We start from the raw sequence: 60,948 nt of genomic DNA, 5'->3' as shown, positions 1-60,948 counted from the left end.
AATGTAATGGTTTCATAATGTATTTTCATCAATCAGTAATTTGTTTTTTAACTCAAAAACGTGACTCAAAGATACCTCCATGTCAGTTCAGATCTACTGAATTCTTTAAACGGATGCTTAATATTCCATTCTATAGATGATTTATTGAAATACTCCCCTACGTGGACATTTAGGTGGTTTCCAATTTCTCACAACTATAGTGCAACAACCTACTAATTGATTTCCTTATTTCTACTCTCATTCCCCTTCCCTCTGTTTCAGCACAGCAGCCAGAGTTATTTTATTAAAAGCAAAGAGTAAATCAATGCTTAAAACCCTCCCAGGACTCCGATCTCATTTAGAATAAAAATCAAAGTTCTTATAATGGCCTAGTTGGTCTGCATCCTGCCCCAGGATATCTCTGGGCGCATATCCCGATACATTCTCCTTGTCCATTTGATCCAGCCACCCTTACTTCCTAGCTATTTCTAAACATGCCTGTGATGGTCCTGCTTTTGCACTTGCTGTTCCTTGTGTCTGGAACAATCTTTCTTCAGTTTTCTGCATGGCTCACTCCATCTTTTTCAGATCTTTGCCCAAATGTCCCTGAACTCCTACCCTATTGAAAATTGCAAACCCCTTTTATGTAAATAGGGTGAAACAACGATAGCTAAAATTGTGGATGGAATGGACCCGATGTGTCCGTGCTTCTTTCCAGCTCTGAAATTCCGCTTTGGTGATTTCAGATCTCACAGTCTCTCATTCATGAAGAATGGGAACATGAGACTCAGCCTAGAATGTAATCAGTGCAAAAGGAATGACAGGAGAGGAATTCCTTGGACCAGGCTCACCTCTTGTTAATTTGGAAAGACTTGGGAGGTTCTTGCACACATCTTGGCCACCTGGCATTGCTTCATTCACTCACTCACTGACTCACTGAGAACCTTCTGCCTAGTAGGCCCTGGACACAACACAGGTCTGATGCCCTCTCCCTCCTAACATAAAGCAAGCTATCTCTACCTCCACCCTCACCACGGGCCTGGCTACTGTGTGGCCCTGAACATGCCTGAAGCTGGGGTGGTGTGTTTGCTGAAAGCGGGCAGCAGTAATCCAGGCAGATTCTGCTCTCTCTTTGTCCACCCCAGCTCTCCCTCATTTTTTTGCTATCTATCCTTTTGGTCCTGGAGAGCAAATGGCTTTGCATTTATCACCTTCTAATACACCACATCATTTATTTATTCATCTTATTTAGTGTCCGTCTTCTCCACTAGAATGTCAGCTCCTTGAGGACAGAGATTTTGTCTGTCTTTTCACTGCCATCTCCTCCTACTACTCAGTGACTGACACAGAGTAGGCTCTCAGTAATTGCTGCAGTGACTATGCCTTTGTGTAAGTGGATGAGTATGTCTCTTGGAACTAAACTTAGAAATAGAAATCCTAGGTTGCAGGGCATACATATTTGACACTTTAATGGCTGTTATTAAGTTGTCCTCTAAAACAGCCTGAATCCATGTACTCTCCCACCTGCTGAATTACCTTACAAATCTTTGATATTATCAAATTTTTAATTTTGGTCAATCTGATGGATGAAAAATGATACCTCCTTGTTGAAATTTCCCATACCACTAGTGAGGGCAAGAACCTTTTCATGTCTTTCTTTATTGGCCAGTTTTGTTTCTTCTTTTAAGAATTGTCTATTTTCTCCATTTTTTTCCTATTATATCTTTTTTGTCTTTTTCTGGCTTATTCACAGGAGATTTTTGTCCGTTTACATTCTGCGTTTTAATCCTTTGTCATATGTGTTGGGAATAATTCACCCCACAAAATTTGTTTGCTTTCTTCTTGTCAACAGAATTTAAAACTTTTGGTTTGGTCAGTGTTTTCCTTTGTTTTAGTTTTTCCCTATGTATTACTTAAAAATTTCCTACTCCAACAGTATAAACATATGCTTTTAAAATGTAGAACTTTTTAATTTTTAAATATCCCTAGGGTTTAATTCATTTGAAATTTGTTTTTGTAACTGGTATGGGATGGGATAAAAATCTAACATAATATTTTTCCTAAACGGAAAGCAAATGTCCCAATGCCATTATTTGTTTATCTCTGTCTGATTTGAAATTCTACTCAGCATTTACTAAATTCTGATATACATGGGGTCTGCTTCTGAACTCTTAAACTCTTGATTTAAAAAAAAAAATTCTATGGCAATACCTTACTTAAAAAAACTGTGGAAAATTTCAAACACTTATCTGTATATGAGGATGTCTATGAATATATGTGTCATGAACCTGTAACTCAGCTTCAACAATTATCAATTTGTGGCTAATCTTGTTTCAACTATACTCCTACCTACTTTCCTCCCAATTATTTTGAAGGAAATTCTAGAGTCGTTTCACCTCTAACATTTCTCTATGTCTCTCTAAAAATAATTATTAAAAACCAAACCAAACTAAACCAAAAAACAAACCTCTGTAGTTTATTTTTTGAATGAACTACATCTTTTGTTCTGTAGAGCAGAGGGTCCCCAAACTTTTTGGCACCAGGGACTGATGCTCCTGTGAGAATCTAATGCCAGATCACTTGAGGTGGAGCTGAGGCCACAGGCGCTGGGGAGCAGCTGTAAATACAGATGAATTAGCTGTATTAGCTTAGCTCCCTCACAGGCTACTCATGTTTTGCTGTACTGGTTCCTAACAGGCCACAGACGGGTACTGGTCCATGGACTGGTAGACCTGTCCAGGGCTTAGGATATGGGGCCCCCTGCTGTAGTTTTCCCATATGGATTTTGCTGATCAAATCCCCATGGAGTCAATTAACCACGTTTGAAAAATTACTATAGTTTAATTATATGTTAATGTTTATAAATCTGGTATGGCAATTCTCTTATTATTTTTCAAAATTCAGATGCCACTTCTTGTGCTTTTCTTCTTCTATATATATCTTAGAACCAACTTGGCAAGTTCCATAACAAAATCTGTTGGGATTTTCATTGGAATTGCCTTGAGTTTTTAATATGAAGAACTAACATCTTTAAAATAGTGGATCTTCCCATCCATTCATAAGGTACATCCACCTCATTTAATTACTTTTAGAGTTATTTAACTGTTCCCATAAGGTCTTAGGCTTGTTTTTTAAAAATCTTTGTAGCTTTTGTTTATTATTAACGATCTTTTTGTTCTGGTCCTTGTTACTGATGATACATAAACCCAGACATTCTAAATTCAAATCCCATCTCCTCCACTTAAGTGATTTTAGACAAGTTTACTCAATTACTGAGTCTTTGTTTTCTCTTATACAGTATGAAGATAACAGCATCAGCGACATAGTAGTAATTAAGTCGGAAGGGCGACGCACTCATTTAAGCGCGGCTTTTAAAGCAGTATCAGGGCGTGGACTGGATAAAGAATTTGAGATACTCCTTCAGGGCCGAGAAGTTGAGGGTGAGTCTACGTTGCCTGCAGAAGACTCCATATTAAAAAGTGAGTTCCTATGAATATTCAGGCACAAGCACAACTACAGGAATAATAAACAAATAAGGAATTTTCTTCCGTGAAAGTTTTGCGGAGTTTCAGGATGAGCGGTGTTCTGTTCCGTTCTGTTCTGTTATCTGAATCGACCCCCCATCTCTTCAGTTGGTCCCACCTTTCTCAAATAGTTTGAAGGCGAGCATCCTGGATTTTGTAGTAAATTCCTTATTAGAGTTGTTCAATGGGCCCACGCAGTCTCCTGAAACTACATTTCCCAGGAGCCTCCGGAGCGGGTTGTTTGCTTGTTCCTCATCTTGACTTCCGGCGTCCTGCGATCTCTAGAGCCAATAAGGACGCTCGGATTGCCAATTTTCGGCACTCTGATTGGTGCATTCGACTGGAGAGCCTGGGTTCAAATTTTCAACGGTACTGAATGAATCCCGCGGCGGCTCTTGCGGGTGCTGCGTTGTTATACCCGAGAGGAGGTGAGCTATGGGGAGAAAAGGGTAGCCGCTGGGGCGCGGGGTTCCCTCCTTCCTGACTTTTGAATGACTGGAGGTCACCTCCAAGCCTCCAGCGCTGTCCATGTCGATAGGCCCTAGCTTCTGAGGCTTTTTTTGTGGGGCGCAGTCCTGGCCGGGCGGAGTGGGAAGCCGAGCTTCTGGCTTCCCTTCTCTTCGTTACGGGATTTCCCCGGGAAGTCTGTCGGGACCGAGTCTAGGCAGCTGTGTCTGGAGGTAGAGGTGGAGGTCAGCCGTGGGAAATGGGGAAGAAGGAGTTGCAAGAGATTGTGGGCTAATAGTAACGGTAACAATTATTGCTATTAGCAAGAACACATGAAATAAGCATTTACTGGGCTAAGCACCCTGCGTGCGTTTTTTCGTTTAATTTTGCAGCAAGCTAATTAAGTAGGTGCTGTTCTTAGCCAACTTTATAGAGCAGGAAACGAAGGCCCACAACCTCGATAACTTTCGAGAACTGGGAGAAACAGTAGTCCTGCCTTCAAGAAGTGTGGCCTTTCGTGGAGGGAAACAGATGTCACAACCAACTACATTTCTAAACTATTGTGGAAGATAGAAAGGCAGATTAGGTGGTTTGAGAACATAATTGAGGGAGATTTAATTCCACTTGGAATTGTCTTTCTATTATGGATTTTATATTCTGTTTTACCCATATCTGCCCAGCCCTCCCCCTTTATATCAAATAACTAGATATTATCCCATTCTAATTTCTTGTCCTAGAACAGTGGGCCCCAACCTTTTTGGCATCAGGGACGGGTGCTCCTATGAGAATCTAGTGCCTGATGATCTGAGGTGGAGCTGAGGCGGTGATGCTAGCGCTGGGGAGCAGCTGCAAATACAGATGAAGCTTCCCTGCTCTTCTGCTGCTCATCTCCTGCTGTGTGGCTGAGTTCCTAGTAGGCCACGGACAAGTACCAGTCTAGAACATATAGATTGGAGATGAAAGAAGTGTGAATCAGGCTACAATATTGTAGAATTGTTTTGCCCTTCTTTTCTTCATATACCGTTTCTTTTTCTCACATACAATTTTCTAGTAAAGTACCAAGGCCTTGCCCCAAATCAGACCTATGTATGACAAGGCAGCATCTGAGTGCTCTAATGATTTTGCCTTAAGGCTATTGCTTGGTGTACTCCCAGATTCAGCCTTACTTTGTCTCGATATCCTATGGCTTTATTTATTTTTAAATTTGCGACACTATTATCACGCGTCAAAGATCGAACTATTTACTACTATAATAAGGATATCCTTGTGGTATGGCCTCAGTATATCACAGCCCCTGTCAAGTTCTTTTGGAGTAACATTGTTGGGTGTGTCAGCTCAGTATTAAACTGTTACTCTTGGGATCAAAATTTATCGTGGCTCCCCGCTCACTTAGCTAGTTAATTGACCTTTGAGGGTATACTGTGTGCTCAGGTTGGTTTTAGATACTGTGAGTGTACAGGTGTATGATGTACTCAGGGTTTTCTGGTATGCTTGAGGACAAAAGACTGATTCAAATTGACAAGCAGCAATCTGAACAAGATAAGACAGCATCTGAGTGCCCTACTGTTTTGTATTCTAAGTGTCCTAGTAATTTAGAGATGAAGGAGCTCAGTGAAGCTTAAAATAGACAAGAGTGGCTTTGTGAAGCAGGTGGGACATACACTGGCTCTTGATAAGCAGACTTTGGTGAGACAGGAGCTAGAACAGTCTAATATCTGTTGAATTGGATAGGCAGGAGGGGATTATCTAAATTGACTACAAAACTGCAGATATGAAAAATTGGATGTTTTTAGCTAGGTTGGCAAATTTGTTTAAACTTTCAAATCATATAAATAAAATAGAGTTATTTTGGCCAGCCTCATGCTTAAGTCTGTGTATTCTAACCTTAATAAAGTTAATTTATCCTACAGTTGCAATTAAGCTTCTCCAGAAGACAAGATTATGTGGGAAGTTCCTTCATTTCTTGTTTATGTACTAGGAGAGGTTCAGAGTTCTTTGAGATCCCGTATTTTTTTTTTCAGCCTTTCCCTGGGTCGCTTCCCGAATTATTTTTGAATTCCTGGGGAAGAAAAGAGGAAGAGAGATTTACATGCCCTTTGGCATACTTAACATTCTATGCCATGGGTCAAGGTAGGAAGCAGAGTTGACTACAGGGAGATCGAACAGCCCAAGCAATTCTGTGAATAGATCTGTGTGTGAGACAGGGACATAGAGATCAGTAGCCGAAGGTACTTTGTGAAAAAACTGTGGATAACTGGGAGGGGTTTGCATAGAGAAACCTGATTAGAGGGAGATGAAAGATTAGTGAGAAAGGTATAAAAGTGTATGTAGGAGCTGACTTTAGAAATTTTTTTTAAATGTTATTTCTACTTTTTAAAATAAAAAAGGTAGAGAAGTTTTTTCATATTTCAAATGTGCCTATTTGTCCTGTTTGAATAGGATGGAAGTGCACACTACTACCCCTTGGTGTCAGTGTTTATAAATTGCACATTTTGGAAAGGTTGCTTTAAAGTGGGAGTAGGTAATATCAAAGATACCAGGAGACAGCAAATGTACACTGAAAAAATTAAAAGAACACTTTACACCGTTGAACAACTGTCTGTTAAGTTTGACATTTGGCGGGTATGTATGGGGGAATCCATGCTATTTAGACTTTAGCTCTCAGAGCACTCTTTGGTTTTGAGAGTGGATATCCTTGGTCTTATAGCTCCTTCCTGTTCTCTGTTTACCTTTTTTACTACAGAGAACTTGTACCTGTTTCATCACCTTTCTGCTTCTTCCAGGTTCTTGATAAGAAGTACTTGCTAGATTTCAAGATTTCAGAAGAGAGGTGAAAGAGCATGTTGCAACTGTGATTGGACTGACAGATTAAACCCCAGGTAAGGTTGTGTCCACAGTGAGTTAACATTAAAAAAGAATAAGGGGAATATTAATATATTAGCTTCAAAAATGTTTAAATAAGTTTAACATATCTTAATAAAGTAATGTGTTTTGGAGGAAAATTTGTTTAATTTTAGAAAAGCAAAAGAAAATAATATAACCCATTATCCATCCCACCTCTCATATAAATTATGGCCGACATTTTGATAGATATCTTTTCAATGTTTTTCTCTGCCTATATTTGGTTTTAAAGCACCATGCACAAAAACCTTCATTATTTTTTCTTAATAATTAGGTTATGAACTTTTTTAAATGCCTTTCTGCATGAAATACTATGCAGTATTCCATTATATGGTTTTACTGTGATATTTTGCCCAGTGAATCATTGGTCAAAAAGAATGCATATTTTTTAAGACTTTGGTATATAACACCAGATTGCTTCATAGGGAAATTACGCTGATTTACATACTCACTAACAGTGTATAATTCATGTGAACATATTTTAAAAGTATGTAATACATTCGTATTGTGCAAAAATCAAAATAATATAAAAAGATTTATAGTAGTTAAGAATCTTCCAACCCTGTCACTGTCTACCTTACTCCCTGCCTTCCGTAGGTTATCACTTTTTTAGGTGTGTGTGTCTCTACTTCCCAAATCTTTTGAATGATACAAATCACTACCAGACTGAGTGATTGAGATTTAATGAGGATTGTAACCTGTAGCTCCACTGTTAACCGTTACAAACTCTTTTAGTTTCTTACTATTGGAACATCAGAACACTTTGATATTCTACAAAGATTTCCTCTTAGTATTCTACAAAAATCTACAAAAATTCTACAAAAAAATTTGGCCCAGGGGTAAATGGCATTATTGATTTCTATCCAGGTCCCATTAGTCGTGTAAGAGTGGATTATGGTTTATAGGGTCTGGATAAATTAAATAAAGCAGAACTGAGTTTGTTATTCTTCAGAGAGAGTGATATGAAACTTGCAAGTTTGGAAGAGAAGTAATAAAAAATATATTTGCTTGAGGTTTCTGGACAGTGATGAATTAGAACAAGTGTCCATGTATCCTGTGCTGACTTCTGAGTGCTTGGACAGTGAAAGATTGTCATTGGATTTTAAATTGTCCCAATTTTGGAAGCTTCTTAGATCTGTTTCTGTAAACAGATCCGATTTCAACATAGAAGTTAGCGAACATAAATGTGGAAACACAAAGTCCATTAACTTCTTTCAGACTTAGTTTGTGACTTTGATTAATAGTTAAAATTGCACACTGGATTATGTTGCCATTTACTGCCTCCTGCTGACCTCCTTTATATAAAAAAAAAATGTAAGTGTTTTCTCCCTGGGTAAGATGAAAATAACTCTATTTAACTTGTGGTACTGTAATAAGATCTCTTATCTCCTGTGAAAGTGGTAGAGGTTGTCTCTGGGGAAATGGCACTGCTTGGGATGGGACCAACTTAACAAACTATACTTCTAATGAAGTCTTGACTTACTCTGTTTAGTCTATTACATTAACGATTGTTTAACTCGTGATTTTTCCTCCAATAGAAATAGGCAGGACACAGCTCACAAGCTGGCTAGTGTTAACTCATGATTTTTCCTCTAGTAGATACAGATAGGACACAGCTTGAAAGCTGAATAGTGAGGTGCTCAGTTGAGAACATCTATCACACGCGCCTTTGTTTTTTTTAGGGGCTGCTAGTCCACCAGTTCAGTCTTGCTTAGAATGCATCCTTTTGCCACTTCCCCCCACTCCCTCTGAACCTGCATCTTTTGATTTATAGAAGTTGTCAAAGCTAGTTATTTTTGGTTTGAGAGTGAAGAGACAGGAGGTGATGGAGGTTCATTTCAGATGACTGTGGAAACAGTTTACATTGCTCCTTTTTGTATTAAATTTAGTGGAGTGACTTGGTTAATAAAATTATATAGGTTTCAAGTATACAATTCCATAATATGGCATATGTATATTACATTGTGTGTTCACCACTCAAAATCAAATTTCCTTCTGTCACCATATATTTAACCGCCTTTACCCTTATCCACCTCTCCCTCCTGCACCTTTGGTAACCACTAAACTGTTGTCTGTGTCTATGAGTTTTTGTCTTGTTTTGTTTTTTTGTTTGTTTGTTTTCAGTTTTGTATTCCAAATATAAGTGAAATCATATATTTTTTTTGCAGTTTTCCTCAATTGTGTACTTTTCCTCTTTTTGTTTTGCCTTTCCATTTATCTCTTCCCTGAGAACATGTCAACATTCATCCTTAGCCTGTAGAACTCCACATGTCTGTGTCTTTTAGGTATCGCTTCCATCAGTAAACCTGCTCTGACCCTTCTTCACTTTGTTCCCCTTCTCTGCACTTCCATAGTGTATTCTGAGTTGCCCTTGGTTTATTACCCATTATAGCAAGGATCACCTGTATCATAATTGTATTCTCCGTTCAACTGTGAGTTTCTTAAGGGAAAGGATTATATATATCCTTTCAGTCTTTGTATTTTGGAGACAAAAAAGAAAAGCTGTATGATGTGATGGATGGTACTTAATAGGTAGTTTTCAAAAAGAACCTACCTAGTTCATAACATATGGGAGAGAATTTTTCATCTTGCCTATTGCAGGATTATTGGTCAGAAAGAGCTATTTTTTAACTTATAATGAATGTGGCTAGATTTGCAAGAGTCTGAAGCTATTGTGGATTCAGATAATTTTGAAATGTGATGCTGATTCTCTTGCCTGGCAGCTTAATTTGTTTGGGGGAATGTGGTTGACGCATGTGCTTTTTTTTTCAGTGAGACCTGTTGACAGAAATTCAATCTTGATTAAGGGGTGCAGGAAGGCATCCAGTTCCCACCGTGCATGAGGCTCTCTCAGTTAAACAGTTGACTTTGGCCCTGGCCTGCTCCATTTTCCACTAAGCCTTGAGCTCTTTCATTTTTGAAGGTTTTACATCCTAATATTATTTATGAGAGAGGCAGTGGGGTGAAACTTGCATAATCCCATAGTTACTTTTGGCTTCGTTCATGTGCTTATGCTGTCACCCTTTATTAAGGAGAATCAGACTTCTCAATGGATATGTATTTATTTATTTGTTGTGGGAAGGGGACACAGGGATGGTTGCCTTAGTTGGCCATACTACACCAAAAGATAGCTCAAAAGAAGCTTTTTAAAAAAGAGTTCATGCTAAAAAGAGTACTGAGGTTTTAAAATTTCACTGAAATACAGATCAGGTGTGTTTAGCTTTCCTGGTATATTTAGAATAGGGTTTTTAATCTGTCAGAGTGTTCTTTGTGATTTGTCAGTGATGCTTAGTTTTTGTATAGAGCAGAGTTTATTTTTTGTCTAACTGATAAGATTTGGTTACCTACCTCATTTTTGAAGGAATATTTGTAGGAAAACCCTGTATATTATATTGACCCCTGGTCTTAAAACTCAACACTCCTACACTAGTTGGTGATCTCGGAGTAGCTTCACTTCTCTGAGTCTGTTTCCTTATTTGTAAAATAGTGATGATGATGATATCTACCTTCTGTGTTGTTTATTCCACTTAAATGAGATGATTTATGTGAAGTGCCTGTTAAGGTGGTTGGCCTGTAGATAGTCAGTGTTTGGAAGTTATTATTACCTAAAATGGTTTTGTCTCTTATTCCTTGATATTTGACATTAATCTATACAAATGTCATATTTTAAAATAAATATGAGAGGCAGTGGATGGTGCAGTGGATAAGGACCCTTTAGGGGCTCACTGGGTTCAAATCCTGGCTCTGCTACTTCTTAGCTGTGTTACTATGAACAAATAATCTCTCAGTGCCTCAGTTTCTACTTCTGTGAAATGAAGGTAATAACAGTACCGGCTTCATAGGGTTATTGTGAGGATTTAGTGAGCTAATACATGTAAAACACTGGCATCAGTGCCTGGCATGTCATAAGTACTTAGTAATTAGTACTTATTATTTTTAACTCTTTTCCCAAGTTTATGTACTTTTTTATTAAGTCAATTCCTTGGAACATTTTATTTTTATACAGAAAAATTATAAAAGAGAATGTGTAACGTTTGGATATGTGAAGTTAGGAGCCAATTTATAAAACATGTAAATGTGAAGCACTATTTCCAATAATTGAGAGGTTTAATAATTATTGCTGTATTTAAAAATATTTTTTAAAAATTCCAGAAAGCCCAGCGACTTCTGGACTGTAAACACAGATTTTAGGGGAAATAAATAATGCTTAATTAGTTCTTTAAACTAGAAATGTATGCATTTATATAATAACACATATTCAAAGAGTAGAAAAGTTCATATAGTGACCCAGAAGTCCCAGCTCTCTTCTGAGTCTGAACTACTGTTAACACTTTTGTGTCTCCTTCCGCAATAGTCTTATGTCTTTACGAGGGTCTATATTACCCTTTTCCTCTTTTTAACATGAACGGAAACACACACTTCTGCATTTTGCTTTTCTTATTTGATAGCTCTTGGAGCTCATTCTGTACATATAATTACATATGTAAAGTTATATTAAAGTTACTATTTCATTATACATTTGTGCCATAATTTTTTCAACCAATCTCCTATTGGTGGAATTTGGGTTTTTAGTTTTTTGACTTTTATGAATAATTCTACAGTGAACTCCCTCATACTTACATATGCATAAATACCTATCTATAAGATAAATTTCTACGTTTGGCAAAATTTCTGAAAAAGAGAAAAGCAAATTGCCCTCCAAAGAGGCTAGCCGTGTAGCTCCGTAATTTAAAAAAGAGAAAAGAGCATGAGGGGTTAAATTTGAATACTTTCCAGGTGGTTTTCAGCAACATGCTTTGGTAGAATCGTGGTTTTTAGGAGGCTAAGTGGGGTTGCTGCAAATGACATTCCTGCCTCTTTCCTCCCCCAGCTTTAGTTGTCTTCATTACATTCCTGCCTGGGAAGTGTTCCCAGTGACCTGGGTTAGGCATTAAGATCATGGGAATCCAAGACTTTCCCATGTCTTCCAGCATATTTGTTCACAAGAACAGGAAAACTTCCTCTTAGTAGAAGGGGAATTTTAGCCACTGTCAGTCACTGGGGAATCTTTCATTAAGGGTCCTTTGAATAGAAATTTGGTCAAGGAGAGGAAAGGTATCAGTAGGTCAAAAGACAGTGATAAAATCTATGATAGTGTATGTCATAGCATTTGAAATATCTTCTTATTTGTTTATGGGAAGTAGGTGGGCAGAAAGGTGACTTGCCCATTGCCGCATACATCTAGTAAATGCCAGAGACAGGGCTAGAATTCTGTACTTCTGTGTTTTTGGCTATAAGTGACAAAATGTTCCTATAATGGCTTATACAAAAAGAATATTAGTGTCTGGACTTAGATGATTGCTGACATTTGATCATTATTGATCAGTAGCTCAGTGAGTCAGGGCCAATGTCTGTTATACTCTTGGCCATCCACTCATGTGTACACAATGGCTGCTATAACTCTAGCCATTACACATCTGCCTTCAAGACAAGGAGAGTGAAGGAAAAGGGCAGAAACAAGGGCTGTAGCTATATCAGGAAAGGTCTCCTATGAATCCCGCAGCAGATTCTACTGCCTTCTCATTGGCCAGAACTGTCCTGTGGCTGCTCCAAGTTTGGAAGGTGGCAGTCAAGGAGGTGACTTCCTTTAGAGTATGCTTCCTCCTTTTTTTTAAATAACAAAATATGTCAAATTTTATTCATGGATTTGTGTCCACATTAACAGTTAAAAACACAAACGGCCTCTTAAATGTATCATGAGGGGATTACAATAGATTAAAATGAATTAAAATCATGTAGGTACATAAAAATAAAATGCCACATGGCATTGTTAAACTGGGTTACTTCTGTGTTGCTGCTCAATGTCCAAGGGCACAAACCTTTAGATTTCAGAGATGAAAGGTTGGGTGAAATTCTTTGGAAGGGAGTAATTGTGTGGTCCATAAAAAGGTGTCAACTAGTGTTCTTTGAAGTGTGCATAGCCACATATCACACAGTATTTGTCTGGTACCAAGAACCATTGTTGGGTAGGTGTGGGTACAACAAAGATACTGCTTAATTCAGTGTTGTTAGGTACAACATAGGAGCTGGGAACCATACACTTCAAATGAAGTTCAGCAGAAACTGATTCCTGAGAATATAGGTAAGCCAGGATTAAGTGAGAGTTCCATCAGAGAAAACCTGTTATGTTCTACAGAGACTAACAGGATAATCAAATTCAAGTTCATCTAGTCACACTTGAATTGCCTGACAGCCAGTCCCCAGAAATAATTTGTCAGAGCCTCCTGATTCATCTTGATAAAATAGTGCTCTTTTAGCTATATCATGAAAATTAAAATGACTGCATTCCACCAAGACTGAGAAAGAACTGTAGTGGCAGCTCCTTGAGCCTCTTCATTTGCTGGAGGGAGAGAGGTCCATGTCTTTACTGGGGCACCCATTCTAGGTACTAAGTTCCCTAATACCTGGTGTCCTTGGAAAGCTTGAACTCTTTCAAAATAGATCCCACGTTTTAACTTTTTCCCAAAGGCAGTGTGCTACACCGTAGTAGATGTTTAATAAATATGGGAAGAAGTGACTCTTTCTGGATCCGAGAACTAATAAAGAATTGGGGCTGAAAATTATGTTTGGGTCAGTGCTCTTTAGACTACATTACTTTGGGAGATCTGAGTGTTATGCCTGACCTAGACCTCTCCTGCGGCTTAGAGTATCTCTCCATGTAGCTGTTAGGTACCCAAGTGGAAACTTGTTATAGGCCTCTCAAAAGGTACAAGTGCTATATAGCACCCCTGATTTTAGCCCCTTCTCTATTTGTTTTCTCTCCATCTCAGTTACTAGTGCCACAGTCCATCTAACTTCCAAGCCATGAGATACTAGGATTTACTCCTAATTCCTTCTTTTCCTTCATACTTGTGTCCAGTCTTTCACTGAATCTTCTCACTGTTACCTTCAAGTGGCCCAAACTACCACTGTGTCTCTCCTGGACTTTCTCAATAGCTTGTTAATAAGCACCCTGCTTCCAGTTTTGTTCTCTGTCTAGGGCAGTTGGCTCTTGCCCAGAACACATCCAAATCAAAGGAACGGGAAGAAGCAGAAGGTCTTTATTATGCTAGCTCTTGGGCTAAGAGCTCCTTAGGCAGCAGAAAGTTAACTGCTTCCTACTGTTTTTGATGATGAAAAATATTTAACCATGGCTTGATTTAAGCCATGTTAATCTCTAATTCTCTTTATACTTATAGTTCATACTGTATTACTTAAATATTATATGCCATCTTATTTATTGAGTATGATAGGACTTTAGCTACTGTCTAGATTTGAAATTCCTTTGTGTCTGAGACTAGATCTACTTTTTGTATGAGACTTAGTGTCTCTTCCTTTAATATTAGTGAGAAAAAGTTTAGATGTCATCAAGCCCACATCTTATGGCGCTTGGCATGTATGTAATATGAGTGGACCACTAACAAATAGCTTATTAAGTTAAATTGAATACTGAAAGTAGAAAAGGGGAGAGTGAAAAATTTAGAATGGAGATAATAAAGAGTCTTCTATTCAGGGCAAAAGACTGGAGGCAGGATCTACTTGGAAAAAAATACAGTACTATTTTCAATGAATACAGAAAGCTAAACTACATTAGCATGCTTTTCTAACAGAGTTAGAGGGCAGAATGATGTGGAAAGAACATTATACAAAAGTCAGGAGCCTCAGTCTAGGTCTTTGTCTGCCTTTATATAACTGCAATGTTGCACAAGTCATTTAATCTCTTAGCTTCAGCTTCTAGGATGGGGATAATAATTGCTGCTTTATAGGATTGTTGAGAGTATTAGAAATAGTATGTATTTAGTACTTCATGGTGCCCGGCACATATAAGTACCTTTGTTAATTGTTTTTACCATAGTCATTTGTATTATTATTGTGTGGTTTTGGAGGAACCCTTTTTTTGCATTAATTAAACCTTATCTATAAACTGCAAATGTTTAGATGTTATCTAAGATTCCGCTTCCCAATTCTAAACTGTCATGTATCTACATTAAGTACCTCAACTGGGACATTGTTAAAAAGATTTCTGTGAAGTTATTAAGGTATCTGTGAGTGCACTGAGTTCATAGGAGACCATGGGAAGATGAAGTTCTCTGGTGTGTAGATTGATATCACTATGTAAACCAAATAAATATGTATCAGAACAAATGTTTCTGAGGCACTGAAGTACCTTCTGAATTATCCAAGGCCACTGAGAGAAGCTAATGAAATGCTGGCTAAACCAAGAGCAGCAACGAAGTTGGACATAACTTACCTTATAATTTCTCTCAAAGAGTATAGGTACAGTGTTATAATATAGAGAAAGTCAGCACTGAGGGCTGTTAGTGCCCAGAATCGGTGACAGTTTGGGGAATGGCACACCTCTCTGGTAATGTCAGTGGGAATTTACTCTTCTGAGGAACATTTTCACAGTATATATCAAGAGCCAGCAATTCCATCTTTAAGAATTTATCTTAAGAATTATGGACGTGTACCAAAATTCAGCTCCAAGGATATTCTTCTAGTAGTATCTTTAAAGTGAAAGTATTGGATAAAGCCTAAAAAATAGGGATAAGTAAATCATCGTACAGCCATCAAATGATGGTGTATCGTTATCTGTTGACATGGAAAATGCTCACAATATGTGAAGCAGATGCAAAATGTCAATGCTCCCATTTTAAAGCATTTATATATATCAATGTATATAGAATAGTGTGGATTGTAGTTTTTTAAATAAAAGCTTTTTGTGATCTAATTTTTTTTATAATCATATTTTTATAATAAAATAGGGCTTAATAAAGATACTTAATACAACAAATATGTATGTAAGTGATTACTGGTATCTACTTCTAAGATAAAGAATACTTTAAGTACATGTTGTTCCCTGGGTGAAGGCAAATGGTTCTTTGCGTTTTACAGGAAATTATTTGCCAGTGAAGGTGGCCTTTAGGTTATTTTTCAGGCTACTTCTAACTATTTTCTTAACCATACAGGGCTGGATTGGGGGCTGACGTTAAACCTACATAGGTTTCCACAAGACAGTATAGAAGTTTGTACACAGAAGTAGGCTGGGCCTCTTTTTTACTTGTTCCTTTTACTTAATCTGTATGTTGTATCTTTTATGTATTTTTTAAAGTCATTTCCTTCATGCCCAGGGACAATGTTTTTTATGAAAATAAGGAAAGAAAACCTATATTGGCAAAACTGTGTTTAGCACTTACTTTAAAATACTGTTCTAAGCATATTGATGGAGGAGGTATACACAAGTGAGTAAAATCCATCTTGTCTTCAGGAACTTATAGTCTACTAGGAGAGACGTTTGCATAGTTAATATAAAATTGGATGGTAAATAAAGCACTAGGGCTTTGGAGAGGCAACAGTTTTGTGTGATAGGTAGAAATTAGGAAAGGGTCTGTAGAGAATTGAATTGGACTTTGAATGGTAAGTAGGATTTTGGTTGGTAGGTATAAAATTTAATGGTGTGTTTCAGAAATTGGATTATTCAGGGCAGAGAATAAATTTGAAATGTGGGTGGCTAGAAGTGAGCAAACGATAGGTTGAGGGAAAACTAAAATAATGAACATAAAACACTGAACACAGTGCGTGGCATGTTTTAAGTACTCATCAAACTTTTCCTCTAATTCCAACATACTTACCTCAAGGAGTACCTTCAAGTTACCAAAAAGAACAGTTAACTTTTAGTTTGATTTAAAAAGTAAGACATATTGTTCAGGTGATTTTCAGAACTGCAAATGTGGTAGTAAAAGCTAAGTAATTACTAGGGAATCAGTACCTTACATTAAGGTGCATCCAACTTTCTGAACCATTTCTTTCCATAGAAGGTGACCTATTGAGAAAAGTGACACTAATACTGGGAAAAAACAGCTCTTCTGCACCAAGGTGAGGACAATGTCACAAGTTAAAGGCTCTTATTCCTATGATGCTCCCATGGACTTCATCAATTTTACATCTTTGAATGATGAGGAAGATACCCAAGACATAGATACTTGGTTTGGTGAGTGTTTGCCTTCCCGGGCCATTTTAAGTGTTTTGAGGACTTTTCAAAAAATAGAAAGGGTTATAAGAAAATAAAATATAATTCCTGTCTGCACGAAGGTACTTTGTCATCCATGATATGAGAGAAATAATTGAAGTATTTAAGGAATGGACTGTAAGTACAAATTAATGTTATTTTACAATTAAGAATGACAAGTATTTAAGCTTTAGAGACATATGGGAAAATCCAGAAATCCATATTTCTTCAGAAATATGATGAAACAAAGTTGAATGAAACTCTAGGATTCAAAAATATGTCTATACTGATGACAGCCACATAAAAACTTGCTCTACTTGTCACTGGGCATAGAATATAATATTACAGCTAGGATATTGGCATTATATAATCCACCAATCTTACTCAGATATCCCACTTCACTTGTACTCATTTTTGTTTATGGGTATTAAGTTCCATGCAATTTTATCACCTGTGTAGGTTCATGTATCTATCACCACAGTCAAGATACTGAACAGTTCTAACATCACAAGGATCCTTGTATTGCTGTTTTATAACTACACTCACCTTCCTCTTGCTACCCCTTCCCAATTCATTTTTAAATGGAGGGATTATGCTGCTCAGAACCCAATCCCCAAACAGAGATAGGATTGCCTAATGTTGGGTAATATGATATGGCACATACCCTGACACCAGGCTAACGATAAATAAAGATGTGGTTATGTTTTTATATTACTTTGGAATAATATTTGATATCCGGATAGTAGCTGCTGGAGCCTCTTTATTTATTCTTTTTCTTGCCCTTATCCTCTTTATTAAGAGAAATCACTATGTGCTGGGGGGACAAAAATGAGTCGTTTGTAGCCACACTTGTCACTGATAATAGAGTGTCCACATATGATGACATGTGCCATTCTCTTGGAAAAGGACTTTAATTGTATCCACTGGGGATCCCAAGTGGGAAGAAAGGTGAATGAGAGGGCCAACTGCCCTACAGGGGTCTTCCTCCATGCCCATGCTCTAGTGAAACTCCAAAGAAATTACTGGATTGTCTATCTCTTTTTTTAAGTTTTTCTTTAAAACAAAGCAAAGGAAATAGTATTGGCAATGCTATTAAGTACAGTTTGGAAGAAAAAAAATCCCACTCTTTTTTTCCAAACCACCTTAGTTCTAACATAACTTTCTAATTTCTTCCAAATAATATCTTTTTACACAGTTGCAATCCATGCGCATGCACAGTGTTATTGCTGAGGCTCACCACATTTTCGACACTTCCATCTATTGATAGGCAGTTGGTAGAAGAGGCATTTCACTGCTTTGCGCTGACTTTTGGATATGGCAGAATCTAAGATAAAATTCTTTGAGACATCCTTGCTCTGTTCCATCCTCACACAACCCACGCTCCCTTCTCACCACCCCAGTTGAGGGAGCACCTCAACTCAGATAGGTTATGAGAAGTCCCTTTGTCAGCCTTGTAGATCTTGGTGGCTACAGTTTCTTAAACAGGAACATCATGTATCTGGGTGGTGGATAAGGCCAATTCACGTTTGTATGGTCCTAAATGTTTATCAAGCAAAGATAAAGAGCTATTCACAATAAGTGCAGAGTCTGCATTTCTTTTCTATAATACATTGTTCATTGTTGCCAGTGTTTTAGCGATAGTTTTTATAGTCTCTATCTCTGATGTATAATGTGTATTCATTTCCTTTTGATCATTAGAGCTTTGCTTTTACTTGCCAAATGAGTTAGAAGTGTACTAGTAGGGAGCCTGAGACCCCATTTTAAGTGCATGGCACTGACTTACTTTGCTTCTTTGCTGATTGTTTAGAGGATGACACTCTTTTAACTTTTCACAGAAGAGAAGGCCAATTTGGAGAATAAGTTTCCTGGGAAGGATGGGACAGGAGGGCTTTTTCAGGACAAAACTCCTTTGAGGAAGGCGAATCCTCAGCAAGCTATTGTCACACCTTTGAGACCAGGTGAGAGAGAACATGTTGATACAAAGCTCCTTGGTGGAATGGTGGAACAGTGTATTAGGAGCCTGAGAGATCTGGGGTGAACTACCTAAATGCCATATCTCTTGGTTTATTATTGGTGAAATGGGCTGATTCATTTTATAGTGAATGTGAAACTAATGATGTGCTACACTTTTTAAATAATCTCTTAGAACTAAAGGTAATGTGGAATTGTTTGCCAGATACATAATTGTCTTCTTTTTATGATAAGATTTAAGATAACTTAAATGAGTCTGGCTGGGAAATAAAACAGTAGGAGAGAAGAATGTACTGCTTGCCGTTGTAAAAGAATTCTTTGAGTCATGTGTCTGATTTTAAAAGATGGTTGACATTGGAACTGGTGGTTACTAAATCTGTAGAATGTTGTCTGTTAGATCAGGACCAAAAAGGCATTCTTTAATAGGTCATAAATCCTTGAAAATGATTCATATTTTTAAAAAATAATAGCTATATTTAGATATAATTCATAATACAATTCACCTACTTAAAATGTACATTTCATTGTTTTTTTTTTTATAGTATATTCATAGAGTAGTTGTGCAAACCACTACAATCAATTTATCATTGATTTTTTTTCTAGTCTGTTTTTTATTTCATTGATTTCCATTCTGACCTTTTTTATTTCCCTTCTACCTACTTTGGGTTCAATATGCATTTTTTTTTTTTGTCAGTTTCTTAAGGTGGCATCTGAAGTCATCAATTTGCGATCTTTTTTTAAATGAGTTTACTGCTGTAAATTTCTCCCTAAGTACTGCTTTAGTGGCATCCCACAAATTTGATATGCTATGTTTTCATTTTCATTCCATTCAAAATACTTTTAATTTTCCTTTTGATATCTTCTCTCACCCATGGGTTTTTTTTTTTAATTGAGATATAATTGACATATAACATTGTATAAGTTTAAAGAGTGCATATAGATTTGATACATTTATATATTGCAATGCTATTAATACCTCTATCACATCACATAATTGTGTTTTGTTTGGAGAATAATTAAGATCTAGTCTCTTAGCAGCTTTGAAGTTTATAATACAGTATTGTTGACTGTAATCTCTATGCTGTGCATTAGAGCTCCAGGATTAACTACTAGTTGCAAGTTACTTATGTGTTAATCTAGAAACAATTGTTATTTAATTTCCAGGTATTTGCAGGGGTTCCAGAAATCTTTTCTGTTACTGATTTCTTTGTGGATTTAATTCCATTGTGGTCAAAGAACACACTTTATAATTTAAATTTTTTTTTAAAGTATTGAAACTTGTTTCATGGTCCAGAATAGGGTCTGTCTTGGTAAATGTTCTGTGTGCACTTCAGAAGAATGTGTATTCTGCTCTCATTGGGTGAAAAGTTACATAAATGTCAATTGGGTCAAATTGGTTGACAGCGTTGCTCAAGTTTTATCATTCATTATTGTTGTTTTATCTAATTGTTCTATCCATTTTGAAAGTGATGATATTGAAGTCTTCAACTATTTTTGTTGAATTGTCTATTTCTCCCTTCAGTTTTGTCAGTTTTTTCTTCATATATACGAGGCTCTATTGTTAGATACATATATGTTTATAATTTTTAACATCTTCTTGCTGAGTTGACTACAACATATTTTTGTAAATGAAGTTTTATTGGAATACAGCTATGCACATTCATTTATATATTATTTATGACTATTATATTCTTAATGGTTTTTGTGTCAACTTCTTTCGTCAATTAGAGAAAGAAGTATTAAATTTTAGACTATAATTATGGATTTGTCTATTTTGTAGTTTTTGCTTCATTTATTTTGAAGCTCTTATTAGGTGTCAATATTTAGATGATTCTGTTACCTGGATGACTTGACTACTTTATCATTTTGAAATGATCTTCTTCCCCTTCCTATCACTGTACCCAGTCCCATTTCTCAAATGCTACATCATTTTACTCTTGTTGTTTTAAATTGTGGTTACATCCATACTATCTTGTAATTTGTTTATATCAGCAATATTTACATTATTATGATTATATAAATATTGTACAATGCCAGATCAATTAGTATGATGCAACTACATTTCTTCTTGGTTCTCCCTGGTTCTCCATAGTTCCTTGTTATACCCTTGAGCCACATAACGATAACCTGACATCAAGGTCAAGTAGATTCTCTTTTCTTTACGCTTTAGCAATTATTTAAATTTTGTCATACTTATAGTTTGTTTCATATTGGACAATAATCCTTGGGTTTTATTTATAACTGCTTTTGGGGGGGGGCATTATTTTTCTTAATATCTGACTATCTCTGCTTCCTGGCTCTTATGTCTTCTTTTTTGTATTCTTTCCTCTGTCCTTCATTTTGCTAGAATACATCCTCAAGGAACTTCCTAAGATAAGGTGCAGGAGAAGAGAACTTTGTATTTTCACATGTCTGAAAATGTCATTGTTTCGCCTCCATAATTGAAAGTTTGATTTAATATATAATTATAGATTAAAAATTCTTTTGACTACTCTAAACACATTGTTCTTTTATCTTCTATTATCCTGTGTTACTGATGAGGAATCCAGCTTACCCTATTTTCCTTACATCTTGGGTAATTTCTTTTTCTCTGTGGAAGCTTTCAAATTTTTCTCTTTTTAAAATGTCATGAGGATATGTTGGGGACAATTTTTTCTTGAGGTAGTGCCTTAGGCTGGCAAATAGGCAGGGCCCTGGATACTTCATTTCTACTTCAACCAAAGTAGCTTTTATAAATTGGGTCTTCTGTGTAAGATTTCACTGGAACTAGATGTTCCACTGCTTATACTCACATTTATATAAAAATTTCAATCTAGAATTTTGTATTATGTCATGTGTGTGTATGTATGTATCATCTCCAACTTATTTCTTTGGGATTTAAGTGCTAACTAGTTTTTGCTCTCATGCAGTTGACAACACTAATTACAAAGAGGCAGAAAAAGAAAATTTGGTGCAACAGTCCATTCCATCAAATGCTTGTTCCTCCCCGGAAGTCAAGGGAACGATCTCCAGAAATACTACAGGCCAGTCTCAGAGGTAAGACTGTCTTGGAGCTTGAAAGTGGTGGTTATTTTAATAATGTTTAAAGGATAGTTACTAACAGAGCACCTAATGTGTATCCTATACTATATAAGACTCTTTATGTTATGAATAGTAGGTAATATGTCCAATTCATAGATAGGACTCAAAGGTACTAAGTTACTTGTCCAAGGTAAGTTTATTTCAGAGCTAGGATTGGTTTGGATGCAAAGCCCTTGCTGTTTGCACTATCAACATGGATTGCAATTTTATATATTTGTATGGATATTTGACAGATTTTTTTCCCCATTGTAAGTAAACAGTGCTTAATGAATTCTGGCAGAAGTTGAATAAATACTTGGATGAATGAACAAATGGATGGATGAGTAGGTTAATCTGTAATCTTGGCACTAGCAATCTCAGAACATCTAATGTCTTCGAATGCTGCATTTTGTATCAGTATTATCTTTTTTGGTAACAAAAACATAGTATTTGGTTACTGTGAATCTTAATATTGCCTTCAGATGGCGCTAATCAAAATATCTCTTCAAATTAGATTTTAAAAAACTTTTCACCATCTAAAAATTACCACCAACCCACTGTTTATTGCTTTATACTTTGGTGCTACCTAGAATATCCTCAAGGGAGAAAAAGGGTATTTATACTATTATTGCTCAGAGTGACGAAATTACCCTTTACAAAGCCTGTGCTGGCATAAGGGTATCACCTTTTTAGGATGGTATTATAAAAGCTTATTGTAATCTTTTTTGGTAAAGAAGTTTATTACAGTCAAAGAATTCTTTGAAATCTCAGCCAGCTAGGTATATATCACAGGAGTCTTAAGAGATTGCTAATGTTTGATTCTATGGTTTCCATTCCATGTTTAAATTGTGAAGTAGGGCATATGGAAAAGGTAACCACTATCCTATAGATTTCTTCAGAACCTAAGAAAGTGTTAGTGCTTTGGCTTCTCCATTTTGTATATGTATATGATTACTAATTGTCCCTTATTTTCCTGAATTTTAGAATGCTTTTTGGAAGTCATGGTATGACAGGAAGCCAGCTGCTCTGAGTCAGAAGACTTGAAATTTTTTTTTTTAAGACAGGAACGCTTTACCTTGTAAAACCTCAGTGTACTGAGAATAATTATCTCTCTCAGGCTAATTGTAAGAAAGGGCCAAATAAAATAGTATATGACAGTACTTCGTAAATTATATTATGTTATGAAAATGCATAATAAGAGACAAAACACCAGTGCCATTTTATCAGGTCTCAGGTTTATCTTAATCCAGAGATGCCTAATCTAGAAAGGAACAACAGATAGAATAAAATGGCGTAGACAATCATACAAATTCCCTACTGTTTTATTTTCACATTATTTTGATGGATAGGCTAAAAGATGACCAAAACTCATTTGACACGGAATAGTTAAGAGTCAACAAGGCTGTAGTCTGCCACAATAATTTTTCCATGGAAGAGGTGAATGGAAAAATAAATTGTACCACAAATGTAGGTTTTAATATTTTGTAATCTTGTGTCCCAGCCATTTCTCCCTGAAGACACCCAGCAATTCTTCTTTTCGGTTTATGACATCATTGTATATTAAATTGAAATCATAATCCAATATGGTCATGTCTTCGTGTGCTTTTCCATCTTTCTAATTTTTAGAATTCCTAGTATTTTTTAAAATGGACTGATTTTCTTGGGGTATAATTTGTATATAGAAAAATGTATGTATCTTGAGTATACAGTCTGGCTAGTTTTGACGAATATATACATCCATGCAACTATAACACCATATTCAAAATGTGTAGAACATTTTTATCATCTCAGAAATTTCCCTCTTCCTGCCCCTTTTTACAGTCAATCCTTACTGCTCTTTCTACCTTATTACTCTCCCACCTTCCATCCAGAAGCAACCACTGTTCTGATTTCTGTCACCACAGATTAATTTTGCCTATTCTAGATAGTTGTATAAATGGAATTGTATATTATGTATTCTTTTATATCTGACTTATTTCACTTAGCATGTGCTTTTGAGATTTATCCATGCCATTGCATGTTTCAGGATTTTGTTTCTTTTTATTGCTGATAATGAATTTTATTGACTGGATATACTACAATTTATCCATTCACCAGTTGATGGACACTTGAGGTGTTTCTAGTTTGGGGCTGTTATGAATAAAGTTTTTATGACTAGTTACCTGTAGGTCTTTATGAGGACAGTGTTTCTCTTGGATAAATACCTAAGGAGTAGAATCGATGGGTTATACTATTAAGTATATGTTTATAAGAAACAATCAGGACGTTTTCTAAAATTAACACTATTTTATATTCCCACTAGCAACATATGAGTTTCAGTTGCTCCACAAATAGCCAACACTTGGTATTGTGAGTCTTTTAATGATATTTCATTGTGTTACTAATTGGCATTTTCTGATAAGTAATGATGTTGATCACATTTTCATGTGATTACTGGCCATTTATATGTTTGCATATATAGCTGCTGCTTTTTTAGTCTGGCTCCCTGGAGTTTCCCCTACGCCTGTAAAAGCCAGTGGTTAGCCAAGGCTGAGTATAAACTCTCGTATCTGGAGTTCTTAAATTTATTTTTTCAATAAGAGTTTATTTGAGTAAGATCTCAAATGCTTTCTGAATCTGGAGTTTTACCTCTAAATTTCCAGCTGTTCTGCCAGCCCCAATGTTTGTCTTCTGATACTTCGTGCTAGTAAGACTTTACCTTTGTGCTATCCTACTATATACACATTGCAGAATGCACTTAATAAAAAAAGCAGCAAACTCACCAGTCTTAAACCTAGTGTAATTATGTCTTTTTAGGATGGATACCTCATTAGTTTCTATTTGCTTTTTTGCTATGCTCCCTGGGTTTCCCCTAAACATATGTAGTTTAACAATGAAGTAGGAATTTGTGCAGAGTTTTGCTCAGAATTTGAGTGACATTTTCTGTAGCTCTTTCACTTCCAGGATTTTTCTAGCTGCTTTATTGGCATTGAGTTCTGTCATCTCAGAAATTTCCATCCAGTGAGACTGGAGTTCTGCGATGTTTGGGGAGCAACCGCAGGCAAAAAAGCTACTAACTCAGAATTCTTAACCTTTACAGTTGCTATTTTTCATGGATAAATGTTTCTCTGTTTTCTTTCTGCTTTTGGTCACTTGCCAGAGCCTTCACATATTCAGATTTTTATATTTTGTCTACATTTTGTAATGATATGTAAATAATTTGCCTGCTAAATTTACTCTTCATTACTCCCTGTATGTTTTAGAGATTAGTATGAAAATATTTGTAGATGAAAGACAGGATATTTGGGATTTGCTTCAAAATGTAGGAGAGTGGATAGAGGGAAAATTGATGCCTGATTGACTGAGTTGATATTACTTGAAGCCAGATGATAAGGACCTAGCAGTCCATTTTATTATTCTTCTCATTTTTAATATGTTTTAAATTCTCCATAATACACATTCTTAAATTAGGTACTCAATGCAATAGCATAAAAATTTGAATATATAATAATGTCTTATAGTGTTTAGGACTTTTATACAAAAAGGCTTGAGAGAAATTATATAAGATCCCAGTAAATGGTAGGACATACCATGTTCATGGATTAGGAGCTTTAATATTATAAAGATAACAACTCTCTCTAATTGATCTATAGATTCAGTGCAATACCTATACAAATCCCAGTGGTTTTCATTTTGGACAATGATATGTTGATGCTAAAATTTATATGGAAACTCCAAGGTCCAAGAATAGCCAAGATACTTTTGAAATATTTGTAGATAGCAAGATATATTATAAAGCCATAGTAATTAAAGCTTTGTGGTATTACCCAAGGATCAGTGAGACCAGTGGAATCAAATAGAAACTCATTTTCTCATGTATGAACATGATATATGACAAAGGTGGTACTGTAGATCTGTGGGGTTAGGGTGTTTTTTCCCAGTCTCTCTTCATTAAACAATGATTGGACAGTGGATATCCCGAAGAACAAAATGAAGCTTGGCCTCTACGTAACTCCACAGATGTAGGTAGGTTGTAGATCTAAATGGTAGATCCAAATAGGATAGCTAAATTTCATATAAGGAAGTATAGGAGAATATCATTATGACCTTGGAATAGGGAAAGATTTTTTAAATAGGATACACACAGAAAAGCACTGACCATAATAGGGACGAGGGTTAATGTATTTGAGCACCTTTATCTAATCAAACGATACTATAAGGAGAGTAAAAAACCAACCCCCTTAGTGGGAAAAGATATTTGTCACAGATAAAACCTACAAAGGACTCATATTTATAATATTTAAAGAATCCCTACTAATCTATTAGGAAAGCACTGACAACCCATAGAAAGCAAGCAAGCTTTATGAAACCACTTTATGAAAGAGGATAACCAAATAGCCAATAAACGTGAAAAATTGCTCAGTCTCACTGGTTAATCAAGGAAAAGCAAATTAAAACCACAGTGAAATTCTACATACTAATATGGCTAAAATTAAATCACTCGATAATACTTAGTGTTCAAGAGAATGTAGAGCAACGCAACTCTTATAAATTTGCCAGTCTGAGCATAAATTGGTACAAGTATCTTGGAAAACAACTTCAGTTATGCTAGTCCTATGACCTAGCACTCTTACGACTTAATATACCCAACAGCAACATGTGCACATGTGTACCAAGAGACATATATGAGAATCAACAGCAGACTTATAAATAGGAATACATTCCTACAATGAATGCTACAGCATTGAAAACAGTGAATTGGAGCTACATGAATTAGTGTGGTTGAATCTCACAAATATAATGTTGAGTGAAATAAACCAGATAGAACAAAATACTTGCAGCAGTCTCATTATATAAAGTTTTTGTTCATTTCTTTCCTAACTAACATACCACGTTTGTGGAATGCTTGTCTATATGGTATGACGATAAAGAAAAAGTAAGTGTTATTGTAAGACAAGTCAAGATAGCAGCTGCTGCCAGTGTTGTGTTTTGTAGCCTAGATGGTGATTTCATGAGTCTTCACTTTGTAATCATTTAACTTAAATTTTGTTTTGCATACTTTTTTTATGTGTTATATTTTAACAAAAAAGGAGGGGCATGACTAAAGAGAAAAGAAAATACTATAGTCAGTTTTTAGGAGACCTGATCTAGAATTTCATTTTTGACTTTAATTAGCTCTGTTACAGTCAGTCAAGTCACCTCACCTTTTTAAGCTTTTTTTTTTATCTGTAAAAGGAGGGAATTCTTCGTGATTGTCGGTGCCTTTTAAAAAATCAGCTTTATTGAGACCTAATTTCTGCACACCAATGCATTTAAATACCAACATTTTATGATGAAATTTCAAGAACTATCAGATAAGAAGAGATTAGATTTTTAGAGTGGAAATAATACCACTAAACTTTTTATAACCCTTTGTAGTTTGACATACTTTCATATTTCTGAAGAACATTTTCATATAGTAGATATATTCATTTTAGATAAATCTTGTCAATTCTTCTACCATAGAAGATCTGCTAGACTCTCTGCTCGGAAGGATCTGGCACAGAAAGAAAAACACCATGTAAAAATAAAAGCCAAGAGATGCGCTACTCCTGTAATAATCAACGAAATTCCACCCTCCAAAAGAATGAAAGTGTAAGTAGCCACAGCTTCTGTCTGGCATAGGTGGTTTTACCCTTGTTTGCTACTGTAGTTAATAGCAAGCAGAATACATGGTACTTGTTCTTATTTTTATCAGTTAGGAATGTATTTTGCTGTAGCCTCTTTAGCTAGAGTGGTTTACGGAATAGTTATTTATTTGCTGTTGTCTTTGTTCAGTGACCAAACGATGTCAGGGCAGCATCTCTGTGAGTCTTAGTTTTTATTTCATACTCGTTGCTCAAGATGGCTGCTTTATGTTTCTTAGTTTCTTCCTCGTGCTTGTTGCCTCTTTTTCACAAGATAGCTGCTATATCTCTAGGTATCATGTCTATGTTCAAGGGAAGAAGGAGACAAAGGAAGAGGGGCATATCACAAAAGTGAAATATTTTCCAGAAATCCTTGTTTTATCTTAGTTGCCCAGGTGTGTCGCGAATCCCTCCTAATTGCAGTGGAGGCAGTTGTCACAAGTACAGTATTTTCGCCTTTGTACATTGTTGCCCCAAACAAAATTGGAGTTCTATTAATAAGAAAGAAAATGAAATAGATATTGGATAAGCAGCTGTCTGTCTGCCATTTATGCATTTGATGATGAACAGTTGGAATCCCTCCTATTCTCCTGAACCATCACCAGACAACTGTTACCTTGACTTCTATTGGTGTTCTCAAAGTTTACCCATTGTGGCCATTGGTATATGTAATCTGATGTTACTATTGGAAGAATTTTGTGCTTGAAGCATGCTTGTTGTCCTAAAGAATGAGAAAATTTAAGCCATATATGGTAGATTTGGGAAGGAGGGTAGAGCAGGGTATACTTTAAGGAATTAAGAGATATTTTTCATCCTTTTGAACTCAAGTTCTAACAATAAAAAGAAGCCAGAAGAAGAGGTTGAAGGCAGTGTTCATCAAGATACTTCTGAAAAGAATGAGTCTTCCCCAGAGAAAGCCAAGGGCAGGCATACGGTGTCTTGTATACCACCTGTAAGGTATGCTTCTTTTCTGAATTTAAACGTCAGAGTCAATAGAATAAAATTAAAAATGGATGCATTTATAGTCTGTTTGGTACACATGGAGCTTGGGAAACTCCAGAAGCTATAACCATGGTGAGATGAATTGTTTTATGTCCTGGTGGGTGCTCAAGTCTTAAACATTAGGAAAAATATACTATTAAAGCAAATTAAAAGAAATATAAAAGGAAAAAGTTAATAAAAGTTTTTACTACCTAAATTGAACAGTTTTTATTTTCCCAAGCTCTCTTCTGGTCTTCATTCAAGTAAAATACATATTTTCACAATCAGTCTATAAATAACCTTTGGGTTCTTTACAGTCACCAGAGACTTTTTTTTCTGTACTTTATCTTCACAGTTATACTTTTTTGATTGTTAATATTCTCAATAGGAAATATTTTACTATTTCCTGTTGAAAATGCAGTTTCCAGTTTTTCACTATGAGAAGTACTCAGTGAAAATCTTTATAGACAGAGACTTTTCCTTGACTGGTCCTCAGGCTAAGGAAAGAGAAATTCCTTGATCAAAGGGTACGTACGACTTGTTTTATGGCTATTGATGTTTATTGCCAGTTTTATTTTTGAAATGAATGTATGCATTTATAGTACCATCAGCTTTGAATGACTATTTTTATTTCCTTTAGCCTCATCTGCTTTGAAATTTTTTTCACTTTTAAAATTGTTTCAAATTTAATTGATAGAATATTTATGGCATCAAATGATTTTAATTTTTATTTGCTTGATTTCTGAAAACATGTATAACTGTTGCTTCTTGGGTAAATTGTTTCTTTTTCTATTCATTTACAAGCACTCTTAGTGATATTCTCATTACTAGTAATTACTACTAAATTGAACTTTTACTCTGTGTTGAGTATTTCAGAAACATCTGATTTAATAGTGACAAATATCCTGTTGATGATGAGTATATTCCTTATGTTACAGTGGAGAAAACTGAGGCTCAGAGAGGTTAAATTGTTTTCTCAAGATCACGTAGGCAGAAAATGAAATGACAGAGCTGAGATTTGAACTCTGGTTGGCTTTACTCTTATGTCTATCCTCTCTATCATAGTATATGTTTTGTATTATTAACCTTTAACCACATTTGTTGTAAATACTTTCCCCATTCTATTAGTATTTTAATTTTAGTTTTTCTTGTGGCATAAAAGCTAATCATTAAATAGTCAAATTTGTGGGTCTTTTGTAATATCGTCTGTAGTCTATTTTAGTTATTTATTTTTACTGAAAATTGTTCAATATTTTGGTATAGATTGTGCATCTCAATTCCCCCACCTCCCATAGGTTATCTAATTAAGCCAGTATCAATCTATTAGATAATACTTTTTGGTTCAGATGATTATTTTATCACAGATTAAAGATCGAATCTAATGCCTTTAGATTATTTTGAATCATTGAGCCTCTCATCTCTTTTATTGATTTGCCCTTTAGGCAGAAGATTCTGAAAAGTACTGAGGAACAAGAGTTGGAGAAGAGCATGAAAATGCAACAGGAGGTGATGGAGATGCGGAAAAAGAATGAAGAATTTAAGAAACTCGCTCTTGCAGGAGCAGGTCAGCTTGGGTCTGGTTGAATCTGATTTATGAGGCATGCCTCTCATAATCTTGATAGGGTTTTTCGAAGTCTGTAAAGCAAAAAGGCTTTCTCAGCTAGCAGTTGGCATAAAAAGACATGTTTATTTAGAAGGCTGGATATGGGTACCATTTATATCCCAAATATCATTCCCTAGAATATTTTATATACATTGGCTCTTTCTTACAGTGTGCCGTTCCTCTCCTCTGTTGAAGTCACAACCATCTTTTGAGGCCTTTTTCCATGAGGCTTTTCCTTATTTCTTCAAGTACAAATTCTTTCTTTTCCTCTTAATTCTTTTTCTCTGTTTTAGGAAAAGAAGGGACTAGGATTAAGACAGAAGATAAAGCAAGCTACCCTAGGCAGAGGGAAAAAGAGAGCTGAGTGAATCCAGTTGTAGCTATGGAAGAAAAGTATGATTGAGGGAGCTGAAGGAGTCAGAGTTCTGCTTTGCTTTGGCATAGAGTATTATTGGTGGAATTAAAGCTAGAAAGCCCTGCTTACTGGGTTGAAAAAAGTGCCTGTGGAGTTTATAGAGTTTCCCTCTTAGAGATGTTTAGTTAAATGGCTTTTAAAGTCAATTCAGAGCTTTGCCTATCAAAAGTATTCTAGTTACTCTTCAGAGCTATGACCACATCTGAGAGATGGGATTTTTTTTCTCCTGTTCTACCTCTTTACAGTTTGCATCTGACCAAAGGGCCTCAAACCCAACAGTACTCAATGAATATTGCACATATATTAGTGTCCTTAAGGACCGTTTCAAATTTGGAGTCATATGTAGAGAATGAACAAAGTTAGATCCATGGTAATACAAGTACCAAAAAGACTAGATGAAAGGAGATTTACTAATGTTCTCTATTCTTAGTGTTACCTGTGTGTTTTCCTCTGCTCCTCACTTAGGGCAACCTGTGAAGAAATCAGTGAGCCAGGTAACCAAATCAGTCGACTTCCACTTCCGCACAGATGAGCGAATCAAACAACATCCTAAGAACCAGGAGGAGTATAAAGAAGTGAACTTTACATCTGAGCTTCGAAAGCATCCTCCATCTCCTGTAAGTTAATGGACTAAATGAATATTCTGTTACAATTTCAGCAAGGATTTCAGGTGTAGCATTTGTGGTTACTACTTATAATAACATAATTGAGTTTAAATAGTTATAAAAACATAATTGAGTTAAAATTGGTGTCCCCCTCCCCTCCCGTTACCTGTGTGATAAATTGCTGTCTTTGGGAACTATCTTACCAAGTTACTGTGGAAACTGAATTAAGAATATACATAAAACATAGAATTATATGTGGCAAATTGTAAGCACAGGTTTGTTACAGCTTGTGCTATTATACATTTCTTGAAAAAAATCCATGTCTGCAAAGTTGTGTACAAAATATAACATAGTTTATGGGACAATGGGTTTGGGCACACCACTCAAATCCTGTGCAGTTTGTTACCAGAGCACTAACAAAAACAGTCACAATCTTAAATAAAAATTCTAGTACTAAGAATCTCTACTTGCAGTTTTTGTCAGCATCATTTGTTGAAGTCAGTCTAGTCCTTAAAGTCTTAATCCTTGCGACGTGCTTTCTTTGAGAGTTTCATTTATAGTCAAAGGCCAGTTTTATCAAAATCAGTAATCCTTTGGATAGTCTTTTTAACAGTTTTTGGGACGATGTGTGAGCGTGTCATTCAGGCAATTCAGGCAGCTCCCTGACCTGATCCAGACTCAGAAGCCTAATCAAAAAAAAATTTTTTTTTTAACTGGGATTGGGGGTGAGGTGCCTTTCAGCTTTTTTTGCTTCCTTCTCATTATAAGACAACTCGCTCTTGATTGCTTCAAAGCATTAACATGCTTGTGAAAAATCAGTGTACTCTTGTAGGACAGACAATTTGCTAAATGCTAGATCCTGTCTTCCTTTTTTATTAAAAAAAAAGATGGAAATAGGCTGGTTATAACTCATAGTCAAGGACTGACAGACTTAGGAATAATCTTGGTTTTGCCTGGACCCCTTTTATTTTCATCCTCTGTGCTGAAAATGTGACTTTTGATAGATCTGAGTTCTATAACATTTCATTTAAGAAACAACTTCTCTCTTTACAGGCCCGGGTGACTAAGGGATGTACCATTATAAAGCCTTTCAACCTGTCCCAAGGAAAGAAAAGAACATTTGATGAAACTGCCAGTCCTTATGTGCCCTTTGCACAGCAAGTCGAAGCCTTCTATAAACGAACCCCTAACAGATACCACTTGAGGAGCAAGAAGGATATTAGTAAGTTTCTTACCAAAATCATAGCTAGCTGGAGTCTCCCGTAGAATTTCCTTTGCTTATATCTTAGGCACAAATTTGCCTTTAGTTGTAATCCTGACTTTTAAACTAAAGTATGGCATGTGCCATACAGATAACTAATGTATTGTTGAGCATTTCTCAAACCACCCAGCTATCTGTCCGCTTGTGCCCATCGACCACCTTGATCCTCCTGGTTAGTAAATAAATGTCATTATATATCAAGGATACCTTTGCCTTATGTCAGAATATCACGGTACATTTACTTACCTATAGAAAATGAAGGCATTCCATTCACTCAAGGTTGTGTGCTTTTATTCAGTGATTCAACAATTTTTTTTTACTACTACAAACCAGGCACTGTGTTGGGTGTAAGGGGTATAGAAATGAACAAAATGGACTTAGTGCTACTCAATATCAAGTTTCTAATTCAGTGAGAGAGATAAACAAATAGATTATTACAAATTTTGGTAAGTGCTATGCATGTGGAAGGAGATGACAAAGTCAAAGGAGGTGGGAGATAGGTAGAATGTTTCTACATGCCGAGAAGTTTCTGGCAGAGAAAGAAGTTAAAGATACTGCAAAGAAAGGAGATGACCAATGGTTAAGTTCCTATACAGGCGGACAGGGGAGAGATACTTAGCACAGGTGGAGTTCTTTGAAAAAGGAGGTTGGAAGAGAGAGGAGTAGAAGCAGATGCTGATGGGTGTGTGGATTTGGTGGTGAAGAGATGAGAGGATTCTCATCTAATAGCTTCTATTTTTATGAAAGTAATTAGAAGAAGAAAGGGAAGGAAGTTTGAAACACAGAAGTGGTATAAAATAGTTGTCCAGAGTATAGGGCTAGCATTCTGGATAAGGCTGAATCTGAATCTGATCATTTTGCCTTTAAAGTCTCAGGTTTTTCTGCCTTGCATAAGCATTGTTTAGTGCTGTGTTAGGTAGCCAGACAAGTTCCTTTAGGTACAGGATTTCTTAATACTGTTGTTATATTGTTCTAGTAGCCACTTGTCAAATTTTATATTACAAAAATGTCTTTTTTTAAATCCTAATGGAAATTTAAATATTAAATGTGACTATTCAAATAGTATATGACTGTTAGAGTCTGATATGTCCTGCTCTTAGAATTTTGGTCCTGGCAAATAGAAATAAAGATTAAGCTTCTTAGAGTTATAGCTAAATAATGTTTACACACACACACACACACACACACACACACACACACATATACATACATACATACACATACTTGAAGCCTAGCTTATTTCTAAAATAAGTAGACTTGGTTTTTATTTTCATATCTTATGTGATAAGATCTAAATTAGAGGATTCATTTATAATTATGAAAATTAACAAGGTTGCCCCTGGCTAGGTAAATCAATGTTTTCTATGAGTGTTAATGATGGTCTTAATATTGATGCTTTGACATAGTGGGTTTTTTTTTGTTTTTGTTTTTTTTTACTTTATCCATTTGACTTTCTCTGAGAGACAGTCTTGAGGCTTTGCTATAGGTGCTTTTAGGGAGTTTATAAAATTTGAAATTATTATTTGGTCTTTAGGAAGGTCTTATTTTAAAGCTGGAATAAGCAAAAATCTCATTTGTCAATAACAAGCAAAATAGTTATCCATAGAAAAGTAGTACGAGCCATGCCATCAGTGATAAGGAATTCATTAGACAAGAGTGGTTTTAAGTTCAGAAGATGATAGTAGAGTACTCACAGGCTACCTTTGTTGTATCCCCTAGTAAAGAGCGATAGGGAAGAAGGGATTGAATGTTTGTCAAGTTGACTGACATGAGCTGAGTGTAGAGGGCTAGCCACTCTGTGGTTGGGGAATCTCTGGGCTGCCACCCAAAGTCAGCACCTACCGGTAAACAGGGTCTTGGAAGCCAGGTAAATATCTGTGATCTCCGTTTACAGCTCTGTTACCCTCCAAATCTGCTGTGGCCAAGATTTCCAGAGACCCACAGACTCCTGTCCTACAAACCAAATGGCGTTCAAGGCCTGTGACCTGCAAAAGCACAGCGGATCAGGAGGCCGAGGAGCTAGAGAAACTGCAACAGTAAGTCCCACTGGCAGTATTTGAGAAAGAGTTCCAAGAACCTGGCCACTTTCTTTTCAGTTCTGTAAGGGGATAGTTGGTGTTTCTCTTGCCATGAGAACTTATGGCATTTGAGTTACTGGCTCTGCAGGCTGTGCCCCCATGCCTATGACTAAAGGGTTGAAAGTGGAGCTATAGAAATGTCCTGAGTGTAAACTGGTAAAAAACTAATGCAGAGGTTGGGGTGGGAGAGCCTACCATTCTAATCAGAGAGTGTCCTTCCATGTTAATTTAAGTAGGTCCCATGCTTTCATGGCCACCCAAAGGATTGTTCAGTGGAGGAAATTGGAACTTAATATGGCTGGCACTGGAGTTTGTCTATTGTATCCTTCTTCCATTCCTTTTTGTACCTGAACATGCGGGGAAGCTTTGTCTGTGAAGAGAAACCCCAGTCTTTAAAGTGTGGTGGAACTGTTAGGACTTTTTCATTTATTCTTTGCTCTAGAGGTACAGATAATAGATAATGGCTAGTGAGAGAGCTGAAATTTTGTTGTGCATGATGACTAATCTTTTTTTTTTTTTTGGCTAATCGTAATGATTATTATTTTTTTATTTATGGCCTACTTTGTCATTTGTGTAGTTTTCATTTTATTAAAAAAATTTTGTTGTTGTGGTTTTCTTTTATACTCTCCTTACAGATACAAGTTCAAAGCACGAGAACTTGATCCCAGAATTCTTGAAGGTGGGCCCATCTTGCCCAAGAAACCACCTGTGAAGCCACCCACTCAACCAATTGGTTTTGATTTGGAAATTGAGAAAAGAATCCAGGAGCGTGAGTCAAAGAAGAAATCAGAGGATGAACACTTCGAATTTCATTCCAGACCTTGCCCAACTAAGATCTTGGAAGATGTTGTGGTAAGAATGGTTGAGGCTCTGCGAGCTGGCAGAAGTGTCCTGTTTGTGACCAAATGCCCACCCATCCACACATGTTTGAGTAGATACTATGATCAGGGCACCTGCTAGGAGCTGTAAGTGATGAGTAGACACTATCAGAGGTGGATTTTGCTGTCATGAAAGTTAAAGTCCAGTAGGGGAGACAACATATGTATAAATAATATAAAATGAGACAGAAGTGTTTTAAGAGAGATGACAGTTGATAGTACTATAGGAATTCAAATGAGATAACGATTTCTTCCAGGTAAAAGGCTCAAGGAATGCTTTGTGGAAGCAGTTGACCTGAGCCGTGACAATGTATAGTAGTAGTTGTCCTGGTTGTGTTCACATTGTTGTCCCAGTCATAATAGCTGACACTTTTACTACATTCCAGGAACTGCTTTAAGCCCTTTTTCTGCGTTAAGCCATTCGTTTTGACCACAAGCCCTCCAGGTGGTTAACCCTAATGATCACTAGTTTGGGATGAGGCAGTTGAGGGACAGAGAGGGTAAGTAGCATTCCTAGGCACTCAGCTAGTAAATAATGGAGCAAGGGTAAGAATTCAGGCACTCTGGCTCCAGAGCCCATTCATTATCTTAATACTTAATTATATTGTCTCTCCATTACATGTAGAATTGGACTTGTAGAAATGCAAATGAAATGGACTAATGGGCATTCCAGGCAGTGGGAGTGATATACAAAAAGCCTGAAGGGGCAACTACTGGGAACTGTGAGTGGGTCGGTTAAGCTAGAAAAAAGAAGTATGTCAAGAGGAACAACTAGAAACTATATTAGAGAAGTGGGTTACTGTAGTTTGATGGTGGGGAAGAGATGCCACAGTCTAAGAATATTACTAAGGGAATTTGGCACCTGCGTAAGTACAAAAATGGTTTTCAGTTGTATTTCCCTGGAGGTGGGGAAACATCTTCTCCCCTCAGTCTGGATTAACTTTTGATCAGGTACTAATAACTCTTTTCCTGTCCTCTTTCTTTTTGCTTGCCCTTTAGCGTCACCATGGTTTCAAGTGAAACTGCACAAGCACTGGGTTCTTCTGTTTATTCTGCTTTCTTAGTACTAAGTCAGAAGCAACCTGAAGTTATGTTTTCCAGGCCTTAAAAAAGCATGATGATGCTTAGAAATGGTTCTTCCCCTCTTCCCGAACCCCATATCTTCTTTGAATTGAGAGTTTTCTGCGTGTGACCTCTTTTCAAGTCACAGTGGTTTTTTTCCTTTTTTCTCTTCTCTTCTCCTCTCTCCTCTCTCCTCTTCTCTTCTCCCCCTCCCCCTCCCCCCCTCCCCCTCCCTCGCCCTCTTTCGTGATGCTCATATGTGCCATAAGGTCCAAACTCTGTTACACCAACTTTTAAGAAAATTCTTCCCACCTAAGTGATTTGTGCTGCCTTTGTCATTACTTGCTGAGGAAACTTTTGGATACGATATGGGAAATGAATGTTATATGCAGACTTAAGAATCCTAGAGCCAGAAGGGTTCAATGTTTTCATTTTACATGCTAGAAAACCAAGGCTCAGAGTTTAAGCCTTTTGTAATATTCATTTGGTACCTTGCTCCTGACTTTTCTCTCTGCCACAAGTTTTTGGTTTTTTATTTAATTCACATTCAACCCTTTTGATTTTTGCTATATCTTTGTATCTCATATACCAATAGTGACTTTATATATTCTTAAAAATCAATTCATTTTTAAAGTGATTTTAAAGAGAACATTAAATCACTATGTAAATGGAAAACCAGTATATTTTGCCTTGAATAACAACAATAGTAGCTACTACTTACATAAAGCTTATTATGGGCCAAGTTTTAGTTTAAAATATTTACTTTATATAATAACTTACTTAATTCTCATAATAACCCTGTGAAGTAAACACTATAGGTAGTATTATCAATCCATTTTATGATTAGGAAATACAGAGGTTAAATAACCTGCCCCAGATAACAAACTAGCCAATGGCAGAGCTGATATATGAATATAGGGAGTATGGTTCTGGGATCCATGATCTTGTATTAAAACAGAAGGTTCTTAGGAAAATATGCAATTATTAAAAAAGAAAAGTCTACATCCCACCTCACATCCTCTTCCATGTCACCAGTCATACCTGAACTCCACTTTTAGAAATGCTGATTTAGGAAGTTGGCTTGGCAGTTTGTTGTACTTTGGAAACACTCAGGTGAAGCGGTAATGACATTCAGGTGACTGGAGCTCATTAGGAGTTAGTTGAGTTCTTAGAGTACCATTGTACCAGGTTATGCTTTGTTGAGAATTCTGAATAAACAGATCAGGAAAGCTCTTAGGTAAGTAAGATGCAGCTGAATTGGTATGCTATGCAAGAGGGAAGTGTTTGCCAAATTCAGCTGGTTCTCAGAAGCCTCTGGAGATCTTGTTACGTAAACAGATTCCTGGGCCCCACCCCTGGAGTTTTGATTTGTTAGGTGTAGCACAGATTCGAGCTGGCTGAACAATGCAGTGTCTGACACACAGTGAGCAGTCGTGTTGTTAATAGTAATAACTATCCTTTTATTATCTGCTTATGTTGTACTGTGTTTTTATGTAGATTATCTTATTTATCATAATAACTTTTAAGAGATAGGTTCTATTTTTGTGCTTATTTTTTAGATGAGGAAAGAGGTGTCTAGTATACAGAACCATGATTTGAACTGTCATCTTCTTAAGCATTATCAGTCTCCCCCACAGTGCTGTTAACCATTGTTTATTCTGGCAAACACTGTTTTCGAGCTGGCTGTTGGCAGCTCTCCCAAATTTCCAGTGATTTCACTTCAACTCTTGGTTTCTAGAAAAGCAAAAGCATAGGAAACAGATGTATTCTCTTCCACCCTCTTCATTTTTTAGAAAGGGAGGCTGTGAGAGAGGAATGTGTCTTGCCCATTTTTGAAAGTTGGTGGCAGAACCGAGATTAGCTCTCTTAACTTCTGGTCTTTGCCTGCCTCCCAGAGCCCAAATGCAGCTTGTCCGTCTGTCACTGTTGTTCCCCCTTTGTGTCCTCTCGGTGCTGAAGCTCTCTGCCCGTGTGTCCTTATGATGTTTCTTGTGCTCTGCTGCCTGTGGTTGATAGGTGGCAAGGAGACAACAGGGCTGATGAGAGATGAGCTTGGGCAGCAATGGGCCATGATGCAGAGATGAAAAAAGGGCTCTTGGGGCAGAGGTGGAGTGATGAAAGCCTTGAGCTCCAGGGTGTGAAATGTGAACTTGGTGCCGACATCTAGTGGGGGAGCTGGGGCACCACAGAGGTGGATGTGGTGTCAGTGAGGCCAACGAGTAATTTTAGCAGTGATATTTTAAGGATGACTTGGGGAGACCAGCAGGCTTTTTCTGCCCCACCCCCCAACCCCCACACTCCCTGAGATAAATTGCTTCACGGTAATTTCCTGACTGCTCTGGGACAGGCCTGAGAACTTATCCCAGGGTTCTTGGGGGGCATATGCTGCCTCAGGGAGAAGTGTTCACCCCTGACACCCCACTCCCATCTTGGGCTGCTTTTCCTATGCATCATTCATCCACCTGCATTGCCCACTTGTAACTATATATTACCTTTTTAGAGATACCCTCCTTGAGCTTCCCATTGGAGCGTCCCCAGATTAGTTCTACATTCTGCTAGGTGTCTTCAGAGCACTTGTGAAAATCAGGAAATACTTAGTTACTTTTTCATTGTCTCTTTCCTGCACTAGAATGCGGGCTCCCTGAAAGCAGGGACCACGGGTATCTGTAGTGTTCACTTCTGTATCCCTAGAATCGACCATCACAGCATAGGCGTTCCAATATTGGATAACTGAGTGAGTGACAGTAGAAGCTGAAGTGCTCCAACCTGTGTTAGAAACTGGGAATTCCAAGATGGCATATGAAACAGCCCTCGTCCTCAGAGCTTTCAGTCTGGTAGAGCAGACTCACATGTTAAACAAATAAGGGCAATAATAGTAATCAACCTGTGTTCATGGAACATTACCACTTGTAGGTGCCGTGGAGAATGCAAAGGAATGCACATGGCAATACCCCTGCCCGCAAGAATCTTATAACTAAGAAAACTTAAAATAGAAAAACAAGAAGACTTCTTTGTTTCTAGAAACCCAGTTTCCTTTTTACCCCCTCTTTCTTTTCTGATTGAATTCCTAGTTGGCTTTGATTGCAGTGGAGATAGCATGTGAGTGGATAGTTGCTACAAGGATGCTTTTCATAAATTGCCTTTTCCTCTCAACTAGGTATGAGGATCGATCCCACTTGTAAATAATCTCTTGCATGGCTTTCTCATTAGAGATTTCCATTGCTCTTCTTTTAACATGCATATCTGTTTGATGGATGCAGAGGAGGAAAATAGGAAAAGAGGGATTATTTTAGAACAAAATGAGTTTTCAGATATTTATTTCTAATACTTTGTTTTATGAAAAAAAAAAAATCTCGAGGCGTGAAGGCTGTCTAACTAAGGTTATCCCTACAGGAGTCAGAGCCGGGCGAGAACAGACCTCTGACTCTCCGCTCAGTGTTCTTCCCACTCCCACACACCCAGGCTGTGTTCAAGCATGAGGCCGGTGTCCATCCACCTGTCTAGGATGTTGTGGAGAACAGATTTTGTTGTTGTTTTTTTTGTAAGCATTATTTGAAAACCCATTTTACGGACTTTTGTCACTCAGATTACAAGTTTTGCTATATTAGATTTCACTGTGCTAGTGATCCTGGCTTTCTTTAGGAAACGTATAAGAACTTACACAGCAAACTGAGCATTCTGTTTGCAGTGGTCACTTTATACCCACCTTGGAAGGGTATAAATTCTTTCCAATGATTGATATTGCTCAAAGCATTTTAGAAAAGCCACTTGTCTTGGATCCTGTGGCACAGTCTTTTGAATCTCTTCAGTGATGACAAAATCTTCATATTTTAAAGATTAATTTGCTTTTAGAAGCTGATCTAAAGTCATTGGAACTAAGCCTTTGGAGTAGTCCAAGATAATAGATCGGGAAACAGTTTTATTTAATTAAAGGATTGAGTGACTGCCTTCCATGGCCCCCAAACTGGCTTTGAAAGCCTAAGAAAGACATTCCAAACATGTTTTGAGCAGTTGCGGCATTATTAGGATTAAGGAGAAGCCTCCCAAGGTATAAATGAGAGTCCAAGAGTCTTAGAGTCCAAGGTATAAATTCTGTTATTCATAGTATATTCATTCAACAAACATTTTCTGAATGTTTGGTCTCATACTTGTCGAAATCTGCGTTGGGTGCTAGGAATTGATGTAATACTAGTCTCCACTCTCAAAGCGCTCTTAAGCTAACAGGAGCAGATGCACATCTAAATCAATAAGTTCAGTGAAGTTTTGTATGTACTGTGATAGAACTATATACAGGGCAGAGAGGGGTCACTTGTGTAGGTTCTGAGAGTGGAGAGACCTATTGAAAGAAAGGCTTTGTAAAGAAGAGAGGCTTGAAAAGAAGGGGTAAGTGCTTTCAGGCAGCCAGGGCATTTCCAAGAGAGAGTACATACAAAGGTATTGAGTTGAGAACTAGTGTACATTTTGGCAGCTGCTAGTAAGTAGTTCATTGTAGTTGGAGGGTGATGTATAAGGTTGGGCCAGAGACAAGGCTGGAGAGTCAGGCAGGGTGCCAGATTATGAAGCACCTTGTACTTCATGCCAAGACATTTGTTATACTGTCGAAGGCAGTAGGAGCTATTAAAGAATTTTAAGTCAGGAAGTAACATTATAACATTATAAGACATGATTTAGAAAAATAATTCTGACTATACGGAAGACGGATTGAAGGAATGGGAAGCTGAAAAACTAGTATAAGACTGGCGGAATGATAAAGGCAATAGATGATGTGGCCTGTGGTATGCACGTGAAGAGTTAGGAAGCAGAATATAGAGCTGTGGGGGCAACATACACATGTGAGAGGATTTTTTTTTTTTAATGGTCATGTACTTCATTCACAACCACAGCCCAAGAGATACTATTTTGTAGTTGGTAGTAAAGGCCAGATTCATGATAGAGTATAAATTCTATGAGAATCAGAAAATGCTTATGGAGGAAACATCTTTCTAAAATGTCTTAGTTTTTAATGATATGTACAATATAGTACATATAATTTAGTGTGCAATGTTGAGTGTTTTGGAATCAAAGGCAAAAATATTCAGAGTAGTTGAGTGTATTAGAATTATGGAATATAAAAAATTTAATGCCTCTCAATTCATTCTCAGAGATGTGAGAGTTAACAGCTTGGTGTTTTTTTTTCAGATTTTATTTTCTATGCTTAGATTGATTATATTATACATTTTTAAAATACACAAAAATAATATTCTCTGTTTCAGCAACTTGTTTCTCCTTCCTTGATATTACTAACACTGTTCTGTGTAAATAATAAAGACTTTATTACTTTATTCTTTTCTGATGGCTGTATAATTTGTAGTGTGGATGTACCACAATTTAAGAAGGAGTTTAACTAATCCTTTATGGATAAATAATTGAGTTATTTGCAATTTCCTATTCTTTTAAAAAATGCTGTATTGAAATGTATCAAAAACAAAACTAAACAAAAGATCAAATACTGGAGGTATAATATTGGATGAAAGAATATGACCATTTAAAAATTTAATAGCTAATTCCCAAAGATTTTACCAATTTATGACTTGTACCCTTACCACTTCTCTTCTCACATGCCAGCGCTATCAGTCAGTCTTTTAAATATTAGTCTTATAGGTGAAAAATACCTTTTTAAAATTTATATTGTTAAAAATTATTAAGCTTGAGCCTCTTTGCGTATCTTTGTGAACTGTTTCTTTTTGATCTTTGTTCATTTATTTAGCAAAAGGAAATCAAACTAGTCCTTGCCCAATACTTTTTCCTATTTGCCTTTTGAGGGTATTGTTTTTGACGTAAGTTCTCATTGTGGAGCTGTATGTGGAATAGGTTTAAGAGAATGGACAGTATCTGCTCTGATTCTAGATACATTTGGAAGTTTTTGTTTGTTTGTTTTTGAGCGATCGGGGTATAGAAAGGAAGAGAAACAAAATACTTGCATTAGTTTGTTTTCCGTTGTGATGAGTGTTTTTCATAAATACCAAAAAAGATTGTGATGAATTCAAGTTTTACTGAATATACAACTCTACATCTTTGTTATTCATTCTCTTCTGTCATGATAATCCACCTTTGGAGTGCTGCTGCAGACCAGATATGCCTTTGTCCTAGTTGGGTAAATAACAACATACTAAAATTCTAGCCCTTTTTTAATTCCTGGTACTTGAGCTTTCTTTTAGGAAAGGAGTTTAATCTTATCACACAGCCTAGCGGAGATTGTTCTGGGATGTCTAATTGAGTTGCTTACTTCTAGGGAGTTCCTGAAAAGAAGATGCTTCCAATCACTGTCCCCAAGTCACCGGCCTTTGCATTGAAGAACAGAATCCGAATGCCCACCAACGATGAGGTGATGCCCTGAGATGAGGGTTTCTTCTTTATTCCGCAGAATCAATCCAAGCATTATTCTTTCTTAAACTTAATGTAATTGAAAGGCCCTCACTCATGTTTGGAGTTTTCTTTAACAGTGGCTATGAACTTTTGATCATCTTTTTTGCTCCTCTAAGAGCGAAGTAATTGGTAAGGGTATGAATATTCTGGCTTTCAGCGGTAGGCCTATCCACTTATTGGAGGCCTGTCCATTTCTGTAGCATTGGAAATCAGACTATCGTAACACAGATCAAAAGTTGCTGGTCCTTGTACTCTATTTTGCCTGAGCTATTGTCATCATTCAGTGAGAAACTTTTAAAATTCACACCGAGCAGTTAACATTTACCCTGTCCTATCTTCCAGTAACCCAAGGGTTGAAAAGGTGATTGTGTGGTGACAGTTCATGAAATTGGAATACATAAACTCATTGATCAGGCTAGTTTCATGTTATATCTCCCATTTTACCTATAAATATCCAGAGTAAGGTTAATTTTATAGCATTTCTTGAGCATAAGCCTTTTTATAGGTTCATTTGAAACTAAAATACTCAGTAATCTTATATTACCACCTTAAACCCAAACAACTTATTTGGTGCTATTCTGGGTTTGGCAACCCATTAACTGCCAGTCACATGTTTCAGTGGAGTCTAGATGCAGGGTGGGTCAAAGAAAAGGCTAAGGTATGTGCTTGGTTATGACCTTTCTTCATTTTATTCACACAATTTGATCTCATTTAGTTTTTACAGCCTTCCTGTGAAAGACTAGATCCGTTAAGAGTGGTTGTGTTAGTCCTTTATCAAATACTTTCACATTGGCCTCACTCCTGTGAGTTGGTAGGGGACTTAGTTATTATCCCTCTTTGACAGACAAGGAAGCTAAGACACCTAAGGTAGAGTGACTTGCCTTAATTAATGATTTCTCATAATGTCTTTTGACTCCACTTTCTAAGGAGGTGAGAAAGAATGAGGAGCCTTGTTTCTAAACTGCAATTTTTCCACTAGGAAGAGGAGCCAGTGGTGATAAGAGCTCAACCTGTGCCACATTTTGGGGTGCCTTTTAAGCCCCACATCCCAGAGGCAAAAACTGTGGAAATATGCCCTTTCTCTTTTGATTCTCGAGACAAAGAACGTCAGTTACAGAAGGAGAAGAAAATAAAAGAACTGCAGAAAGGGGAGGTAGGTGTTCCATTTCTCCAGATAACATAATACTACTCTTTGGTTCCCTAAAGATAATCTTTCATGTTGCACTTTTAACTTTGAAATCACTGACTTCCTTTGATCCCTTTAAGAACCTTATGCAGTATAAATAGGGCAAGTAATTTGAATAACCTTTCCGGCACAAGGAGGTTAAGTAACTTGCCCATGATTAGACTGCCATTACTGGCAATATTGGGAGGAAAACCTAGATTTCCTTTTAAGCCCATTACTCTTTCTGCTATACCATGTTACTTTGAAAACTGGCCTTTCCTATTTTTCAGGTTCATTCAAATTTTCTGGAGCAGCTATTGTTTTCTGGCTAGAAAGGCCTTATCTTAAATCCTATGTTTTCTTTTCTATCAGGTGCCTAAGTTCAAGGCGCTTCCATTGCCTCATTTTGACACTGTTAACTTGCCAGAGAAGAAGGTGAAGAATGCAACCCAGACCGAGCCTTTCTGCTTGGAGACTGACAAAAGAGGTGCCATGAAGGCACAGACTTGGAAGCACCAGGTGAGTGATGGGGAGAGCAGCTAGGTTGTTAATTGCTTGATCGTTGGTTTATTAGAATGGGTAGATCCACCACACTGAAGTTCAGCTGGGAACTAACACACTGGATTTTTTCAGGGTCTCTCACTCTGTAAGTCAAGGATCAGCAGACTTTTCAATAAAAGGCCACATAGTAAAAATTTTAGGTTTTGTAGGCTACATATGGTCTCTGTCACATATTCTGTGTGTACGTGTATTTCAGCTCCATAAAATTGTAAAAACCATTGTTAGCTCAGGGCTTTGCAAAAAGAGGTTGTAAGTGGGAGTTGGCCTGTAGGCCGAAGATCGCTGATCTGTGTTTTAAGTGCCCATCTGGGGAATGTGAGAACTGACAGGCTTTTTGTTGTGTCGGGGTTTCTTTAAGATCTCGTCTATTTCATATATTAGACTTGTTCATTAAATCTTTACGCCTTTCTGTTGGTGCTTTGATAAGAAACAGTATGGTGAGAATAGATTCTCAATATGGTATACTGTTTTCTCAACACACTGCTGTTAATGTTCTTTATAAATGACAAGTGATTAAAAACAATTGGTTGTTGGCTGGTTTAACTGGGGTCTGAGTCTACCTTATCTGGAAAAAAATTTTCCTGATTTTGTTGGTTATTTTATATTATCACATATACTGAACTCTGACCAAAAGGAGCTCTTGGCCAGTTTTTGTAGGACATCACCCCTCTTGAAACCCAAGAGATGTGGTTGCTAACATGACTGAGCATAGGCCCTTTGTTAGCGTTCTCCAGGAAAACAGGACTATTGCTTTGAAAGTACCAGTAAATCTTCCTTTCAAGGACCATGACACAGAATGTCTATGTGGGGAATTTTCCATGATAAAAATTTTTAAAGTTTTTCAGACACATACAGAAGTAGAGAAATAGTATAATGAACTTCCGTGAACCTGTCGCCTGGTTCTGTAATGATCAAAACATGGAAAATCTTACTTCATTTATACGTCTACCTGCTCATCTCTGCACTGGATCCTTCTACTTACACATGGTCACTTTGAAGCAAATCCTAGGTATCATCTCATTTCATCCAAAAATACTTCAGTGCCTATCTTTAAAATATAAGGATTAAAAAAAATCTGTAACCACGATACTATTATCATAGTGAAAATATTAATAGTAATCCTTTAATAGTGACACATAGCTTTCATATATCCCCAAATCTCTCCTAACTTGTTTTGAACAATCGAATTGTTCAAATGAGGATCCAAATTAAGGCCCACATCTTACATTTGTTTGATAAATCTCTAACTCCCTTTTGCTCTTTAGGCTCCTCCACTTGCATTTTATTTGTTGAATAAAATGGATTGTTTGTCCTACAGATTTTCCACAATCTGGGTTTTTGTCCTTGTGTTCTCACTGGGGTTGTTTAATATGTTCCTCTACCTCCTCTATTTCCTATAGATGATCAGTTAGAGGTAGAGACTTGATTAAATTCTGGTTAGATTCTTTTTGGGATTGGGTGGGAGAATACAGGTGATTATATCTGGGAGTATATAATATCTACTTTTTTTTTAAGCCAGTTTATTTTTAGTGTCTACTTTTTGAGGGGGAATGTTAAGATAGGCTTTACAAGTATAGCTGACCTTTGAACTCAGGATCTGAACTGCACTTTTTTTTTTTCAGTAAATACTGTAAATGTACTTTTTCTTCCATGTAAGTTTCTTAATTTAAATTAAATTGCATATGATTTTCTTTTCTCCAGCTTACTTTTCTGTAAGAATGCAGTATATAATATATATAATATACAAGAAATTTTAGTACGTTTATGTTATCGGTAAGGCTTCTGGTCAACAGTAGGTTATTAGTAGTTAAGACATAGAAGGGTTTTCAACTGCACAGATGGTCGGCGCCCCTAATTCCTATATTTTCCAAAGAGCAACTGTATCTTAAAGGTACTTTCTAGTTTGTAGTGTGATTAGCTAGATGGGTTGTAACTAGGGTTTAGATTAAATCATCTGCTGTCTTTACTCTTGGATCAGTTAGAACCTGAGCCATGGAGGTGGTAGTCATGGAAAGTTGTCTGACAGACTCTCTTTCTAATAGCTAGAGGAAGAACTGAGACAACAGAAGGAAGCAGCTTGTTTCAAGGCTCGCCCAAACACTGTCATCTCCCAGGAGCCCTTCGTGCCCAAGAAAGAAAAAAAATCCATTGCTGGTAGTATTATATCTGTTCTTGGGGGACTGGGGCAGAATTGTATATGGTTTACTCCCCCTTTCTTTCAATAAGACTTCCTTAGAGCTCAGCCCTTTGGTTGCATGCATGGCTGTGCCTCTTACTGGATCTTTGGGGGCTAGGTTTATGCAAGGCTTGCTTGTGCACCAATATTTTCTCTCTTTCTATACTCAGAGGGCCTTTCTGGTTCTCTAGTTCAGGAACCTTTTCAGCTGGCCACTGAGAAGAGAGCCAAGGAGCGGCAAGAGCTGGAGAAGAAAATGGCTGAGGTAGAAGCCCAGAGAGTACAGCAGTTGGAGGAGGCCAGGCAGCAGGAGGAAGAGCAGCAGAAGAAGGAGCTGGCCAGGCTACGGAAAGAACTGGTAACTGGGCAGCAGAAATGCTGACTAACCCATGGTTGTCTTTGTTTTATCTGTACCTTGCATTGTTCCAGAAAGGATCTAAGGTGGCCTGCAAAGATGAGTGACAGTGGGAAATCACACAAACCAAGAGTGGTGATAAAGTTGACATGTGGACGAGGCTAAAGTTGTATACATTGTGATGCATGTATCTGCCAAGTTCGATCCATAATTTTGGCCCTTTTTAGGAACCAACCTATCAGTTAACAAAACTCACAGTGTTCATGAGATATATACAAACTAGTTGTTAACAAATTTCATTTATCCTAGTATTGAATTCTGTAGACAGACTTTCTTCCAAGGGTCTTCATAGGAGGAAATCATGTGACATAACTGTACACAGTGATGCATTATTTAACTTACTTTTATTATTTCCTTAAGGCTTAAGAAAACCAATGTGTTTTACAATTAGACAAGAATATATAGTTAGGGAAGGACAGGAATTGAGCAATATCTATATTTTTATTTTTCTCTTAATAACTTGACTCAGATTCTTTCTCATTATAGTGCATACTGGTCCAGGTGCTATGCTAGCATTAGCATAATAATTTAGAAATTAGAAATTAACCAAAAAGAAAGATTAATTCACATTAAGAATTCTTTCACTAGGAGAGCAGCAAACTACATTAACTGCATTAATGAGGAATAATACAGTATTAGATGGAACTTCATATTATTAGTAAAAAGATGAATCTAGAAATATAGAAGTTGTTGAGGTTTCATCTAAAAGTGCTAAGCTGCAGCACACACAGCAGTTGACAGAGGTGATGTGGCCGCAGGTAAGGTTCAAAGGACAAACTTCTTGGCAAAATTCAAGCTACTGTTTTTGATTAGATGAAAAAACAATAAAATCTCTACCTCAGACATTCTCACACAATTAGCCCTTTTCCACCTTCATGTCTTTTGAATTTTCTTCAACACTTGGTACCTGCCTGTTGTGTTTGTTTCCATCATAGAGCTGTTTCTTACAGTGATTCTCACTGGGCTGATTGCAGCGTTCTACAGCACAGTTCAGTCAGTGCTAGTTAGCTCTCCATTAATCTGCCTTGACTCAGGATTGATTTTAGACTGCCTGGAAGGATAGATGGGACCTTCTTCCCGTGACCCCTTCTAGTTATTGTTTTTTGTTTTTGTTTTGTCTATACTTTTGGTGAGTATTAAGACTCAAGCTTAAGATCGTACTCTAGCAAACCCTTAATCATGTATGTCTTCTCTGCTACAATTGAGTAAGGCCTCATTATACCCCAGTAATAAACAGTGAAACTAGGGATAAGTTAACTATAAGCATAGTTTTCTAATGTCCTTATTAGTGGTAACTTTATTTTTCTTACTTTGCAGGTGCACAAAGCAAACCCAATACGCAAATACCAGGGTGTGGAAGTAAAGTCAAGTGACCAGCCTCTGACTGTGCCTGTATCTCCCAAGTTCTCCACCCGATTACACTGCTGAACTCAGCTGTGAGCGGCAGACACCACCTGGGAATAGGAGCTGCTCTTTCTGTCGAACCAGGAGCCTCCTATCTGTGTCCCAAGGGCATGGAGAGAACTCATTTCTCTGGACTTTTACCTACCCATGCCCGACAGAGCATACCTGACAAGTCTCTAATTTTGTTGAGAATTGTTTTCCTACTTTATTGAGGCTAATAATGAGACTCAACTCATATATGTCTCTATCAGACTCCATGTACTTATTTCCTTTGAACCATCAGTTGACCTTTAATATGGGTCTTAACTCTGACTAAAATTTAAAGTCTGTATCAGTACAGTGTAATTTCTGTGGTCCCTTTCCTCACTCTCTTTTTTTTCTTATTTTAATCAGAAAATAAAGATAGTTAAATACTGAGATAGGATTTAAGTCATGGCTTCAATGAGGAACAATCAGGATATCAGATTCTTTCCTCTTCTCTGCACAAAATGGATTTTAAGGAGCTGTTTGCTATGAGGGGGAAAGCCTCATTAACTGCACAGCAAAAAGACTGCATGGAGTGATGGGGAGCCTCTCAGTAGCCATCCGCAAGCTTTGGGCAGAGCTGCTGCTAAGGCACATTCTTCTCTTATCTGTGCTGATAATAACGGAACGCTGTGCAGCACATTTTTAAGTCCCCCAGTAACCTGGACCAGAAGAAATATGTTTGCCTTCCCCTCCCTGATTTTGTAATGGTGATATTTTAAAATTTGTCTATCTTCTTTGGAGGTCACATTTTATTGGGGAACTGGGTACTTTGAGAGGAAGGTCCAGCAGCTTCGAAGCACAGGCTTTCCCTTTCTGCCTGTGTCAATAGCCTTCCATATTTGTGGACTCCCTCCCAGGAACCACTCTGAAAGGCAATGGTGTGTGATGCCTTTGCACAGACTGTTGTTGCCTTCCCTAAATGTGCTTTTTTTCATCTAGTAAACTCTTCCTTATAAGACTCAGCTCAAGTAATGTCTTTCTTATAAATCCTTCCTTGACCGTCTGACCTCCTCAGGTAAGGATGAGCACTTCCTTTTTAGTGCCTCCCAAATGTTTCCCGTATATCTCTCTAGCACAATAATTACACCACGAGTTACTTGTACTTATTCACAGACTAGTAGGGAGACAGATATTTAAAATCATCTTAGTCCTTGAAGACAAAAATTCTTAGTTGTCTCTGTATTTGTTGTAGCTGACACAATTTGCTAGGTCCATGTTAAATCGTATATTTTCTTTTAGACTTGACATTATTTATGAACCCTACTCTGTACTAGTCATCTACTCCTGTCCTGGGAGATATAAAAGCAACCATATTCTGCTCAGGCCAGTCCTAGGCACCAAATATGATATTAAGCCTGTTTTATATTCCTTTCATTTATTCAGTGAGCATTATTTCCAAGCCATTATAATTCAGCACCGTACGATTTTCAGATCCCTGGGCTTCCTAAAGGCCCATAAACTGATGCAAAATATGGTTTCTTTATTTTCTGGGCAAAAAAAGATACGCAGTTTTTAGGTATAGTTCCACAAATATTTATTTAATTAACAAATATTAATTTGGTGCGAACTCTATATAACTTGGCACTGTTCTAGTCCCTGGGAATGTAGCAGTGAGCAGAAGTAGACCTTGTCTTCATGGAGCTTATCTTTCAGGAAGGGAGATAGACAGTAAGCAAGTAACTGTCCTCTTCTGTCAGGTGAGCCACGTTTCCCTGACTGCTGTGGGGAGAGTAGACGGGTGGGGAGAAGGAGGTCTGCGAGGTCGCATATAGGAAGGTGAGGTTCTTGCAGTTGTCCAGGTGAGACCTAATATTGGTTTGGGCTAGGGTGGTGGCAGTTGAGGTGGTGAGAAATGGTTGGATTCTGAATGTATTTTGAAGTAACTGACAAGACTTGCTAATAGATTGGACATGGAAAGAGAGAAAGGGAAGTTAAGGAAGACAGTCAGATAGCAGCCCCAGAGACAGAGTTCTCCATCGCTTGTGCTCAGATATCCAGCTCTGCCCGACCCCTCATATCTCTCGTGGATTCTCAGGGGGCTTCCATTTTTTTTTCAGGTCACCTTTTCAGACACCCTCTCTGCATCCTGTGTAGCTTTTTTTCCTCCCTTCTGTCAGCAGTTCTCTTCTAACGGTTCACTGTCCTTCACATATTTTTATCCAGTATCATTTTTTCATCATCTGTTTTTTGTTTTTGATTGTTTTAGGTAGGAGAATAAATCTGGCCCTCCAGCTGAAGGTTTGGGAAAGAGCATTACTGAGAATGATGGGCCTATGGGATCCTTCCATCCCTTTGCTTCATTCTGGATTACCTCTTCTAGACGCCCTTGCCAGGGTGGTAATATGCGACAGTTTTTTAGAGGCAACAAATGGGTTACATTATTTCAGAGTGAATATGTTAAAATTAAGATGCAGACACCCATTGCCTCTTGCTTCCCAGAATTTCTCATTTTCCCAGTAGCACTTTCTACTCAGTACAGTCTGTGTAGTTTTGAGTCCACCTCATATGACCTTCATTTTTCTAGTAGAGCCTCCCATTTCCCCCAAAACTCAAAACTCCCCGCTTTTATATTACCGTGAAATTCAGGTTCTTTATCTCTTCAGGCCACGTCCTAGAGGAGGCCTCTCTTTCAACATTAGAGGTCACTCTGAAATTTTCCTAAAAAAACATGTCCTCTGATAAGAGTTTACTATATTCTACTGAGAAATCTGGCTGTCATGCTTTGCTTGGCAGTTTTGCAAAGCTCCTCGCACATGCACACATACAAATTGTTGGAATTCCCACAATTTCTGGGAAGAGCTTTGTTTTCAGTGCTGTTTTGACTTGATCGTGGCTTCCCATTGCTCTTCACATCACTGTTCACCCTAACTTTGGTTGGTTGTTCTGTTCTCGTGTCCTCGCTTTGTTGCCATCTCGACTGCTGTTTTCTTACCAGTTCTTTTCCACAGAGTTTCGTCCCTGGAAAGTGGAGCTTGAGTGGTAGACGGGCTGCATTGGCAGTTGCTCCAGCATTTAGCGGAGACGAGACCTGTACACAAGTAATTGTAACACAAGATAGATGTGATTGAGTAACTCGAGACAGAGCAGGTGCCAAGGGAGTTTAGAGATTCTTGTTGGACGTGAGGTTGCAGTTCTTAAGGATGTTTTTTTTCTTTTTTTCTTTTTTAAATAAAAATAAGGAAAGTAGTACCACATTTTTGGAAACAACGGAAACAGTACAGACAACATAGAATAAAACATGGTCTCTCTACTTCCCCTCTTCTCATTCCCCAGGAGTTGCCCATAGTTAATCATTGTGTATGCTTCCAGAATATTTTTTAGGTACACACACACAGTTATAGAACATTTTTCTTTTTTATAACAATAAAATTATAATATCCTGCATTTGCTTTTAATTTGTTCTTTGAAGGGTTACATATTCACGTGATTCAAAATTCAAAACCTACCGAGATAAAGTCTTCTCCTAGCTGCATAGTTCTGCACAGAGAGTGCCACCAGGTATGTTCCCTGGCAGAGGTGGCTTCTGCATATACATATTTATACCTCTTCCCTCCTTTTTACACAAATAGTGTCATACTCTACACTCCGTACCTTGCTCTTTTCATATGTTCTGTATTGAACGATGTGGTTTGGGCGCTGCCGTGGGCATGTCCTGGCTTCCTCCCTGGCTGAAGTATGAAGCCTCTTAGAAGTATCTAGTGACATAGAGGCAGGCCTGTAGTGAGGTCTGGTTCCTCTACATGATGTCCCAGCTAGTGACCTGAGGTCTCAGGGACTCACGGGTAGGTCAGCAATCCCTGGTCTTTTAGCTGCTGGCTTCGCTGAGCCTTGGGGGCTTATTGGCTTGAGTATCTGGTAAACCTATGTATCACCTTAGCTAAATCTTGACATTACTTTCTTTTCAGTTCCCTTCTGAATCTTGTCTGCTAAGGAAGTTCCTCATTGCTGAGGGTAGCAGTTTAAAAAGCTGTTAGCCACGTGGCTGGGCTCCGATTTCTGCACAGGCAGGCTGAGTTACAGCTTGGTGGTGTGGATCCAGGTAGGAATTGGTCAACATTCTGAATTCTGAGCTGCCGTCTGCATTTTAGCATGCTGGGATGCTCAGTTTAGACAACATATAAAGTTTCCTGGATACAGGACAAACCCAGGCCTATGGAAAGAGCAGGGAGGTTAAAGTGTGTGGTACTTTGAGCAGTGACGAAAGCGTAACCAGGGAGCTGACATGTTTGCTCTGACGCCAAGAATTCCAGGACAATTTGTTATCCAGCTGAAGCCAGTGTAGTTGCTACAAAAAAGCCTGGGGGTAAAAACATGCTTTTTCCTTGTTGCTGTGTCTTGCACACCCACTCTTTCCTAGTGCTGTAGTGAAGGTTACTGACATCATTCTGGTGGTATTTGCTCTTCTCTTGTAAGAGAATAAGAGGCTGGACTCAGACCAGAAGCACGGCTTTTATGTGCTGAAGGTATCAGCTTCCTGAAAGGGCTTGACAAATGCTGACATTTCACTGTCAGAAACCATAATTGGAGGGGTAAAGGTAAAAGGCGTTGGAAAATGCTAGCTTTTATTTAGGAACTGTTTCACCAGACTAAACCTAACCTGAAGGCTCCAATTGCTCTCTCCCTTTTCTTTAAACTTTTATTAGAAAGGAAAGAAAAATCTGGCCCGTCTGATCTGCCAAGACCCATGTAGTTATGGGACTGGTATCCCAGAATCTCACAGGCAGGTGTGTGAATGTGCTCTGAACTGTGACCAAGTGCTGTTGCCCAGCTTGTTTTGACACCAGTGGTATTTTCTCAGGTCTTTCAGGAGCAAGGGTGGGAGATAATGTTTTGCAGTTGGTCAAGATACTAGTCAGTGGTCATAAATTATAATATGAAAAGCGATTTGGGCAGCATTGTTCAAGCTTGCTTGGGTTAAGGAGAGATGGAAGTCTCTAGCCTGACACTGACTTTCACTCATGGGCACTCATGCACACAATCTCTGTCACATAGAAAACCCACTAAGTGACTAAAAAGTGACTTTAAATTTGCTCTATGCAAAATCCTTACAACATTGTCGTTTTCAGTTTTTAAATTGGTGCTTACTGTTAATTACATATAATTCAGGATATACCTGATAATGGGAGGAAAGAGTTAAAAACCCATGGTCCCATCGTCCACCTTAAACACTGGGCTGTCTTTGTATGATTTCTTGTGTGGGTGTGTAAAACTTTCGTATGTTCTTTTACAATGTAGGGTTTTCCTGTATATATATTTTGTATTCTGCTTTTTTTTTTACTTAGCATAGTAGTGACTCAAATATTTTTCCTCTATTACTATGTTCTTTGTAAATACCAATTTTAACAGCAGCATACTGTTCTGGGTTTGCTTCTCTCTGTTGAAAAATGATTGTTTTGCAAAGAATTTCGCTAGGCCGTATTTATGGGTTAGATTTGTCTATATTTGTTTTCTTCCCTCTAATGTATCATGGTCTGGCTCATCTTTAAATGACTGTTTCAAACCACTTAGTCTTTGTAATTAAAATATTAAAAGGAAATATAAGCCCTTCTCAAAAGCATAGCTAATGACATTATTCTGGCATACACCTTTTGCCTGATGTGACGTCAGTGTTAACTAGCTCATGTCCAGCAAAAATGTTTATTGGCATTTACCAAAGCCCTTCTGAGAGAACTCTATATCTATGTGTTCTTTTAAAGAACTCTGCATCTTCAGACACACGTAGTGGATTGTTGTCTCTAAGCCTTTAGATCAGATTCGAAAGGAGAACACCCTTTGTCTTTAGCTGGGGCTTTGGTGGCTGTGATGTGTCTTTGGAGACAAGTAGGGGCAGGAAATATAATCTCACTTCTGTCACTGACACCTTGGGTGACGTTTAATAAGTCATTCACTTTTTCTAGACCTCAGTTTCTACATATGTCAAACAAGGAGATTGAGCTAAAAAGATTAATAAGGCTCTTTTCAGCTTGAATATTTTCAGAATTTTTTTCTAGGGAATTTGCTTTTACTACACTGGCCGTACATTTGCATTTATATTCTATAACCAGCTGCTCAGTCACTGTGAGAGGACAACTCTAGCAAACTCTCCTGCCCCTGGATTTCCATTTGAACTTCAGTGAAGTATGTTGGAGACCAGTGTGCTATCTCATTGAGGATTCTCCAACGGTTATTCTGGAAGCGGAAATCTAGCCCAGATCACTCCAAGGGACTAATCCCTGAATAATGTCCTCTGACACACACACACATATTTTCTGATGTTTCTCTTGACCTTGGAACTGGTTAAAGACTGCACAGAATGTTCAGCGAATTCTTACAGACGGCTGCGCGAAGTCCCTCCCGTCCGTGGCGTGTCTGGCGGTTCCTTCTTGGAGGCAAAGGACAGCACAGGCAAACCTGATGCCTGGCTCTTCTGTTTCTCTCCACCACGGTTCGGTTTTTACAGTGTTCGCGGTCAAAGGGACTTGGATTGTTTTGAGATAAATGTCACAGGGTTCAGGAGGAACACAAAATTATTTAGTAGAATGAGCCCTAGATTGGGAATTGGGAGAGCGGCTTCTGTTTTTGTGTCAGTGAGCATGTCTATCAAATTATTCAGTATTGTCAGTGGGTGTGTGTCGCCAGGGGTTGCCAGAAGCCCCTGCTGTTTACGCAAAGCAACAGGACAGGGCCAGCAGCAGCTAGTTAACAGCCAGTGAAAGGAGCAGGGAGACATCTCAGGGAGGAGGCTACGTGGGAGCGTGTGCAAGCCAAGAGGGTGAGAGATTTAAATTGAGCCTGTAGAAATCTCTTTCTTACTGGCTGGAGGTTGGTGTCTACACTGGAGGCTCATTGAGCCTTATTTGCTTGTTAGCTTTTTTTTTTCCTCGTAATTTGTTACTGTAGAATAGAAAATGAATACAGGAAGCAACACAGAGCAAGCAGAAGTGGAGAGGGATTGCCGGTACCGACCCTCTGTCACTGAACAGCTTAACGTTTTTATGCATCTCCCTTCCCTTGAAACATTAGCTGTACTGACAGTGGGGCCTGAATGTTTGTGTTTTCCTCACACAAGTGCCCAAAGCCTCCGACCTACCCAGAAGCCTCATGACCATGACCATGAGTAGGGATTGGCAGACTGGAAGCTCAGCAACTTGGCCTGGACAGTGAGTGGACCAGAAAATCAGCATAACCGGGACTAAAATGCAAATTCTCCACCCCCACTCTAGACCCACCCCCCCGCGGCCCCCCCACCCCCCCGCAGTCAGACACTCTGGACATTGTGTGTTTTAACAAGCCCTCCAGGGGACTGTGACGCATGCCCAAATATGAGGACCACTGCACCAGGAGAGGGACCTGCAGGTCTCCCAACATAAAGGTCTCTGGGCCACGGAGCCAGCAGCCATTCTCTCCTGTGGCCCTCAGTGCCCAGCCAGACAAGCCAGTCTGAAGGGGAAGAACACCGCTTTCCGCCATAGCTCCCTAGGGAGTCCTTTTGTGCAGACTGTTCATGTTACACAGGAGAGCTACTGAGTTTGTCCAGTAAGTATTTATCTCCTTAACCAAGACTTTATAACTGGACTGAAGATGGAAGAATGCTTTTCCCTATGTCCTTCCAACAAGTCATGACAGAAGAAGAAACTGAGGCTCAAAGTTAAGTTTCCAAAACTTAAAATGCTAGTTAAGCGGTGAAGTCAGAATTCGAATCCAGGCCTCTCTGTCCTCAAGTGCCCTTCCTACCACATCAGTTGCATCCGAGTAGAGTCAGCTGTAGGGGGGTGGGGGTTCTCTCTCGCCAGGGGTTTCCGGAAGCCCCTGCTGTTTACCCAAAGCTAACAGGACAAGGCCAGCAGCTGCTAGTTACCAACCAGCAAAAGGAACAGGGGGACCTCAGAGAGGAGGTCACATGGGCATTTGTGCTCTCCTGGCTCATTTTAGAATTGAGTGACTTGATCAGAGACCCTTGGGTAAAGAAGAAATTGTTTCTGTCACCCTCCAGGGCCAGCAACTTGGGACTTAAGAGCAAGTTTCTGTGAAGGTGGCTGTTGGGGCTGGGGCCTGCGCTGAACTCTTGACCTTGCTGTGGGAACCTCCAGCTAAGCTCCCCAGAGGCCGAAGGCAGGTCCTCCTCAGTTTCAGACAGCAGGCATCTCCTCAGGCCGTGCCGGATGCTTGGGTTCCTGTCAGGGATGTGGTAGCTGCCAGTCGGTTAAGTCACAAGCCTCAGCAGGCCTGAGCGATCGCCAAGGTGGTCAGAGCGCCAAGCGCCTGCAGCCAGGAGGTGTTTCGCCCGGCCCACTCCTCATCCTTCATCTGGGCACCCGCAGCATCCCACGCAGGGCCTCTACTCCCAGCAACCACTCAGTTTGCCACGCACCCCCTGGTTCTTATGGTAACTCAGTTTAGCAAACGGACCTGGAGTGTTATAAATAGCACCCTGGTGGGCGGGGAAGCCGGCCTGTGCAAGGGGACGGAACACGCCTTCCCCGCTTTTTGAGCCGTTTCCTGGGATCATGTGAATGGAGGGACTTCTGGTGCCGATAAAGTTGAATTACTCTCCGCTCTCGGGTCCCTACTCTGCTCTTAGGTCTTGCTTCTCTTCCATGTGTTTGTGTCTGTCCCCCACCCCCGTCGGGCCTGCCTGCCTTAGTGCTTCCAAGTCTGCTCCTGGGACATTTCCTGTTCTTGGAACAGCTGCACCAGCCTGGGGTACCCTCCTGCTACTTGATCCTATAGGGAGGTATCCAGTGGCCGTGGGCAATTTTCAGATGACCTTGTTCCCCTGTCGTCATTAGATGGCTATTTTTGACTTTGCTGTTTATGCTGCAGGGAAGTTGGGCTGAGATGGGGGAGAGGGAGAAAAAGTGGAGGGGCTGGTCTTGGGTGCCCGTGGTCCCAGGGCCCTACCAAAGTAAGAACATTTATTCACCAGCATTTACAGAGCACCTACTGTCAGGCCCTGGGGCTACCAAATTGGTGAGTGACAGTCTTCTTCACTCACGAATTTATTTTTCAACAGGCATTTACTTTGTGGTACAGAGTAATATGTGTGAGGCCTCTGAGCCAGACGGCTTGGGTTTAAATTCTGGCCCCAGAATTGAATACCTCTTAAACCTTGGGCGTTACTCCTCTGTGCCTCAGTTTCCTCTTGGAAATGGGAGTGATAATAGTACCTACCTTGTAAAGTTGCTATGAAATTAAAGGATCCCATATCTGTGTCTGGCACATGGTAAAACACACAGCAGATACGAGCAGCTATTACTGTTAATAGCACCTTTTGTACAGGGGCCCTGGGGTACAGTGCTGACTGCTGTGGTTCCTGTGGGTTCTGAGCTGACGTCTGCATCCCCCAGAGCCCCAGATTCTGGGACAGCACACACAGGCATTCCAGGGAAACAGGGTGATGTTCCGGCCCCGGGAGAGCCTCAGAGCAGAGGCTCTCTACCCTGACTGTGCATCTGAATCTTCTGGGGAGATTTAAAAAATACCCATAGCTGGGGCCCCACCTCCAAACAATCTGATTGAACTGCTCTGATTTCAGGAGGGGCCCAGGCTGTGGGAGTTATGAAAGCTCTTGAGACATTTCTTCTGTGTGTCATGGTTGAGAAGCATAGCCCAGAGAGCTCCAGAAGGATGTATGTCCTGAAATCACCACCGGCTGCACCAGCGGGATGCTATCAGGAGTGCATCAAAGCTGGCCCTCTGACATGGGAACTACCTGAAATGCAGGTGACAGAGACAGATTCCTGGGGCCCCCTGAGAAGGAGTCTTCATTTTAAGCAAACTCTGGGGCCTGGGTACTGAGGAAGCCTGAGCTTCCTGTGCCTTTGGCTGAGAAGTCATCCTTGATCATAGTCCCTTCCTCTGAAATCTCATGGTGTCTTATATTTCATGCGTAGCTCTGATCATTTTCTGTCTTGAATTATAGAAATCTGTCCACATTAATATGTTTTGAATTATTTATTAATCTCAGTTAACCAATGGTCATTTCAAAAAAATCTGCAAAATCCAAAGAATAAAAACCATGTGTACTTCTACACCTGCTAATGTATATATTTCTATCCCTCTGACAGTTTCTCTATAAATATTTTTAACAAAAAAGGATCCCATTTCATGAATGATTTTACAATCGCTTTTTTTTTTTCACCTAAAATGCACTATGTGGTGATTCTATAGCTTTTCTGCAACTCCATCTCTCTGTCCCCAAAGTGACCAGTTTAGTCCTTGCCAGAGAGAAGAACACTCAGTAAATAATCTTAGCAATAAAGCTCTGTAATTCCGGGACAGAACAGTGTGTCGTTTGAGCTTCCAGAGAAATCTATGTCCAATTGGCCACACAGAGTGTCCACAGAGCTCTGCTTACCAGCCTAGAAAAGAGTCTGCTATAAGGACAGCAGCCTGATCGCAGGCTTTCCCAGATGCCTGAGAGGCACTGCCAAGGCCTCGGGCTCGGGGGCCCCAGGTGGGAGAGGACTGGCGAAAACAGCCCTGAGTGGTGCCCATACCAGAACCAAAGAAAAGTTGTGAGGGGACTTGGCTGCTCTCTTTGGAATCAGGGAGGTCATTGCTCAACTCCCCAGATTTTCCATCACAGCGAGCAAGGAGAGAGGGTCAGGCCGGGAAATGTCTCCTCTGGGCAGGTCATTTTAAAAGCCTCTTGGCTGGATCAATTTCCTCCTTGGAGCCAGGGAAGCAGTTCCCGGCTGGAGTTAACCCTTCCACTCCCAAGGAATCCTCTCAGGAATGGGTGAGCCTGGGAGCCCAGGCTTCCGAAGTGCAGAGCCATCCAGGGCAAGAGGCCTAAGGAGCCGTGAACTCTGGCTGGAGATACCTTCCCACTTGCCTTGTTAAATCCAACAGGCATAATTGCATCCTGCTGACCTTAATTCCCCTGGCGGGTTTAATTGGTCCTGGCATTGCCCACTTCTGGCCCTGCCCCTGTAGAAGCATTGAGGGTGGCTGCGCTGCTGGCGCAGGGCAGGAAAGCCCCTTCTTAAGGGTGGGCAGGGGCTCAAGAAGCCTCCAGCTGGGTGGAGGAAGTTTCCTGTGCCCCACCGTCGTGCCTCCAAGGGAGCACTGAGCAGAAGCCTGGGGACTCCCAGGAGCAGCTGGCCAAGCTGAGCTCAGCCAAGGTGGCAAGCAAGCTGAGGCAATCCTGTGGACCCAAAATCAAGCCAGTCTCTCATCCCAGCAGGAGGGACCACGGAGAAGCCTGCAGGGACAGCTGAGCTCTCTACCTGGTGTGCCCACAACGTACGCCACAGTGCCACGGGTACTGTGCCAAGCACTCTAATATATGTGCTCACTAAATGCTCCCAGCTACCCTGGGAGAGAGGCCATGGGACAGAGAGTAGTGATGAGCTGAGCCTTGGTTCAAACCCAACTCTGTGAGTTTGCTCTGTGACCCAGTTTTCCTGTCACATCTGTGAAATGGGGTAGAAATAGCTGACATTTATAAACCATTTACTATGTACCCATGCATTGTTCAGAATGCCTTGTGTACCCACCCCTGTGAGGAAGGTGCTTGTCCTAGATATGAGGAAACAGCAAAGGCATTTGCCCAAGCCTGGTATTAGTCTCAGCTCCACTGACAGAGCTAACCACTACCCATATCGTCAGAATTAAATGGAAGGAATTCACGGAGTTGCTTACCCAGGGTCTGGCCTATTTACGTGAGTTCAAGAAATGCTAGTTCTTATTTGGGAAATATAACGGTGACAAAGGCAGCAAATCAAGCCATTTATGTTGTCCTGGCCTGGATTTTGGTCTCATCGGTAGATGGCTTTCAATATGAATCTGGGGAATTTGAAGCTAGCTACTTAATTGCTGCTTGGCTTTAGGAACAAGCCTCTTACCCTCTCTCAGCATCGGTTTCTTCGCCACTAAAATGGTCCCCTGGAGTCATTTGGTTCCTCGAGTCCCTTGTGAGGACCAATGATCGGGGGTGAAGCCTTTGGTAGAGTCGGGCCTGGCCCTTAGTGGGCACTCACTCAATACATGAGTTGTATTGACAATCACACAGATAACAAGAAGGTGTCAGCAGGGGTCATTATAGCAGAGTAATCCGCAAACCCTGTTCAGATCCTTGCTAGTCATTCATCAAACACTGACTTGCAAGTACACATTGTGCCAGGGATGTGTGTGAACAACATACAGCCCCTGCCCTCGAGGGGCTCCCAGACGGTGTCAATAGTGGGGTCAACTTGGAGTTGAAGGAGGGCGGAGGAGAGGGAGCCAACATTTCAAGCTAAACCAGAACATGCTGTGGGGATGACCAAATAGGGCCAGGGCCTCCCCAAAATAGGCATGGACAGGGAGCATTTCAACCTTCAGAATGCTATGAGACCCCAGAGAGGAGTGGGGGACAAGGCACGGGCTGGGAAAT

General features: G+C 38.8%; 1 protein-coding gene and 1 pseudogene across 3 annotated transcripts; one reads left to right on the top strand and one right to left on the bottom strand.

The window, feature by feature from the left end:
• The first annotated feature begins 3,826 nt into the window (after positions 1 to 3,826).
• Positions 3,827 to 49,558, top strand: TPX2 (TPX2 microtubule nucleation factor). Of its 3 annotated transcripts, none has more exons than XM_016148842.2 (18): positions 3,827 to 3,931; positions 6,734 to 6,829; positions 16,685 to 16,860; positions 18,714 to 18,836; positions 21,759 to 21,885; positions 27,394 to 27,522; positions 28,383 to 28,511; positions 29,978 to 30,099; positions 31,019 to 31,170; positions 32,212 to 32,380; positions 34,314 to 34,455; positions 35,133 to 35,349; positions 42,709 to 42,801; positions 43,822 to 43,995; positions 44,380 to 44,526; positions 46,611 to 46,722; positions 46,936 to 47,102; positions 48,477 to 49,558. In XM_016148842.2, the coding sequence occupies exons 3-18, from the start codon at positions 16,755 to 16,757 to the stop codon at positions 48,585 to 48,587; spliced, it is 2,220 nt and encodes a 739-aa protein (XP_016004328.2). In that variant the 5' UTR covers positions 3,827 to 3,931; positions 6,734 to 6,829; positions 16,685 to 16,754; the 3' UTR covers positions 48,588 to 49,558. The 3 variants fall into 3 exon arrangements, with proteins under 3 accessions (XP_016004328.2, XP_016004327.2, XP_036085433.1); XM_016148841.2 differs by having other exon boundaries at positions 46,915 to 47,102; XM_036229540.1 differs by lacking the exon at positions 3,827 to 3,931 and adding an exon at positions 4,817 to 4,915 and having other exon boundaries at positions 46,915 to 47,102; positions 48,477 to 48,980.
• Positions 12,661 to 13,680, bottom strand: LOC118610026 (annotated as a pseudogene).
• Positions 49,559 to 60,948: the final 11,390 nt, after the last annotated feature.

The sequence above is a fragment of the Rousettus aegyptiacus genome, unplaced genomic scaffold (assembly GCF_014176215.1).
Source record: "Rousettus aegyptiacus isolate mRouAeg1 unplaced genomic scaffold, mRouAeg1.p scaffold_m13_p_12, whole genome shotgun sequence".
NCBI lineage: Eukaryota > Metazoa > Chordata > Mammalia > Chiroptera > Pteropodidae > Rousettus > Rousettus aegyptiacus.
This window is presented reverse-complemented; position numbering and strand designations above follow the sequence as displayed.

Excerpts from the sequence above, each read along its gene's own strand:
- TPX2 (XM_016148841.2), top strand. The coding sequence starts at position 16,755 with ATGTCACAAGTTAAAGGCTCTTATTCCTATGATGCTCCCATGGACTTC. Across the intron at positions 18,837-21,758 it reads TGTCACACCTTTGAGACCAG|TTGACAACACTAATTACAAA; the intron begins GTGAGAGAGAAC and ends GCTCTCATGCAG. Across the intron at positions 35,350-42,708 it reads AGATCTTGGAAGATGTTGTG|GGAGTTCCTGAAAAGAAGAT; the intron begins GTAAGAATGGTT and ends GCTTACTTCTAG.